Source organism: Euphorbia lathyris, chromosome 1 (assembly GCF_963576675.1).
Source record: "Euphorbia lathyris chromosome 1, ddEupLath1.1, whole genome shotgun sequence".
Taxonomy (NCBI): Eukaryota; Viridiplantae; Streptophyta; class Magnoliopsida; order Malpighiales; family Euphorbiaceae; genus Euphorbia; species Euphorbia lathyris.
Genome location: NC_088910.1, coordinates 14,729,245 through 14,801,333, shown reverse-complemented (window position 1 = coordinate 14,801,333; position 72,089 = coordinate 14,729,245). Strand labels below are relative to the sequence as shown.

The 72,089-nt window shown below is 37.0% G+C and overlaps 1 protein-coding gene and 1 non-coding gene across 2 annotated transcripts; one reads left to right on the top strand and one right to left on the bottom strand.

Moving 5' to 3' along the window:
- The first annotated feature begins 30,235 nt into the window (after window positions 1-30,235).
- LOC136216175 (small nucleolar RNA R71) lies at window positions 30,236-30,342 on the top strand. Its single transcript, XR_010683165.1, has one exon. It is a non-coding gene; the product is annotated as a small nucleolar RNA R71 (small nucleolar RNA).
- Window positions 30,343-47,314: 16,972 nt separating this feature from the next.
- Window positions 47,315-69,111, bottom strand: LOC136217736 (uncharacterized). The gene is made up of 3 exons (XM_066004417.1): window positions 68,910-69,111; window positions 68,706-68,822; window positions 47,315-49,382 (listed from the first exon to the last, which is right to left on the bottom strand). The coding sequence occupies exon 3, from the start codon at window positions 49,375-49,377 to the stop codon at window positions 48,175-48,177; it is 1,203 nt and encodes a 400-aa protein (XP_065860489.1). The 5' UTR covers window positions 49,378-49,382; window positions 68,706-68,822; window positions 68,910-69,111; the 3' UTR covers window positions 47,315-48,174.
- Window positions 69,112-72,089: the final 2,978 nt, after the last annotated feature.

Genomic DNA, 72,089 nt, shown 5'->3' with positions numbered 1-72,089 from the left:
CCAAAACCCCAACAAAGGCAAGGCCAAGATCACGGTTGACAATGAAGCCGACTCTGACATCGAATTCAGTGATGCTCTATAAGCTAAGTATAACCCACCTTTTGGACTTGTCGATGAGAGAGAGGGGCTGTTGTATCATTGGTTTTCTAGGCAAGAACTTGCCACTCTAATCATCGTTGACCAGAAATATCTAGCATCTATAGGTCTGGAAAAGGATTTCAATGAAATCCTAAAATTCCACGGTTGGCATAGATTGGCCACAAAAAGGACCCTAGTGTATTACAACTTCACTGTAGAATTTCTGACCACCTTGAAAAAGGAGTTGCCTATGGGGTGTGGTAAGCATTCTTTCAGACTGAACGGTGTACCCTATCGTCTCAGTGACACTACGTTAGCAGCCTTGATGGGAGTCTATAACCATCCAGAGGCAGTCTCGGGTTTTGAGGAACTCATGACAAAAGATAAAGCCTGGGAACAATTAACAGGCTTATGAGAATTTGACTCCCGCACTGCTAGCCCAATCCACCTCTTAGACCCAGTGTTAAACCTTGTGCACAAGTTTGTGGCTCACAACTTGTTAGGCAAAAATGAGAGCAATAAGATCTCAAAGATAGAATTGCTCATACTGTGGTGTGTGGCCAACCATAAACCCGTTAATAGTATCAAAGCCATCTTTGAAGGCTTTTCAAGCCAGACAAGTAAAAAATGCGGGTCCGTTGGCCTTGGACATTTGGTTACCAACTTCCTTGATAGCCAATTCAAAGATTTGGACATTCAGGAAGATGGTTTCCACCCCACCTTGCTTAACTCCACATTTCTGGGGAAATCTACTTTCCATTCAGTTTTGAACATGAACTCATCTAGAGGAGCAAGCTCAAGTGGGAGGGCAAGAAAACGGGCAAGAAACCCACCACGACAAAGAGAGGGAGAGCACGACGAACCTGAGGAAGAAGAAGCTGCAGCAGCAGATGACCAAGCGGAACACCAAGGGCCGGGGACGGAGGCCCAATTCCAAGCCATTAACACCATGATGGCAGAAATGAGAGACCTTAACCTTCGGACCTTCAATACTGTTCAACAAATGGACCAACGGTTCACTACCTTCGAAAAGAACATGGACCGGAGGCTCACGGGCCTTGAATATGTAGCGGCAGACTACTGTGAGTGCTACAACATGCCGTGGCCACCTCCCCCGACCAATCAGTAAGTTGTCTTCTCCACCCTAACCTTTTGCACTTGTACTTTATGGTTTGTGATGCAATGTTGGAACTTATTGCATATTTTTAGTGTGAGGAGGAGGGGTAGACAAACTTACAAAAATTGTATAAATTTTTTACATTTTTGTTGCGTCGTGTCTAGTTTAGTTTAGTGTTTTTCGGGTTTTATTTATGTTTTGCATGTTTAGGACCTAAAACCGTGAACCTCCTTCGAATCTAAACTTCGTTATTTGTCCTTGAGGGCTGAGAACCGAATCTAAGATTGCATGACAACTAGTTTAGGTGTAGGACACAATCCTTGTATCTGTAAAAGCATGAGCTAAAGTTTGCATTTAGACCCTACTTTTGAAGAAATGCTAAAATTATTACTTAGGTAGATAACTTAAGAATTGAAGGCATGTGATGTTAAACTTGAGTTTGGGGAGAACTAGTAAACACAAAATTGAAACCCAAAGAATTGTGAGTTGAATTTGAGCCTAAGAGCGAACATCAAAAAGCTCTTTTTCTTGACATTTTTGTGTGAATGCTTTGACTTGTGGAAAGATTACAGATTTTGCACCTAATACTGTGTTGAACCTACATGCAATGATTTGAGATGATAAACGATGAATCAGCCTCATTAGAATTAACCCTTTTCTTTACCTTATTTTCTCTTTTTCATCCACTCTAGGAAGCCCCTTTGAGCCTATATTTTTTGTAGTTTATAGATTTTTCTTTCGTTCTAACCCAAATTTTTGCAAACAATCACTTGGTTTGTTACTTAACCCTAAGTTTTTGCAAAGCTCACATCGAGCCTTTAACGTTTCTAGCGCTTTATCTTTGTTTATGGCATCATAGTAGCAAGCCAAAAGGCTAAGAAGTGAATGAGCATCACTATCCCAAAAAGAAAAAAAAAGAAAGAAAAAGAAAAAAAAGAAGAGAAAAACAGAAAAAGAAAAGAAATGAAAAGAGACGAACAAAGAGGGGAGAACTTCATTCCCCAGTTCTTAATATCAAAACGTCTCAGGAAAATGTCCTAAAAAGAGAATAATGAATGAATAAAAAGCTCAATCACTTCATATTTGCTAAAGCCATTTGAACTTTGTTTTTCTAGCGCTAGAACTATTAACCCTTGCTATACCTTTAACCCTCTAACCACATTACAACCCCAATTCGAGGCTGTTTTTTGATATAATCGGAGTCATATAGCATAGTAGAGGAACTCGGATGAACGTGCAAAATCAACGTAATCCTAAGCAAGAACATAAGCCGAGAGTAAACACTTTAGCCACCAAAATTGTGTGAAATGAGTGAACTACCTATGGTGAGGTGTTTTACTTAGCGATCCCCTCAAGCTCGTTTAATTGAACATGTGTCCTTTTTCTTAAAACATATGACCTATGATAATTGAAATGCAGCTTTTGGATATCATGTCTCTACTTTGTATTTCCGAATGCATGTGATTACAGATGCTCGAAATTGTGTCAAGCACCTAGTCAAACCGGGAGGTTTTCTAGCTTGCTTGTGATTGCGGGTTTAGTTTTTTAGTTTACTTGGGGACAAGTAAAGTTTTAAGTGCGAGGAGGTTTGATAGGGGTCAAAAACCCCTATCTTTGGGTACCGTTTTAGAACGGGTTTTAGCGTTATTTAGTTAATAAGCGAGCAATTCTCGCATTTAAATGCTTTTGTGTGAGTTAGTTAGAAATTGGAAACGTTTTATTTACTTTTCGTTGTTTAGGCTCGTTTTATGATCAATTTAGGCAAATACGGCCAAAATGGCATGCGTATTATAATTCCGTTATCTTTTGAAGCTAATTGATCCATCAAAAGTCGCACCGAATGAAGCGTTTGCTCAAAATAAGCGATTGGCGGGTCAATTTAGCCTTTGGACTAATGTTATCTAGAGTTTTTGTGCATGCGCATGGATAAGTTTGGGCAAAAAACACATTTTTGGCATTCGGCGACCACGCGGGGGCGTATCGGGCAAGACTGCTCGACGAACTGGCCTATTTTAGGCCAGCTCGCCGAGCAGGCCCTCAGGGGCCTACTCAGGCGAGCTGGCCTTCGTAGGCCTGCTCGGGCGAGCAGGGAGCCTGCTCACGACGAGCAGTGCCTGCTCGCCCTGCTCGGCGAGCAGACCTACGGGAATTGGTCAAAAAGACCAATTCCGCCCCCACGACTCCACGACCGGTCCCACGACTTCCTACCTGCATAAGGACACGAAATAGGTCAAGAAGAGGGCCCGAGCCGCGTCTATAAATAGGATTTTTCCAATGTAAATTAGATATCTTTTTATCTTTGTAATTTCCTTAGCTTCCATCTTGAGAAATCCTCTCCACCTCCTCCATATCCTTCAAACCTCCATTGAAGACACCTCCGAAGCTCCGTTCACCGAGGATTGCTCAAGCTCCATCCTTAAGTCCTAGGAAGATGCCTGCATTGGTAGACAGGTTCCCTGAAAGGGATTTTTCTTCTTTTATATTCTGTCTAGCCTCTGATACATGTTATGAATCCTAGGCTCATTGTAACTTCGTGACAATACTTTTCATCTTTGATATATATTATAGTTTTGTTTATTCAATCGTTTTATTGCTTTAATCTTTGTCTTACGCTTTGTCTGATTGGTTTAACTCATTCGATAATCCCAAAATTAAGTTGGCACATATTGCGAGCTGAATCTGACCTAGTCAGTGCCTATAGGATTGACGACCCTATAGAAGATTAAGCCCAAATTGCTGAGCCTTAGAGCTAGTTTCGGCCTCACAAGGGAATCACGAACTAGGGACTTTAGGAGGATAGGTCGGGTTAATCGCCTCGGACACAAGTGACTTAGATTAGGTTTTAAATTCGTTGGATAAACAACCTATTTTCATTATCATCGTATCCTTTCATGTTCCTTCGGGTAATTGCATTGGTAAAAGATCACTTAGGCGTAGTTTAACTTAATTAAGGGTAGAGTAACTTAATTAGGCATAGAATAACTTAGTTAGAATCAGATAATTTAGCTAGGAATAGTATAATTCAACCTAGGAGTAGATTAACTTAAGAAAAACAAACTCAAAACCCCCAAAGCCTAGATAACACCTGAAACCAAGTAGCTCGATACTTGCAGAAATAAATCCTGTGGACGATACCTGCACTTTTCCAGAATTTTATTACTTGATAACGACGGGGTACACTTATCCCTAAGATCGGCCTCATTCACGTGAGGCCGCATCAAGTTTTTGGCAGAGAAAAACAGAAAAAGAAAAGAAAAGAAAAGAGACGAACAAAGAGGGGAGAACTTCATTCCCCAGTTCTTAAAATCAAAACGTCTCAGGAAAATGTCCTAAAAAGAGAATAATGAATGAATAAAAAGCTCAGTCACTTCATATTTGCTAAAGCCATTTGAACTTTGTTTTTCTAGCGCTAGAACTATTAACCCTTGCTGTACCATTAACCCTTTAACCACGTTACAACCCCAATTCGAGTCTATTTTTTGATATCATCGGAGTCATATAGCATAGTTGAGGAACTCGGATGAACGTGCAAAATCAACGTAATCCTAAGCAAGAACATAAGCCGAGAGTAAACACTTTAGCCACCAAAATTGTGTGAAATGAGTGAACTACCTATGGTGAGGTGTTTTACTTAGCGATCCCCTCAAGCTCGTTTAATTGAACATGTGTCCTTTTTCTTAAAACATATGACCTATGATAATTGAAATGCGGCTTTTGGATATCGTGTCTCTACTTTGTATTTCTGAATGCATGTGATTACAGATGCTCGAAATTGTGTCAAGCACCTAGTCAAACCGGGAGGTTTTCTAGCTTCCTTGTGATGGCGGGTTTAGTTTTTTAGTTTACTTGGGGACAAGTAAAGTTTTAAGTGCGAGGAGGTTTGATAGGGGTCAAAAACCCCTATCTTTGGGTACGGTTTTAGGACGAATTTTAGCGTTATTTAGTTAATAAGCGAGCAATTCTCACATTTAAATGCTTTTGTGTGAGTTAGTTAGAAATTGGAAACGTTTTATTTCCTTTTCGTTGTTTAGCCTCTTTTTATGATCAATTTAGGCAAATACGGCCAAAATGGCATGCGTATTATAATTCCGTTATCTTTTGAAGCTAATTGATCCGTCAAAAGTCACACCGAATGAAGCGTTTGCTCAAAATAAGCGATTGGCGGGTCAATTTAGCCTTTGGACTAATGTTATCTGGAGTTTTTGTGCATGCGCAGGGATAAGTTTGGGCAAAAAACACATTTTTGGCATTCGGCGACCGCGCGGGTGCGTATCGGGCAAGACTGCTCGACGAACTGGCCTATTTTAGGCCAGCTCGCCGAGCAGGCTGTGCCTGCTCGCCGAGCAGCTCGCCCTGCTCAGCGAGCAGACCTGCGGGAATTGGTCAAAAAGACCAATTCCGCCCCAATGACTCCATGACCGGTCCCACGACTTCCTACCTGCATAAGGACACGAAATAGGTCAAGAAGAGGGCCCGAGCCGCGTCTAGAAATAGGATTTTTCCAATGTAAATTAGATATCTTTTTATCTTTGTAATTTCCTTAGCTTCCACCTTGAGAAATCCTCTCTACCTCCTCCATATCCTTCAAACCTCCATTGAAGACACCTCCGAAGCTCCGTTCATCGAGGATTGCTCAAGCTCCATCCTTAAGTCCTAGGAAGACGCCTGCAATGGTAGACAGGTTCCCTGAAAGGGATTTTTCTTCTTTTATATTCTGTCTAGCCTCTGATATATGTTATGAATCCTAGGCTCATTGTAACTTCGTGACAATACTTTTCATCTTTGATATATATTATAGTTTTGTTAATTCAATCGTTTTATTGCTTTAATCTTTGTCTTACGCTTTGTCTGATTGGTTTAACTCATTCGATAATCCCAAAATTAAGTTGGCACATATTGCGAGCTGAATCTGACCTAGTCAGTGCCTATAGAATTGACGACCCTATAGAAGATTAAGCCCAAATTGCTGAGCCTTAGAGCTAGTTTCGGCCTTACAAGGGAATCACGAACTAGGGACTTTAGGAGGATAGGTCGGGTTAATCGCCTCGGACACAAGTGACTTAGATTAGGTTTTAAATCCGTTGTCTAAACAACCTATTTTCATTATCATCGTATCCTTTCATGTTCCTTCGGGTAATTGCATTGGTAAAAGATCACTTAGGAGTAGTTTAACTTAATTAGGGGTAGAGTAACTTAATTAGGCGTAGAATAACTTAGTTAGAATCAGATAATTTAGATAGGAATAGTATAATTCAACCTAGGAGTAGATTAACTTAAGAAAAACAAACTCAAAACCCCCAAAGCCTAGATAACACCTGAAACCAAGTAGCTCGATACTTGCAGAAATAAATCCTGTGGACGATACCTGGACTTTTCCAGAATTTTATTACTTGATAATGACGGGGTACACTTATCCCTAAGATCAGCCTCATTCACGTGAGGCCGCATCAACGTGACATCTTACTTATATATTCTCACCCATCATCCACACTCTATACACCTACTAGGCGTTGCGCATCAAGTTTTTGGCGCCGTTGCCGGGGATTTATACTTTCTCGCAATATTAGACAAAAACGTTTTATTGTTAGTCTAAGCATTCTTTTTGTATAAATTGTTCATATATTGTTTATACACTAACAACATTATTTCTTGTTTATATTTTTCTTTATTTTCTTTTAATAGTTTATGCTCACCCGATCTCAGAGTATTACTCTCGTTCCTATTGATCTTGAAATTGAACGTACCCTTTGTAGGATTCGGAGAGAGAAGATGGCTAACGTCAACAATAAAGCCAACCCCACCAACCCACCAGTGAACAACGTCTGGAACGGAGGAGGCAACGATACACGGACAATGATGGAGATCCTAACTCCGCATAGACCACAAAATCGCAATGGAATCGTCGCCCCCACCATTCCGGCCAACACATATTAAATGAAGACTAGCATGATCCAATTGATCCAACAACTCGGTCAATTCGGAGGAAAACTTCATGAGAACCCTAACGAACACCTTGATAAATTTCTTATGTGTGCCGATACTTCTCGGCATATGGTGTCCCGGTTGAGGCCATACGTCTAAAACTTTTTCCTTTCTCTTTGACAGGCCAAGCATTGGAATGGTTGCACTCTTTGGAAGCCGGAACTATCACGTCATGGGATGAGCTCGAGAAAGAGTTCCTCTCCTATTATTTTCCACCTTCCAAAACGGTGAAGTTGCACAATGACATCACTTCCTTTCGGCAACTCGAGTACAAAGCCCTTCATGCGGCTTGGGCGAGGTTCCGAAAATTGCTTTGAAGTTGCCCGCACCACGACATCCCCAACCACGATCTTGTAAGTATTTTTTTTATCACGGACTAACGCCTAGTAATCGTGCTACTGTGGATTCCGCAGTAGGTGGGGACCTGTTTAGGAAATCGGCAAGCGAAGCATACGAGCTCATCAATGAGCTCGTAAGAAAAAGCGTTCAGTGGCAAGAAGATCGGTTTGCCGGACCTCCACGACATCAAGCGTTCACCATGGAGAAAGAGGCTCCAAAAAGTTCCATGGTTGAGATGAATAAGAAACTAGACGCTTTAATAGCACACTTGAGCCTCAACAAAGATGCATAGGTCCTGATGTGCAATCATTGTGGTGGAGATCATGACGGACATAATTGCCATGTCGGTAGCCCTTTTGCCGGTGACACCGAAAATGTAAGTTATGTGGGAGGTAACCAAAGGTACAACTCTAACTCAAACTCCTACCCTAACACACACCACCACAATAATAATGATAACGGGTGGAGACCTCGATACCAACATCCTAACGTATCGTAGGGCAATAATAATAATGTATTGAGGCCCCCACCCGATTTTCATCATGAATATAGGGAGCACGGGCTAGGGTAATCATAAAACACCTCTGGTGGTCGGAATGCCCAAACTTCCAACAATGTGCAAGACCAATCGGTAACTTCCTTGTTAAAGGACATTCTAACTCGTCTTGCCGATAATGAGGTGTTTTACAGGGATTTGAGTCACCAAGTGGCTCATCTAAATCGTCACCAACAGGAGAGGTAGCTAGGAACTCTCCCAACAAACACCAAACAAAACCCGCGGGCTAAGAATAGAGAATTCAAACAAGCAATAACCCTCTTTAACGGTAAAGGTTCGGATCCATCGGGTTCCAGTTTGGACATTCTGCAATAGTCACACCCACCGAGAAAGTCGAGCTACTCCGACTTTAAACGTAGCACCGGTTTGCATTTTCCAAACTCTTCTCTATATGTATCATATACGTTTTCAAGTTATTTTCAATTTCGTTCTTGCATGTTTTCATTTTCTTTCAATTTTTAACAATTTGAACCTATTCCTTTCTTTCGTGGTCGTTTCGTAAATTTTCATTAAAACCTCGAATCATAATTCACAAAAAAATTACAAAACCCACAAAAGGAAAAAATCAAATCCCTCTTTAATCCAAACGATCATGTGGGGCGCGTAATTAGTTAATTCCCGATTAAAGTTATTTCCAGGTAAGCTTAAGTCTAGATGGACTGGACCGTCCGTGGTTATTAAAAAATTTGATTACGGAGCTTTAGATTTAGAAAATTCAAAAGGCAATCGATGCAAAATTTATTACGAAGGCGCTCCAATTCAAGCGATTGAATTTGTGGACGAATTTTATAAAAATTAATTTATTTAGTTTTCATATTTTGAATTTTTCATTTTTCTTATCTTTTGTTCATAATTTTATTTTTATTTATTTTTTATTTTAATTAATTTATTTTTATTTTTATTTTTATATAATTTATTTTTATTGCTAGTTTTGTGTACAAATAAGTTTTGTAAAATAAAAAAATCAATTAAGTCATGTTTTGAAATTTATTTCAGAAAATTATTATGAGTTTATGAAAATTTCAGAAATCTCTGTAGAGATTCAGAAATCTCAATTGATTTGGGCAAAATTTTACATATTTTCCTATTCCTACTCTAAATCAATGCCTATTCTTCTACATATTTAAATACTTATCACTTACACCTATATACATCACCTATTCTTTCACCAATCAAACACTCTTTCCTCTTCCCAACACAAAGATCTCTCCTCTTCCCAATATATTTTTCCCTATTCATCATCTTTTTCCTTCCACAAACACATATCATCACTCAATCATTACAACTTTCTTTCATCTCTCTCAATTTCTTTCAAACCAATTTCAATCCAAAATCAAGCGAAATGCCTAGACAAAAAGAGAGCCGCTAAGAAAATTAAGGCAACCGAAGCAAATCGTCTATGTGTTCAATATGGGGCTACATTCGATATTGAGACGGAAGCGGAAGGGCGACGTTATCTACACTTTAACGGACAAAAAATAGAGTTTACCGATATGCAGTTCTTGCATTTTGATACGGTAAATGAACTCTCTTTCACTGAGCATATTAATGAATATTTAAGTGTTCTTGGTTGGACGAGATGTGCTAGTATGCGGTTACCGCATATTGAGTCCTATATTGTAGAATTTTTGTTCTCTCTACGTTATGATAAAAAGAAGGGTATTATTTCTTTCCGAAATAATGGAGCAAAGTTTGATGTTGATTATGAGACGATGGGGGAATGGTTTGGTTTTCCTACTAGGAATTTTTATCAAAAGCCAAAAACGTTTAGTACACACACTGTTTGGAATTCTTTGACAAATTTAGAGGTTTTCTATCCGAAAAACACTTCAAGCAAGTGGATTAGAGATAATTGTGTATTCTATTTTCACAAGTATTTATCTTTCTCATTGTTTGGTCGGGTAGAGAGTTCCAAGGTGCAAAGTCGTGATTTGTTCGTGCTTGACAGTATTTTTAAGAATTTTACCATTGATGGTATTGGCATGATTTTCCAGAATTTACACTGTGCCGCCGCTTCCCACAATAGGCAATGCCTATGGGTAATTTAATTACCATGATTGTTTTGGGTGCTCGGGGTGAATTAGCGGATTATCAAAACCTCCCTCATCATGTTGGATTGCCTCTTTTGGATATTGCGGCTCTTCAAAGAGCCAATTTAGTGCATAAACAAGGTCCCCATGTGTTTATATCATATGAAGAGCACATTAAGCGTCTCGTTGCTAGTGCGGGTGGCGGAGCTTCGAGTTCCCAAAGTTTAGGTACCGAAGAGGGTGAAGATGAAGATGAAGAGGGTGAGGAGGATGAGCATGTTGATGCCCAAGCACAAGAGCAAGCACATGAAGAAGAACCAAATGTTGAAGAACAAGTCGGATGGCAACGTGTTTTGTCACAAATGAACGAGCATAACCGTGAAATGAATTTGAGGTTAGATGACGTTGTTGCCAACAATGCCGAAATGAGTTCAAGAATCACCACGGTGGATGCCAATATAATACTTTGAGGTGTGAGCACAAATCAACTCGTCACCAGATGTTATCATTTTTCCGACGCCAAGGAGTCGTGGCTACACCATCACCACCGGGTTCACCTTCTCAAGAATAGGTTTTATCCTTTCTTTATTGAACTCATTTTCGTTATTGTTATGTTTTATTCGATTTGGTACAATATTTTCTAATTATGTTTGGTACAATTTCTATTTATTATGTTGAATGTTATGTTACAATTTTTTCGTTTCTAAATTCGTATGCTTAAATCCGTACTATTTTTTGTGTTTTTATCAATTTTTTCACCAATGAGGACATGGTCCAAATTAAGCGTGGGAAGAGATATTTCATATTCGTTTTTATTTTTAAGTACGAATGAATACAACGAATGAGGATGAATGCTATTTATTTAAGTATAAATGCATGTTGATAATAATAAGTAATATACACATTGCAACATTTGTTTTTATGCTAATGCAACATCTTTATGCAACATTTTTTCAAACCATTTCAAAAATGACATTTTTATATAAACATTATTTTTATAACTATATATTTTCATATGTTTAATATACTTAACTTATGATAATTTTTAGGTTATCATTATCATAAGAAATAATATTTCTATACGGGCAATATTTTTCAAATATTTTTACAAATCTCCGAAACGATTTTATAAAAAAAACGTCTCGAGTTAATGTATTTAAATAAAAATTTCTTTATTCTCAATCTCTATTTTATATCATGCAAATTCATGATAAAATAAATCTTATTTGCAATTTTCAATTAGGTTTATAGGCATTAAATTGAACTAACAATTTTTAGCTCAGTTTGATTTCGTCTTACATTAAAACAAATTGAAGTTTTTAAGGAAACTTTAGCCATAATACATGTTGAATTTTAAGTCAATATAGGATGAATGTGCTATTTTTCTTTCCCATTTTAAAAATTTACATTTTATAACTCGTGTTAATTAAATCAAGTAGTCGTATTCTTAACTTTTGGCCACGATTGAGACCAAACTTATCACAATCGAGGTATGAAAGGGAAGAAAAAGTAAATAAAACACTACTTTTGGCCACGATTGCGACCACCCTTATCACAATCGAGGTATGGAAGGAACGTTAAAATTAAAGCAAAAATTAAACGTGTTTAAAGTTTAAAGTAACGATTGCGTCCACTCATGGCATGGTCGGTACCTCTTACACGAACACAAAAGCAATTTAATTAATATTAAGCCACGGTTAAGACCACCCTTATCACGGGCGTGACTAAGAAAATAAATTAAACCTAAGTCCTTAATTAATTTCAATATTTCATACAATAGATTAGGTTTGGGAAAGGAAATTTTATGCTTTGAAATGCCTTGAGACGAAAGACTAAAAAACATGCATGCTTATATCGTCTCGAATAATTCAATATAAAAATTGAAATACAAGACGAGTGATATATCGCTTTTACATTAGCTAGTTTGATATTTTGCGTATAAATTTACCATGCAAAGTTAATCTTTCGGTTTAACTAATTTAAAGAGGAATACATGGATATATGTTTTATTTTCATAAAGAGATTAGTTAAAGAATAAATTCAGTGAAATTTTGCTCGGGACTAGCAAAAGCTTAAGTGTAGGAGATTTGATAAGCCCAAAATATAACTAAAAATATCATTAATAATTACGTCAGTTTTGTCGTGAAATCGTGCTAATTATATTCAATTAGAGTACTTTTATGTCTGTATATGTTTCTTTGATGCAAGGTACTTAATTATTTGGTTAAATCCAAATAGGAGCTAAAACGGACCAAAAACGAAAGAAAAATCAGAGTTACGAGCTAAAAGTATGAGTAATTCAGAAGACCGATACGAGGAGACGGGAATCGTCGAAGACGGGAATCAAAGCCGGTGTCGCAACCGAGATTCCCACATCTCGATCGCGACACGCTAAATTCTGGCACCAAATACAACATTTGGAGAAACTTTTTACTCCCCAGGTCGCGACTGAGATTCCAAAATCTCAGTACGACCAGCAGCCATTCTAGCAGTAATTTCACATGACAAAATTCCAAGAAACGTGTCTCTTCGATTCGATAGAAATGACTCTTCATAGCGGACAAGGCCCTTCAAACACAACCCTCCAGCATCTATAAATAAAGAGTTCATTTCAGAATTCAGAAGGTTGGTTGATATAGTTTTAGAGAGTAGATATTATGTTGAAATTCTGATTCAGAAGAGAACCAGATATTAGATTACATTTCTGTAAAAGCAAACTTGTTGTACACAAGTTGTTCTTAGATTAATTACAAAGACAGTAGCAATTAGTTTAGATTTAAGAATTGTTCAAAGACAAGTTCACATTCTAGCAGTGGATCCGACGATCTCTATTCTAAAGATTCAGCGAGAAGAACTAACGACTGAAGTGCCCCAGGGTTTGACAAACCTATGAAGTTTGAGGAAAGGATTGACAAGCCGGAATTCAAATTAGTTAAAATGCTATCCATGTTTATTCTTCTCTGTTAACTTGTGAAGATTCACAATTCTATAATAATACATTTATTTTATTCAATATATTCTTCTGTTGTTACTTTGATGTTATTTTCGAAGTAAGGTTCTGGTGTTTTCATTAAAACGTAGATATTTCATATAATTACAAGGAAACTTTGTTGAACACTTAAAAGAATTAGGATTTATGGATGATATGATCGTTGGGTCGGCTTATCGACATAAAACACCAATTTGATTAAGGTAGAAATCTGCTCCGATCCAGAGAGATTTCTGCGGTTCAAAGCTTGTTAATTGCATAAACTAATGAATTATTACATGTTTATAATCTTAGCAAAGTTATAGTTGCTTTCATTGCTTAATGCGAGTAAGTTTTGTACACTTTTTATTCTAAACACAAAAGTTTCTGTCTTGTAATCAAATCTTAAGACAGAATTGTATTCTAAGTTCAAGATATTATTTTCATATAATCCTGACCAATACAAACTAATTAAACGATTTTCTATAGTATAAACCTAAAGACGTGAATTGAACTGAATTAAAATAAGTTTTCGTAAAAAGCGTTCCCTATGGGTTTGATGTCTTTTATTACTACAAGCGTATACCGTGCACTTGCAGAAATCGCTCAACAGCTCTCTTTTGACGTGTCTCTTCTTATTGAGAACACTCTCCGGCAAATGAACTCTAAAAAGCGTGACTGGTTAGGTTTGGGGCACTTGCTCACTATCTATGCCTCTTCCGCTCTCGGTCAAGACGTCCTTGATCGCCTATCCCATTTTGACCCCCGACCACTTGATCGTAATGCTTTCAAATCCTTGCAACACCCTCCTTCCGGTCCAGGTGAGAGCTCGGGTTTCGACCAACAATAAGCGACGGGGGAATGGGATTCGAAATACGATTTTGATGATTTGGGGGATATCCCCGCCGGCCCATCTTTCTCCACCAACCCTGACTTCCAATTGATTCATGCTTGGTTGGACATTTTGGACGGAAACCAACGTCGAGACCGGGCTACCATGAATGCTCGGTTTGACACTCTTGAGGCCCACCGCCTCATGGATCAAGCCGCCCTCTGATAGGGACGTTTTGTCCCTTAAACCACCACCTTAATTACTCATTAAAACCCCATAAACATTAAAAACCATTAAAAACCCCAAAAACATTAAATACATCTCTAAAAACCGAAAAAAATGGTTCCACTTCCGTCTTCTACGCGGGGCGTACTCCCACGCACGCCCCGCGTAATCTCCTTAATTCGACCATTTTTTGGTCAGAGACCCAGGTACGCGTGGCGTACTCCCAGGCACACCTCGTGTACCTTGGTCTCATTCGACCAAAACTCGGTCCAGGGGGTGGGATACACGTGGCGTGGCCCCTTCACGCCCTGCGTACCCCTTTGGGAATCCGAAAATTCATTGGATTCCCAGCTCCCCCCTATTTAAACTCCCCTATTTCCTTCCCCCTTCTCCTTCACATTCACTCCATCTTCCTAACTCCCTACCATACTCACTCAATTCCCTCTCACTATGACCCGGAGCAAAAGAGCCGACGATATCCGCACTCCACGGTCCACTCGTGCCCGCTCTTCCCGTTTCAACCGAACACCATCACCACCACCACACGAAGAAGACGAAACACCACTACTCACCCTCCAATACTGAGCCCCCTTTCACATTCTCACCGAGGGTGAGGGGATAGCCTACCACAACGTCTCCTGCTCCAAAATCATGCCACTCCACTACATTACCCTCGACGCCCTCGACCACCACAATATTGGTTGTGCCTTCGAGGACCGTCTCCGTGCCCTCGGATGGAACGAATATTTCAGTGCACTCCACCACGTGTACCCTACCTTGGTGACCGAATTCTTCACCACTCTCGCGCCCACCGGTCTCCACGGTAGTTATGTCCTCGCCTTCCACCTCCAAAATCGGCCGTTCTCTATCACCACGGCATGGTCCACAACCACTTCACCAAGCAAGGTGAAGATACCGGCCTCACCCGATGGCCCCCCGAAGTTGCTCCCCGCGACTTTTGGAAGTCCATTACGGGGCGGGACGACTATCACGTCTCCAACCTTCATCCAGGTAGCATCCGCAACCCCATCCTTCAACTTCTCCACCGTTTCATCAACTACTACTTCTCGGGGAAAGCCGAGGCCAACAAGATTAACAAACTCGAGCTCCTCGCCCTCTACTATTGTGAGAATGGGCTCACTTTTGATCTCTCCCTCCTCGTGTAAACAATGCTTCAACAAATGAACACGAAGAGGCGTGCCGGGATCGGGTTAGGGCACTTGGTCACTATTCGTGCCTCCTCCGCCCTTGGCCAAGCGGCCCTTGAACTCCTACCCCACTATGACCCTCGTCCTTTGGATAAGAATGCATTCCGCACCCTCAACCACAACACCTCCGGTCCGGGTGAAAGTTCGGGGGCCGCTCCCCAATATGGGGGGGAGTGGGACTTGGATTTTGACCTCGATTTCAGCCCACCCACCGGTCCAACATACTTCGCCGACCCCGACTTCCAATCGGTTTATGCCCGGTTGGACATTTTAGAGGGGAATCAGTGGTAAGATCGGGCTCACTTCAACACCCAGTTTGACACCCTCGAAGCCACTATTGCCACCCGCTTCGACACCCTAGAGGGTCATCACCTCATGGACTAAGCCGCCCTTGCCACACACTTCGACACACTCGAGGCACAAAGGCAAGCGGACCGGGCTAGCTTCGAGGCCTTCACCAACACCTTCTTCACCCATTTTAACATACATGGGAACCCGCCCCTCCTCAACCATAGTTTTTATTTCTTATTGCTTTTCCCGTTTTTATGTTTCGTGTTTTCTTTTATCTTTCGTGTTTTTATTGTATTTTGTTTCCTTTCTATAATATATATATATATATATATATCTATTTCATTCTGGTTTCTAATTGTGTTTTGTTCGTTTATTTTCCGTTCTTCTGTTTTATTTTTAACTAACTCGTTATTTACGTTTATGATTGTCTTCGTCTCATTTTGCGAAACGTTTGTGTGCAGAAATCCAGTTCATGCGGAGCGCCCCTCTAGGCATGCCCCGCGTAACCAACCTTCTGCTTGGAAAATGGCTTGAAACTCGGATCACGCGGATTGTCCCTCTGGGTACGCCCCGCGTATCCGAGTCTCTGCCCAAAAATAACCCAAAATAAACTTCTTACGCGAAGCGTACCTCTGGGTAAGCCCCGCGTAAGAACAGACCTATAAGGTCCTCATTTCTTTTTAATTCACCCTTTATTTTTCGTTTTGTTTTTGTTTTCTTTTCTCTTCCGACGTCTTTAGGATTAACGTCATTTTAATCACGCGGAGGGCCGTGCAACCCCGCACTTACAGTTTGTCTTGCACTAACAAAAACAAAAACAAAAATAAATAAAAATAATTGAACTAATTTATTGGCTCATAAATTGCCCGACACACTACCTTCTTTGGAAAAAAAATTAAAAGTTCCGTTATTTGTCTTCAAAAGTAAATACGTCGAAACACAAAGGATCGGTTTAATTAAGAAATTTAAGTCTTGATTTCGAAGTTATGGAATTTATGCAAAGCCAAGATTCGTACTAAACAAAAGCATTAAGTCCTAACCCACAAGTTATCTCTATAATGAAATTTAAAAAGGCAATAAAGACGGGATTTTTGAAAATTTTTACGAGAACTTGAAAGTACACAATTTAACCCGAAATTCATGTGAGGTATTTTTGAGCCTAAAAGAGTTCGTACGAGAACTCTATTTCTTTCACAACATTTCGAGAGCTTTGACTTCACTCAACTCACAGAGTTTGCATCTAATACCAGGTTAAGTACACTTATTTTGGTAAGAAGGGCAATAGATGATAAAACGGACCCACTTAGGGTGACTCTTGCTTAAATTATTTTTCTCGTTTTCATAAACCTTTAGGAAACCCCCTCGAGCCTATTAACCGACTTCTTTGTTAACACCTTTTTAACATTTAACCCTTTTTCCTCTTGTTCAAATACCAATAGAATCAATCGCATCGGAATTACCCAAAACAAATCGGAGCCTTGGCAAGTAAGCACAATCAATCTTTGAAATCATTTTTGTGCCACTCTCAAATAAAAAGAGAAACAACAAAGCAAAAATGGAGAGCAAAAAGGCATTCTCAAGCTCCACCCGAGCAATTTCAAATTATATTTTACGAGCTTGCTAAAACCAAACAAATAAAAAAGTGATGCGATCATAAAAATGGTATTTGGACTCGAGTTTCTAAAAATTAACCACTTACCACTAAAAAGCCACCCACTTTACAACCCCCCTCCGGGTTCATTTTAATATTGCCTAAACCATGATATAGGTGGAAAACCCCGGATGAAAATGCAAACTCGAGGTGACTTTGAGTAAATACAAAGAAGAGCGTAAAAACACCAACCCACCAAAGTTTGAGCGTAAGAGTGAAACCCCTTGGTGAGGTGCAATCGGGTTCTCAAAAGATAATCAATCCCCGTTAATATTGCCTATTAAGTTTGATCATGAAGGTTTCGAATAAGTTTTGGTCACTCATTCGCTTGCGTAAGTACTTGTCAAAAACTTCTCGTAAAACCTTAGCTTTGAAATCACGCACTTGGTAAAACCAACCGGAGGTTTGTTTCTCAATTGTCTCAATCCCTTGTCTTTCGACTTTCTTTAGTTGAGGACAAGTAAAACTTTAAAGTCCGAGGAGGTTGATAGGGACGTTTTGTCCCTATCTTTTAGCGTGATTTACGGTATAATTTCAAGCTTAATAAACAAGTTTAATTACAAAAATAGTATGTTTTCAAATAAATTACAAAATAAAAATAAATTTTACGTTTTTTGTTAATTTCCTTAATTTTTGATTAATTCAGAAAAATAAACGTCAAGCTAACTCGGTTCTCGAAGATCGTATTTTTCAGGTACAAAAAAGAAAGCAATCAAGCACTAATTTACGGATATGCGGGGCGTAAAACATGACACGCGGGGCGTAGCCAGTTCCCCTCAAAACACGGCAGTCAAAATTGTGCATTCCCACTTGGTCAATACCTACCACGTGGGGCATAAACCATAGTACGCGGGGCGTCTCCAGTATGAATTGAAGACAAAAGTTCCAGGAACCCAACTACGCGGGGCGTAACCCAGACCACGCGGGGCGTCCAAGGCATATTTCACGCAAATAAGTTCTAGGAGCTCAACCACGCGGGGCGTACCCTAATCTACGCGGGGCGGGGTTGAGTCAACAAGTCTAAATCTGGTCCACACGGAAGAAATTATCAACAGAATGGGTTAATTTTGCAGATACGCGGAGCATACCACCTTCTACGCGGGGCGTACCTTGTGAAACCTGCAAAAATAATGTAAATTCTTATTTGTAACTTGTGTATTTATGAATTTACCCCCAAGCTTGATGTGTATAAATAAGAGTGATTAGCACTCATTTCCTCATTCAGATTTTGTATAACCAAACTCTACCCCCTTGAGAGTTTGTACATTCATACCGTCACTCCGTCAAAGTTACGTTCAATTCGTATCCACCTCCAAGTCCTACGAGACGGCTTTTGAGTCCGGTTAGCTAGTCCTAAGGGCCGATTCTTCTTCCCTTTTTACTTGTTAACTCGCTTGCACTCTTTCTAAGTACTAGGCTTGGTTGCATTTCACTTCTATACATTCCACATTTATAATATATGATTTACAATTTCATTTCCTCTATATGTGTTGATATTTATTGCTTGCTTTGATATTGATAATTGATTATTGTGTAGGTCGCTTACGAGCTTCGAAATCTATTAGGATTCACATAGGTGTTGCCTTACCGAAGTTGACAACCCGAAAACCGTAGGAATTGACAAGCCACATGTTGAGCGATTTCCGCAAGTGCACGGTATACGATTGTAGTAATAAAAGATGTCGATCCCACAGGGAACGTTTTTTAACAAAAACTTATTTTGAATTGGTTAAATATACTTTTAAGATTTATAATATGGAAAATCGTTAAATCGGATTTGGTTTTGAAATTGCTAGAATGAGAATTAGATTAGAGTATGAAGCTGTTAGAAAATACTTCTGATTAGGAGTGAATTTGCAAGACAGGAATGTTTAGTACTTTTTAGAAAAGTAAACAAATATATTCGTTTGCATTAAGCAAAGAAAACAACTTTAAACTTTGTATAAATTATAACGATGAAATAAATGACGGAACCTCTAATTTTTAGGCTTTGAACTGTAGTCAATCCTCCTACGGTCGGGTTAGATCGCTACCTTAACCAAATTAAAACTCTTTCGAGATAGAAATTTGTCTAAGTTGTTCAACAAAGTTTCCTTGTAAAGATTTTGAATTAAACTACGGTTTAATGAAAACACCAGCAATCCACTTCGGATCCTTTACCAAAGTGCTGCATAAAAATCTATCGAATAGAACGGACTTTATTAGATGAAATATAAATTAATACAAGTTTACAGAGAACAAGGAGCATGAAAACATTCTACGGCGTGCAAGTGAACGGGTTGTTAATCCTTTCCTTGGGTTTCGTTAGAGTTTGTCGGGCTCAGGGGAGGATTCTCTACTCAATCTTCTCGCTGAATCTTCGGAATAGAGACTGGTCTATCTACTACCAAAATGAAAACTAAACATGAACAATGTCTAAACGCTACTGTGTTTGTTATTATTGAATAAACAATGTGTGTACATCATATTGCTTTGAACAGAAATGAAATCTAAATTCTGAATCACTTGACTCGGAATTTCTGCATAAGTTCTATACTAATCTCTTTCTTCTATCTACATTTTCAACTCTCCATCAACTCTTTATTAAGAGTCGTGAATGAAGTGTCGTATCTGTTGTGAAGGATCGTATCCGTTGTGAAGGGACGTCTTTATCCACCCGAACGAACGCGTTTCTTGGAATTTAACATGTGTTCATTGTACTTGGCAGAATTTCTGCACTTACCGAGAATGGCAATTCTCGACCGAGAATGGGGGAGCATTTATTTGGTCTTTGGACGAAGGAAGGGAGATCTGGACGAACGCGTGTCGCGACCGAGAATTGTGGATTCTCGGTCGCGGCTTTCATTAAATTCTCTACCGAGAATTTGACATTTCTTCTGTTTCTGACCTCGTCTTTGTCCTCGTTTTGGTGTAATTTGATCTTCGTCGTTTTTAACTCCTTTTGTAAGGTTTTTATTCTGTTTTTGAGCTCTTTTCGTTCCTATTTGGATTTTACCAAATATTTATGTACCTTGTAAGAAAGAAACATATTCGAGAGTAAAAGCATTCTAAACAGATATAAATAGCATAAATTCGTAGCAATATTGATGTAATTATAGATGATATATTAGGTATATTTTGGGCTTAACAAATATCCACACTTAATCTTTTGCTAGTCCCGAGCAAAATTTCACTGAATCTCGTTTATGAAAATAAAACATATATCTCTATATTACCTTTTAAATTAGTTAAGCCGAAAAGACTTACTTCGCATGGCAAATTTATACGCAAAATATCAAACTAACTTAGTATAAATACGATATATCATTCGTCTTGTATTTTCAATTTTGAATTGAAGCATTCGGGACGATATAAGCACGCATGTTATTGAGTCTTTCGTCTCAAGGCATTTCAAAGCACAAAATTTTCTTTCCCAAACCTAAACTAATATATGAAATATATTAAATGAATAAGTACTTGGGTTAATCTTATTTGCTTAGTTATGCCCGAGATAAGGGTGGTCTTGATCGTAACTTTATACGTATTTTTATTGCTTTGTGTTCGCTTAAGAGGTATCGACCATGCCATGGGTGGACGCAATCGTTACTTTAAACTTAAACACGCTTATTATTATTATTATTATTATTTTATCGTTCCTTCCATACCTCGATTGTGATAAGGGTGGTCACAACCGTGGCCAAAAGTAAACGGTACTTAATTTTCTTCCCTTTCATACCTCGATTGTGATAAGGTTGGTCTCAATCGTGGCCAAAAGTAAAGAACTCAACTAATTGATTAATTAATATGAATTATAAAAATTGTAACTTGGGAATAAGAAAGATAGCACATTCATCTTATATTGACTTAAAATTCAACATGTATTATGGCTAAAGTTTCCTTAAAAACTTCAATTGCTGTTAATATAAGATGAAATCAAACCGAGCTAAAATTGTTAGTTCAATTTAATGCCTATAAACCTAATTGAAAATTTAAAATAAGATTTATTGAATCACGAATTTTATGATATAAAATAGAGATTGAAATAAAGAAGTTTTTACTTAAATACATTTACGCGAGACAATTTTATTAAAAATCGTGTCGAAGATTTGTGAAATTTTTTGAAAAACATTGCCCGTATAGAAATATTATTTCTAACGATAATGATAACCTAAAAATAATAATCATATTAACTTATGATTAATTTATAAACATATGAAAAATGTTAATTTTATGAAAAATAGTGTGAAAATAAAATGTGTTGCAATATATGTTGCATTTGCATAAAAACTATTCGTTGCATTTAGTATTTGTGCTAAAAATTGAAATGATATATGTATATCTCCTCCCACACTTAAATTGGACCATGTCCTCATTGGTGCAAAAATCGAGATATCATGAAAATAAGCACGAAATAAAGCATACGAAAGAAAGATAAAATATTAGCAAATAAAACATTCAACATAAAAGTAAAAATTGTACCAAACATAGTAAAAGAAATATTGTACCAAACTTTAACAAGATAAAAATAAAAATAAAGAAAACAACCTAAGCATGAGGCGGGGAATCCGGAGGTGTTGGTGAAGTCTCCACATTTCGGCGACGGAAAAAGGAAAGTAGCCGATACCGAGTAGACCTATGCTCGCGCCTCAAAGTATTGAGGTTGTCATTCATCACCATGTTGTTTTTCACCAAATCATCAATTCTTAAATTCATTTGACGATTATTGGAATTGATTTGGTTCAAAATCCTCCGCAAATCCACCGGATCATCCTCTTGAGGTGCTTGGGGTTGTGGTTGAGCTTGCGGTGCATCCTCCTCGCCTTCCGCCGCGCCTCCTTCTTCGGTACCTACATATTGAGAACTTGAAGCTCCTCCACCCATAGTGCCACGAAGATGGGCAATACGGGAAGCATATGAAATAAAGATGGGAGGAACCGAAGTTAACAATAAGTGAGCCCGTTCAAGTGCCGAGATGTCAAAAATTGGAATATACCCATGGTAGGTGGACATGTCATAATCGGCCAATTCACCCCGTGCTCCCAACACAATAGCCGTGATAAAATTACAAAGAGGGACTTGATTTGTGTGAGCCCTCGAAGCACGGAACAAATTATGAAACAAAATACCAATGCTATCAACCCTCAAACCTTTAAACAAACTATCCAAAACAAACAAATCTCGAACTTGAATCTTCGAACTCTCAACCCGACCAAACAAGGAAAAACTCAAATACTTATGAAAGAAGAACACACAATTGTCCTTAATCAACTTACTTGAAGTGTTTTTGGAGTTAAAACAATCTTGATCCGAAAGGGTTTGCCAAACAGAATCATTATCAAAATCTCTAGGCTTATCATAAAAATCAGTAGTAGGGAAACCAAACATGTTTCCCATAGCATCATAATCAATTGTGTAAGTCACACCATTGTTCCTAAAAAAAATTGATGTCTTCTTCTTGTTCATGGTCAAGGTGACGAAAAACTCCACCACGTATTCATAAATACGGGGAAAACGCATAGAAACGAACTCTTGCCAACCCAAAGCTTCAATAAAAGCATCAATTCTAGTGGAGAAGTTCAATGCTCTTACCGAATTGAAATCAAGGAAGTGCTTGTCCACAAATTCGCGTTTGGAATTGGAAAAGTGAAGAAATCGAGCGGCTTCCTCCTCCGTTTCGATATCGAAAAAGGCTCCGCAACGAATACGAAGGCGATTAGCTTCCGTAACCGGAGGTTTTTGACCCACACGCTTTTGTCTAGGCATGGTGATTGTGGCTAGGGTTTTGTAAAGAAGAAGAAGAAGTGAAAAAGAGGGAGAAAAGCAAAGGATGAAGATGAAGTGAAAGGTGTAAAATGAGGTAATGGATTGAGAAGAGAGAAGAGAGGGTAAAGAATAAATTGGGAAGAGTAAAAGTGACTTATGGGGAAGAGTTTAGAGTAGGGGATTGGGTAAAAAGTGAGGTGATGTGAGGTTTGTGTAAGGGGTAGGTTTATATAGGGTGAAATAGGTAGATGTAGAGGTAGAATAGGAATAGGAATAGGCTCGAAATAGGGCAAAAATTGGAATTAATATTGCCTACAGGTCGCGTGTCGCGACCGAGAATGCGGATCCGCGGTCGCGGCACGCGAATTTCAGAGAAAAATTTGCTCTGAATTCGGCCGTTTTTGCTGGACTTGGTTTGTGCAATTTTGTTGGTAATTTGTGTCCCGAACTTAATATAAACTATATCTGCACTAAAAAAACTAAACTAAATGGCATTAATTGCAAGGAAAACCAAAGATTTAACCTTATTAATTGGAATTAAAGGGTAACAAATGGTATATGAAGAATTAATGAAACTTTAATGCACATTAATGCATACAAGTTAAAAGAATCATATTAAGTGCATATTAAGTTCATGTTAATACATATTAAAGAAATTAATTTAATCAATTGAATAAATTGGGAAAACTTAATGTATTGAATCCAATGAATTAAGTTTGGAAAATTGGAATATGTGTTGAATAAGAAATCATATTAGATTAATCCAAACATTTAATTATCCTCATTTAACCAATATTTGCAACTATTAGAAAATAAATGAACTAAGATGAAAATAGAAAAGTTAATTTATTAATCAAACACATATGTACAAAAATAAAAATAAACAATTTAATTACAACCAAATAATAGAAATATATACAAAATAAAATTGAAAAACCTAAACTATTCTATATAATCATCCCTATCAAGCGGGATTTCTGTGGCCCTATAATGGTCAATTTTTAACTGCACGAAAGCTTGACGTTCCGGTGCAGAAAGAAAATGCGGGCCTGCACGAAAGACACGTTTTACGAGTCCTTCAAACTCTAAAAACTCATAGTCTATCGTCGGGAAGAATTCATCATCACTCCAAGGAACATCAATGGTACCCTTGGTACCGAGAATTATTCCACAGATTATATTGCCGAACCCAATCTTTTTATCCTTGGATCGAGAAGCGGCGACAAGACCCTCCATCAGAATTTTTGAAGAATCCACTGTATTGCCCTGGAAAATATCTCCAAGAACATATAAATCGGTGTCACGGACCACACTACTAAATGTGCGACCGAACAAACTGTGACACAAGAATTTGTGTAAATACAGCATGGAGTTGGAGTGAAAGGAATGATTGTAGGCGAGTCGAGGATTGAAACGCCAAAAACCAGTAAGCATTCTCTAAATATCCGTGGATGTCATGTCTTTGCCAGGATGACGTTTGATTGTATCCCTCGGGGGAAAACCAAACCAGGCCTGCAACTCTGGATAGCCAAAAGTGAAGATTTTGCCATCTCGGCGAAAACTAAGACGAACCCGTCGTTTGTTAATGAAACGAACGGTACAGAAAAATTCCAGAATCCAATCGCCAATGATTGGAAATCGCATTTTGGCGAATTTTGTCCACCCTAAGCGTTCCAAATAGCGACTCATGTCATCGCTTATTCCAAGTTGATCATTCAAGAAGTCATCCATATATAACATTCCAACAAAGAATGTATAACGGAGCCTCCAGTAGCGTCTTCCTTCATCGTGATTGAAGATAGGAAATGGCGCACCATATCGTTTGGACAAGTCTGGACGTTTGTTGCGTGAAGCAGCATTTTTCTTTGAGGTTTTGTGTTTAGTAGGCATGGTAAAGATCTTTAAATAAGCAAGGTTTCTGTAACTTAGGAAAAAAAAATGGTGTTTGAAGAAAATCAGAAAATTGATTTGACAAAGATGAAAAGAATGTAACAGAACCATGATCTTCAAGGACTTATTTATAAGATTTTAGGATGAAATGAGGTGTTGTTTTGATGCGAAAAGGCATAAAATTATACCTTTCTGAATTGAAGAAACTTAATTTTTTGTTTATGAAAAGGTTTGTCTACAGGTTGAAGATGATTCAGGTCTGATGTTGCAGAAATAACGCGTGTCGCGACCGAGAATGCCAAATTCTCGGTCGCGACACGCTGATTTCCTTGTGGAAATCAGGCGTCGAAACCCATTTTCCGATTCTCGGCCGAGAATAAAATATTCTCGGTAAGTTCAGAAAAAACCTAACCTATTTGGACAATTTTGAAAAGGAGAATTCTCGACCGAGAATTCCAAATTCTCGACAGAGAATCGCCTGAAACTTCAATTTTGAACTAATTGCCTAAAATCAAATCTAAAATCATGAAATAAACATATTTTATGCATCTAAATCATAACATAAAGTCATCTAATCATAAAAAATGGCATGTGTAAAAATAAAATAAAAATAAAATAAATAAAAATGAACAAAAATCTAAAAGAAATAAAACGAAATAAACTGTATTAGAAAAGCTAAACGAATTATACGTCAGATAATCTTATTACGAACTTAATTCCTATTTTTGAAATATTTTCGTAATAAATTTTGCATCGGTTACCATTAACTTTGAAACGAGCTCCGTTAGGTCCTTCAAGTTCTAAAGAACCATAATCGAATGTTTTGACGACTAAATACGGTCCTATCCATCTGGACTTAAGTTTTCCTGGAAATAAACGAAGTCGTGAATTAAATAACAGCACCTTATCCCCAACATTAAAGTGTTTGACTTTAATCTTGGCATTGTGCCATTTTTTCACTTTTTCTTTATAAATCTTCGCATTTTCATAAGATAGATGACGTAACTCATCTAACTCATTTAAGTCGAGCAAACGTTTCTTACCTGCTTGTCGTAAATCAAAGTTAAGTTCCCTAATAGCCCAATAGGCTTTGTGTTCTAATTCGATTGGAAAATGACATGCCTTCCCATATACTAAGCGGTATGGAGTCATTCCTATTGGAGTTTTAAATGCAGTACGGTATGCCCATAACGCATTATTTAGTTTAGAAGACCAATCTTTTCTTGAAGATGAAACTGTTTTCTCTAGAATCCATTTGAGTTCTCTATTTGATATCTCCGCCTGACCATTTGACTGAGGATGGTAAGGCGTTGACACGCGGTGGCGTACCCCATATTTTTTCATAAGCGTATCAAAACTTCGATTTATAAAATGGGTACCTCCATCACTAACGATGACTCTAGGACAACCAAATCTACAAAATATATCGTCAAGAAAACTAACAACTACTTTAGAATCATTTGTCGGGGTTGCAATTGCTTCAACCCACTTTGAGACATAATCTAAGGCGACTAATATGTAAGCTTTACCATTAGAAGGAGGAAAAGGTCCCATGAAATCTATTCCCCACATGTCGAAGACTTCAACTTCTAACATGGTTGTGAGGGGCATCTCATCTTTCCTTCCTAAATTTCCTGTTCTTTGGCACTTATCACAACGAGTAATAAATGAACGGACGTCTTTAAACATCGTAGGCCAAAAGAAACCACATTCAAATATTCTTGCTACTGTCTTACTAACTCCATTATGTCCTCCATAAGAGCTAGAATGGCATTCCGACATTATGGATTCATAGTCATTTTCACCAACGCATCTCCTAATTATCCCGTCACCACAAGTCTTGAACAAAAAAGGATCTTCCCAAAAATACTGTTTAATGTCAAAGAAAAATTTCTTTCTTTGTTGGAAAGTTAATCCTTCCGGAGCAATGTTGGCTGCAAGATAATTTGCAATATCCGCATACCAAGGTGACATGACACTTTTTATTTGATAGAGATGTTCATCAGGGAAATCATCTCGTATACCGTTAGTTTCACCTATAGGACCGTTTTCATCTTCGAGCCTTGATAGATGATCGGCGACAAGGTTTTCTACTCCCTTTTTGTCTCTGATTTCTATATCAAATTCTTGTAACAATAAAACCCATCTAATTAGACATGGTTTTGGATCTTTTTTAGCAAATAAATATCTTAAAGCTGCATGATCAATATAGATAATAACTTTCGAACCTAACAAGTATGACCTAAACTTATCGCATGCAAAGACTACAGCTAACATTTCTTTCTCTGTTGTGGTGTAGTTTAATTGTGCACCGGACAGTGTGTGACTTGCATAATAAATGACATGAAGTTTCTTATCCTTCCTTTGCCCTAAAACACATCCAACAGCTAAATCACTTGCATCACACATAATTTCAAAGGGTAAATCCCAATCAGGTTTAGCAATAATAGGTGCACTGACTAAAGCTGTTTTCAATGTTTCGAAAGCTTTAACGCAATCTTCATTAAAATCAAAGGTTGAATCTTTCATTAGTAAATTAGTAAGTGGTTTGGAAATTACAGAGAAATTCTTAATAAATCTTCTGTAAAAACCGGCATGTCCTAAAAATGACCTTACTCCTTTAACAGTAGTTGGAGGGGGTAATTTTTCTATTACTGAAGTTTTTGCTCTATCCACTTCTAATCCTTTTTCAGATATTTTGTGACCTAATAACACTTCCCTCGTCAACCATGAAATGACATTTTTCCCAGTTTAATACCAAATTTGTTTCTTCACACCTAGACAAAACTTTATCCAAGTTTTTTAGGCACAAATCAAAAGAATCTCCATAAACTGAAAAATCGTCCATAAAACTTCCATGATATCTTCAATGAAATCATTAAAAATTGCAGTCATACAACGTTGAAATGTTGCAGGTGCGTTACATAGACCAAAGGGCATTCTCCTATATGCAAATGTTCCGTAAGGACACATGAAGGTTGTTTTATCTTGGTCATCCGGGTAAATATATATTTGAAAAAATCCGGAGTAACCGTCTAGAAAACAGTAGAAAGCATGACCAGCTATCCTTTCGATCATTTGATCAATGAAAGGTAGAGGAAAATGATCTTTCCTAGTTGCTTTATTAAGGTTCCTATAGTCTATACAAACCCTCCATCCAGTGGTGGTTCGTGTAGGTATTAATTCACCTTCGTCATTCCTTACAACTGTTATGCCTCCCTTTTTAGGTACACAATGGATTGGACTAACCCATTCACTATCTGAAATAGGATAAATGAGTCCATTGTCTAGAAGTTTAGTAATCTCATTTTTTACTACTTCTTTCATATTCGGATTTAGGCGTCTTTGCCTATCCGCTTTAGGTGGCTTATCTTCTTCTAAGTGAATTATGTGCATTACGATGCTCGGATTAATACCTTTTAGGTCTGAAATTTGCCAACCCATACTTCCTATCCTATTTCTAACAACTTCTTTCAATTTCACTTCTTGATCTTGTGTTAATTTGTTAGAGATAATTATAGGTAGAGAATCGCCTTCGCCTAAGAAAGCGTACCTCAAATGACTTGGTAATTCTTTAAGTTCTAATTTAGGTGGAACTATAATTGAAGGCGGAACTGGTCCATCTTCACGAATCAAAGGCTCTGGGTCCTTATCTTCTAGTTCCTCACTCATTATAGGTTCTATTATTTCTTCTTTTTGAACAATGTCATTTACACATTCTCCAATTAAATCAAGTTTCATACAAGCAAAATCCTCCATAGGATATTTCATTGCTTGGTTCATATCAAACTCAATCTTATCGTCTCCTATTCTTAAAACTACTTTCCCTTCCGACACGTCAACTAGAGCACGTCCCGTGTTCATGAACGGTCTACCAAAGATTAGCGGACAATTAACGTCATATGCAAAATCTAATATAACGAAATCGGTAGGAAAAATAAATTTGTCAACTTTAACTAAAACATCCTCAATTATATCATATGGTCTTTTAGTGGTTTGATCCGCTAATTGCAAAACCATATTGGTACGTTTGATATCTTCTTCTAAGCCTAACTTATTAAAAATAGATAAAGGCATCAAGTTTATGCTTGCTCCTAAATCACAAAGACAACTTGGGAATTCAATATCTCCCAATTTACACGGAATGGTAAAACATCCGGGATCTTTGAGTTTGGTGGGCAAATTACTTGACACAATTGAACTGCAATCTTCAGTTAGTGAAATGGATGAAATTCCTTCCCAACTGGTTTTCTTTGAAATTAAATCTTTGAGGAATTTACCATAATTGGGAATTTGCGTAATTGCATCCATAAACGTCAAATTAATATGCAAATTTTTAAGTTTGTCTAAAAATGTTAAAAATTGTTTGTCATAGTCCTTATTGCGGACTTTGTGTGGAAAAGGTGGTTTGGGTACAAAAGTTTTTGTACTAGAGTCAATTGCTGCATCTTTTTGGTTTAATGTATCTTCTTTGGACTTTGGTAAATCAGTTCCTGGTAAAGTTGAATTTCCGGGCATTTCCGGACCTAAGTAATTCTTCCCTGAACAAAGAGTGATAGCCTTAGCATGCTCTTTCGGGTTTTCTTCCGTATGGCTGGGAAGACTTCCCTCTTTGCGGGATGGAATTGATTTAGCGAGTTGTCCAATTTGAACCTCCAAATTATGGATGCTAGATGATTGGTTTTTAATAAGCTGATCGAATTTATTCTCGATCCGTTTAAAACCATCGTCGTGATTACTTATTTTTCCGCTCATAGCATCAATAAATTTGTCGATTTTAGAAGATAAAGTGCTAATCGTATCTCTTGATTGATTTTGATAATTAGTTGTACGATTTTGATTAGCATTAGCATTATTATTGTTATCTCTCCAGTTAAAGTTAGGATGATTTCTCCATCCAGGATTATATGTATTGGAGTAAGGGTTATTAGTTTGGTTTTGCCCCTGGACAAAATTTACCTGTTCAATTTCACTCATACCTTCATAATCCACATCCGTTTGGATTGGCTTACCATTAGGATCACACGGTGCCATAAACCTATCAATTTTGTGAGATAAGGCAGAAAATTGGGCTTGCAACATCGCAACTGGATCAAGATTCACTATACCTTTAACTGATGACGTAGTTGAGGATGATGGTTTCGCTATTGGTACGTGTCCACGTTCCGTGGGCCACATACTACTGTTGATTGCCATTTCCTCCAGAAGTTCTCTTGCTTGGGCAGATGTTTTCTTCATGAATAACCCTCCAGACATAGCGTCCAATGAACCTCTAGTTGTAGGATTTAGTCCATTATAAAATATTTGCATTAAAAGTTCAGCGGGCAATTGGTGGTGTGGGCATAAACGTTGAAGTTCTTTAAAACGTTCCCAAGCCTCATAAAGAGTTTGATTATCATTTTGAGAAAAAGATGTTAATTCTTTAATGACTCTTGCGGTTTTTGCTAAAGGAAAAAATTTTGATAAAAATGCTTGGGCTAATTGATCCCAAGTCTCAAATGTTGCGACTGGCATAGAATTTAACCACTCTTTGGCTCGATCCTTCAAAGTAAAAGGAAAAAGGCGAAGATTGATTGCCTCTACAGCCACATTTGGTATTTTAAAAGTGTCACAAATTTCTAAGAAATTTGTCAAATGGGTGTTAGGATTTTCGTTAGGTAACCCGTAAAATGTTACGTTATTTTGTAACATATTAAGCAATGCTGGCTTAATCTCAAATTGATTTGCATTTATTTGGGGTCTAACTATACTATTTGTTACACCGGCCACTCCTGGCCTAGCGTAATCCATAAGCGTAGCCATAACTTCTGGCTCAGTAATTCTAGTTTTTAATGGAGTTTTGTTTTTGTTTTTCTTTTCTTTCTTGTTCTTTTTAAGAGTTCTTTCAATTTTTGGGTCAATAGGATCTGGTGACGTGCCTGAACTTCGAGAACTGCGCATGAACCTGAAATTTCGCACGAACCGAAACTACCTTCGAAACAGAATTTGAAAAATAAATATGTTAGTAATTTGAAATAAATAAAATATAAAAGTTTGAATAAGTATAAATAAACCTAGATTCGAAATAAAATACGAAAAATCTAAATTTTTGTCAAAAAATTTGGCGTTCCCCGGCAACGGCGCCAAAAACTTGTTGAGCGATTTCCGCAAGTGCACGGTATACGCTTGTAGTAATAAAAGATATCGATCCCACAGGGAACGTTTTTTAACAAAAACTTATTTTGAATTGGTTAAATATACTTTTAAGATTTATAATATGGAAAATCGTTAAATCGGATTTGGTTTTGAAATTGCTAGAATGAGAATTAGATTAGAGTATGAAGATGTTAGAAAATACTTCTGATTATGAGTGAATTTGCAAGACAGGAACGTTTAGTACTTTTTAGAAAAGTAAACAAATATATTCGTTTGCATTAAGCAAAGAAAACAACTTTAAACTTTGTATAAATTATAACGATGAAATAAATGACGGAACCTCTAATTTTTAGGCTTTGAACTATAGTCAATCCTCCTACGGTCGGGTTAGATCGCTACCTTAACCAAATTAAAACTCTTTCGAGATAGAAATTTTTCTAAGTTGTTTAACAAAGTTTCCTTATAAAGATTTTGAATTAAACTACGTTTTAATGAAAACACCAGCAATCCACTTCGGATCCTTTACCAAAGTGCTGCATAAAAATCTATCGAATAGAACGGACTTTATTAGATGAAATATAAATTGATATAAGTTTACAAAGAACAAGGAGCATGAAAACATTCTACGGCATGCAAGTGAACGGGTTGTCAATCCTTTCCTTGGGTTTCGTTAGAGTTTGTCAGGCTCAGGGCGGATTCTCTACTCAATCTTCTCGCTGAATCTTCGGAATAGAGACTGGTCTATCTACTACCAAAATGAAAACTAAACATGAACAATGTCTAAACGCTACTGTGTTTGTTATTATTGAATAAACAATGTGTGTACATCATATTGCTTTGTCCTCGTTTTGGTGTAATTTGATCTTCGTCGTTTTTAACTCCTTTTGTAAGGTTTTTATTCTATTTTTTGAGCTCTTTTCGTTCCTATTTGGATTTTACCAAATATTTATGTACCTTGTAAGAAAGAAACATATTCGAGAGTAAAAGCATTCTAAATAGGTATAAATAGCATAAATTCGTAGCAATATTGATGTAATTATAGATGATATATTAGGTATATTTTGGGCTTAACACCACGTGTTGGTCCTGTGCAACATGACAAGATTAGTTCTAAGGGGGGGATAGGAACTATTCTAAATTTTTGTCCGTTAAGGCTGACTTCTTTTCGTTAAGAGAAGATTTAGACAGCGGTGCTGAGTAGTTTAAGACACAAGCTTAGTCAACTAGTGACTAAGTCTGTTTCTTTTCTTAAGTCAGGAGATAGCACTTGAGTCTATTCCAAAACTCAGCTTCTCAGTGCACTATACTCAGCGTGAGTCCGTTACTTAGTCAGTTTTATAGCAAGCAATTTATATAAAGGAGTTAAGGGTTAGAAATATGTTACTCAGCAGACGTATCCTGGTTCGGCCTCTCCGCCTACGTCCAGTCCCTGGAATTCCTTCCGAGCTTTTTGAATCCTCTACTGAGCTCTTTAAAGGTAGAGCACGAAACCTTTTACAACAGAAGCTGAGTATAAAAGAGTACCTTCCTCTATTCCTCTACTCACTCCTATCTCTACTACTGAGTACTATACCGAGTACTCAGCTTCTCCTTTCTATACTTCTAGAAATGATAAGTGTTTGTCCTAAACAACAATTGCTAAGACACTTTAGATGAATAAGATCACTCTAGACTTTTACACAAGATTGGAATAGGTGTAAGATTTGCTTTGCTTTTCTCATAGAACTTCGAATATCAATTTGGTCAGCGTTTCGACTTGATTGAAGATCTGCATCGAATGAATGAAATAAATGACGGAACCTCTAATTAATTGGCTTTGAACGCGACAAAACCCTTTCGGGATAGTTGCCCTTAATCAAATTAAAACTCTTTCGAGATGATAATCTGCCTAAGTGTTCAACAAAGTTTCCTTGTAAAGATTTGAATTAAATACGTTTTAATGAAAACACCAGCAGTCACTTTAGTGGATTGGTTACCATAAGTGCTGCATAACGATCTATCGAATAGAACAGACTTTATTAGATGAAATATAAATTGATACAAGTTTACAGAGAACATGGAGCATTGAATTCTTCGACGGCGTGCAAGTGAACGGGTTGATCAATCCTTTCCTTGGGTTTCGTTAGAGTTTGTCAGGCTCAGGGGCGAATCCTCTACTCAATCTTCTCGCTGTAACTTCGTAATAGGGATACGGTCGGCCTCTACCAAAATGAAAACTAAACTGGAAAAATGTCTAAACGTTACTGAATTTTGTTATTAATTTGTAAACAATGTGTGTACATCATATTGTTTTGAACAGAAATGAAATCTAATCTCTGACTCATTTCTGAGTCAGAGTTTTTGCATAAATTCTATACTAATCTCTTTCTTCTACATATATTCAACTCTCCATCAACTCTTTATTTATAGATGTTGAAGAGTCTTGATTGAAGGATCGTGTCCGTTGCAAAAGGACGTCTTTATCCACCCGAACGAACTCGTTTCTTGGATTTAAACATGTGTTCATTGTACTTGGCAGAATTTCTGCTCTTACCGAGAATGGAAATTCTCTGCCGAGAATGAGGAAGTGATTTTTCAGCCTTCGGACGAAAGGGGGAAGGTGACTGGCGACGCGTGTCGCGACCGAGAATTTTGAGATTCTCGGTCGCGGCCCCCAAATTCTCTACCGAGAATTTTGAGATTCCCTGCCGAGAATGTGCATTTTTCTCTGTTTCTGACTTCGTTTTTGTCCTCGTTTTGGTGTAATTGATCTTTGTTGTTTTTGACTCCTTTTGTAAGGTTTTTCTTCTGTTTTTGAGCTCTTTTCGTTCCTATTTGGATTTTACCAAATATTTATGTACCTTACAAGAAAGAAACATATTCGAGAGTAAAAGTATTCTAAACAGGTATGAATAACATAAATTCGTAGCAATATTGATGTAATTATTGATAATATTTTAGGTCTATTTTGGGCTTAACAAATCTCCACACTTAATCTTTTGCTAGTCCCGAGCAAAATTTCACTGAATTTATTCTCGAACTAATCTCTTTATAAAAATAAAACATATATCTTGGTATTACTTTTTGAATTAGTTAAGCCGAAAAGACTAACTTCGCATGACAAATTTATACGCAAAATATCAAACTAACTTAGTATAAATACGATATATCATTCGTCTTGTATTTCTAATTTTGAATTGAAGCATTCGGGACGATGTATAAGCACGCATGTTATTGAGTCTTTCATCTCAAGGCATTTCAAAGCACAAAATTTCTTTCCCAAACCTAAACTAATATATAAGATATATTAAAATGAATAAGTACTTGATTATAATTTATTTGCTTGGTTACGCCCGAAATAAGGGTGGTTTCAACCGTAACCTTCTACGTATATATTTTTTTAGTGTTCGCTTAAGAGGTACCGACCATGCCATGGGTGGACGCAATCGTTACTTTAAACTTAAACACGCTTATTATTATTATTTTTTTAACGTTCCTTCCATACCTCGATTGTGATAAGGGTGGTCGCAACCGTGGCCAAAAGTAAACGGTACTTAATTTTCTTCCCTTTCATACATCGATTGTGATAAGGGTGGTCTCAATCGTGGCCAAAAGTTAAGAATTCAACTAATTAACATGAATTATAAAATTGTAACTTGGGAAAAAGAAAAATAGCACATTCATCCTATATTGATTTGAAAATTCAACATGTATTATGGCTAAAGTTTCCTTAAAAACTCCAATTGGTGTTAATGTAAGACGAAATCAAACCGAGCTAAAAATTTGTTAGTTCAATTTAATGCCTATAAACCTAATTGAAAATTTAAAATAAGATTTATTGTATCATGAATTGCATGATATAAAATAGAGATTGAAAATAAAGAATTTATTAACTAAATACATTCACTCGAGACAATTTTTATACTTAAAATCGTATCGGAGATTTGTGGAAAAAATCGTATCGGAGATTTGTGAAAAATTTTGAAAAATATTACCCGTATAGAAATATCATTTCTAACGATAATGATAACCTAAAAATAATCATAAGTTAAAATATATTAAACATATAAAAATGTTATTGAAAATGTGTTGCAAAATATGTTGCACTTGCACAAAAACAAGTGTTGCGTTTATAAATTTTGGTTTAAAAATTATTCGTTGCATTTATTCGTACTAAAAATAAAATGATATATGCAATATCTCCTCCCACACTTAAATTGGACCATGTCCTCATTGGTGCAAAAATTGATAAAACACGAAAAATGTGTACGAAATAAATCATAAAAATAGATAAATATGAAATGGAGTTTATCCAATCAGAAATAGAAATAGAAATTGGACCAAACTTATTAAAAAAAATAACAGAAGAGAATAAAGGAGTGGAGAAAAGATAAGATAAAACCTATTCTTGTGAAGGGAACCCGGTGGAGATGGTGTGGTCACGACGTTGTGACGACGGAAAAATGATAATAACCGGCGTCATGGTGACGTGTGTTAGCTTCTCAAAGTATGGATATTGGCATCCACCGCGGAAATTCTGGAACTCATTTCTTGATTGTTTTCAACAATATCATCTAACCGCAAATTCATTTGATTGTTTGGTTCATTCATATGGTTCCAAATATGTTGCAAATTATCTTGAGCAATACGGTGCTCATTACGAACATGCCCTGGTGCTTGTACTGAGGCATCAACATGCTCTGCGTACTTACCTTCTTCTTACATATCGGCAGCCCTACCAAAATTCGCTTGCTCATTACCATCCTCTGTAATACCATTATAATGTGAATTTGGAATACCAACATCGAACTTGCAAAACTAGCCAATAGTGGCTAACCATTAAAGGAATGTGTAAAATTGTGGCATAAGCCAATATTGGAAAAGACTTAGGATGATGTATGTGAAAACTACTCCATAATACTCGTAGCATTCAAAACAATACTCGTAATCAAAGGACGCATATGAACGTGCTTATTGGTGGAAATGGAAACATGGACTCAATTGTCAAAAGGTAATCCAATTTAATCCACCACAAAATCCTTGAAGATGTAATCCAAAACAAATAAATAAATCCGGACTTCTAATCCTTTACCTTTTTAACATACCCAAAAAGAAAATGGGATAAAAATGTATTGAAATGGAAAGTACTATTATCCCTAACGAGTTTGCTAGAAGTGTACTTGAGATTAATTTCATCCAAACTAGGCAAATTATGTCCAACCCGGATTGGTTTGAAAATTGATGGCTTAACAATAAAGTGTTTTGTAGGATATCCAAACCAAATACTCATCTTGTCATCCCCAACTTCATAAAATTAACCTAAATCCTAAATATAATCCGCTCATTCGTTTTAGAGTAGGAAAGAGTAACCAATACAATAAGGTTGTTTCACTATGCCTATGTCCATAAAAATGCTTGTACCGCTGCCCGTCCTAATCTGAAATAATGTTGAATGGATCCATATTCAACATGCAAACAATTATTAGAGGTAGAGGAAACCTTATGAGTAACCTTCTTATGTTTAGGCATGGTGTGGAAAAAGGGTTAGGTTATGGATGTGGTGTTTGGGAAAGATGTATTTTGGGTAGGTAAAAATTTGGTAAAAGTAAAGGTGATATGGTGTGGAATTAATTGTACTGGGAAGAGTTAGGATTGTGTAATTGGGAAAAATAGGAGGTGATGTAAGGTTTGTGTAAGGGATAGGTATATATAGGTATGAATATAGGTGTTAGGAATTAGTGTAGGAATAGGAAAAGGTTGCAAAATTGGATAAATTTGTGCCTATACCCGTCCTACAGGTCGCGTGTCGCGACCGAGAATCGCAAAGCCGTGGCCGCGGCACGCGACTTTCAAGCAATTTTCTGTCCTGAAAATGGCTGTTCTTGCTGCTCATACCGAGAATTATTAATTCTCGGTAGAGAATTGGTCAATTGTGGCTATTTTGGTGCCATTGGACTTGGTTTGTGCAATTTTGTTGATGGATTGGTTCCTGAACTTAATATAAAATGTCCCTGTACTTAAAAACTAAAATAAACGACATTAATCGCAAGGAAAACCAAAGGTTTATCCTTATTAAAGTTTGAGTAAAGAAACATTAAATGCTGAATTAGAGTTAATGTAGAATCAATGCTCATTAATTCACATAAGTTGAATGAACAAGCATTTGAATGGAAATTAATCTTTTATAAGGTAAATAAATAAATAACGAATGTATATCAACTCTTAAATACGAGTAATAATTTAATCATAGTAAAGTTTAGGTATTGGCAATGTATGTGAAATAATCAAATTAACACAGAAGTAGTTAAACATTATAAACAGATTCATTGAAAAGATATACTGTTTCATTTTGATAAGTACATACGGATATATGTTAAATAATTATCATGATTAACATAAATGAATCAACAAATAAAAAGTAAACTTGATGATTTAATTAAAAAATGAAAATTCACTATTATGTTCAATAGTTAATAATGATTATAACTTATTAGCATTGAAGATATATAAGAACAGATTCATTTGCTAATAGTTTATAAATTTTAACAGACATAACCCAGAACATTAAGATTAAAGTATGAAAATGAAACAAAGTTTTTATGGCATAACACATATCTGCATAAATGAATAGTAACATATGTACAAGAAAGATTAAAAATAAACCTAAATACAAAAGCAAACAAATGAAAATTAAACAAATCAAATTATTAATCACTTATTCATAAATGAACAAGAACATAAATGAACAAGGAATGTTTAGGCAAATCTGAATGCTTCAGATTAATGAAATAATAAACAGGTTCATTTTAACATCATATACACATTCATGTTGAAGGCTATACTGTTTCATTTTACAGATTCATTCTAATAACTTGCACAGAAAACATTTACTAATCAAAAATAAATAAAGAATCAAACTTGATATGCTATCAAAATTTAAAAACATATGTACAGAACAAAACTTATAAAATTAATGTTCATGAACTTGTTCAATAGTTATGAATGATGATACCGTATCAGTATGTAATCTATATGAAAAGTCAGATGTGTGGAAACATTTTTGAAATTGAATACAGATGCATGAAAAATAATTACAGATTCATGTTAAAACTTAGATTCAGATGTATTCATATAACATGTATGGTTAACGTATTTTTAAGCAAAAAGAATCAAAGAATCAAACCTGATAGTCTATTAAAATTAGAAGAACACATATACATAAGAACACAAAGAACATACATTTATAAAAATAAGAACAAACCTATGTAAAATCAAACAGAACAAAAACAAATTAAACTAAATTCTCATCCTGCTGAATTGGGATTCACTTAGCCCGATAACGAGCAATCGTCGCTTGCACGAAGATCTGTCTTTCTTCCGCAGAAAGAACTCGTGGGCCAACCCATATGGCAAGCAGCAGCATTCTTCTTGGAAGATTCATGCTTGGTAGTCATGTTTATGTTTAAAGGAAAAAGTCTCTGTAACTTTTTGAAAAGTTTGAATAATTGGAGAAGAATATCAGATTTTGTCTGAAAGAGATGAAAAGAATGGAAATCTGATCTTCTCTAATTATTTATAATGATGATAGGAAGAATTAATGTGTCTGTTTGTGGTTTTGAAAAGAAGAAAAAGTTTCTGTAACTTTGTTTTTAAATGTGTGATAACTGAGAAGAAATCAGATTTTGTCTGATAGAGATGAATAGAAAATGGAAGTAACAAAAATATGATCTTTTCCAATTACTTATAATCAATCCAGGACAAATCAAGGTGTCTATTGGGATTAAAAAGGTGTAAATTCACACCATTTGAATATGAAGAAACTTAATTTTTCAAAACTTTCAGCAATGGTGCATGAACCGAAGAAGGAAGAAGAGATACAGGTCCGATATACACCCGTGTCGCGACCGTGAATGGCAATCCGCGGTCGCGAAATTGTTTTTTTTTTTCACTGAAGTTACCGAGAATTTTTAAATTCTCGGCAGAGAATTTCAATTCTCGGTAAGTTCAGAAGTTTTTTACTTGTTGAGCGATTTCCGCAAGTGCACGGTATACGCTTATAGTAATAAAAGATATCGATCCCACAGGGAACGTTTTTTTAACAACACTTATTTATAATCGGTTGAATTTTACTTTTAAAGGTTTATAATATGGAAATCGTTGAATTGGATTTTGGTTATGAAATTGCTAGAATGAGAATTAGATTAGAATATGAAAATGTTAGAAAAAATATTCTGATTTAAGAATGAATTTGCAAAACAGGAACGTTCAGTACTTTTTAGAAAAGTAAACTAATGTATTCGTTTGCATTAAGCAAAGAAACAACTTTAAACTTTGTATGAATTATAAAGATGAAATAAATGACGAAACCTCTAATTAATTGGCTTTGAACGCGACAAAACCCTTTCGGGATAGTTGCCCTTAATCAAATTAAAACTCTTTCGAGATGATAATCTGCCTAAGTGTTCAACAAAGTTTCCTTGTAAAGATTTGAATTAAATAAGTTTTAATGAAAACACCAGCAGTCACTTTAGTGGATTGGTTACCATAAGTGCTGCATAACGATCTATCGAATAGAACAGACTTTATTAGATGAAATATAAATTGATACAAGTTTACAGAGAACATGGAGCATTGAATTCTTCGACGGCGTGCAAGTGAACGGGTTGATCAATCCTTTCCTTGGGTTTCGTTAGAGTTTGTCAGGCTCAGGGGCGAATCCTCTACTCAATCTTCTCGCTGTAACTTCGTAATAGGGATACGGTCGGCCTCTACCAAAATGAAAACTAAACTGGAACAATGTCTAAACGTTACTGAATTTTGTTATTAATTTGTAAACAATGTGTGTACATCAGATTGTTTTGAACAGAAATGAAATCTAATCTCTGACTCATTTCTGAGTCAGAGTTTTTGCATAAATTCTATACTAATCTCTTTCTTCTACATATATTCAACTCTCCATCAACTCTTTATTTATAGATGTTGAAGAGTCTTGATTGAAGTGTCGTGTCCGTTGTGAAGAGACGTATCCGTTGCGAAGGATCGTGTCCGTTGCAAAAGGACGTCTTTATCCACCCGAACGAACGCGTTTCTTGGATTTAAACATGTGTTCATTGTACTTGGCAGAATTTCTGCTCTTATCGAGAATGGAAATTCTCTACCGAGAATGAGGAAGTGATTTTTCAGCCTTCGGACGAAAGGGGGAAGGTGACTGGCGACGCGTGTCGCGACCGAGAATTTTGAGATTCTCGGTCGCGGCCCCCAAATTCTCTACCGAGAATTTTGAGATTCCCTGCCGAGAATGTGCATTTTTCTCTGTTTCTGACTTCGTTTTTGTCCTCGTTTTGGTGTAATTGATCTTTGTTGTTTTTGACTCCTTTTGTAAGGTTTTTCTTCTGTTTTTGAGCTCTTTTCGTTCCTATTTGGATTTTACCAAATATTTATGTACCTTACAAGAAAGAAACATATTCGAGAGTAAAAGTATTCTAAACAGGTATGAATAACATAAATTCGTAGCAATATTGATGTAATTATTGATAATATTTTAGGTCTATTTTGGGCTTAACAAATCTCCACACTTAATCTTTTGCTAGTCCCGAGCAAAATTTCACTGAATTTATTCTCGAACTAATCTCTTTATAAAAATAAAACATATATCTTGGTATTACTTTTTGAATTAGTTAAGCCGAAAAGACTAACTTCGCATGGCAAATTTATACGCAAAATATCAAACTAACTTAGTATAAATACGATATATCATTCGTCTTGTATTTCTAATTTTGAATTGAAGCATTCGGGACGATGTATAAGCACGCATGTTATTGAGTCTTTCATCTCAAGGCATTTCAAAGCACAAAATTTCTTTCCCAAACCTAAACTAATATATAAGATATATTAAAATGAATAAGTACTTGATTGTAATTTATTTGCTTGGTTACGCCCGAAATAAGGGTGGTTTCAACCGTAACCTTCTACGTATATATTTTTTTAGTGTTCGCTTAAGAGGTACCGACCATGCCATGGGTGGACGCAATCGTTACTTTAAACTTAAACACGCTTATTATTATTATTTTTTTAACGTTCCTTCCATACCTCGATTGTGATAAGGGTGGTCGCAACCGTGGCTAAAAGTAAACGGTACTTAATTTTCTTCCCTTTCATACCTCGATTGTGATAAGGGTGGTCTCAATCGTGGCCAAAAGTTAAGAATTCAACTAATTAACATGAATTATAAAATTGTAACTTGGGAAAAAGAAAAATAGCACATTCATCCTATATTGATTTGAAAATTCAACATGTATTATGGCTAAAGTTTCCTTAAAAACTCCAATTGGTGTTAATGTAAGACGAAATCAAACCGAGCTAAAAATTTGTTAGTTCAATTTAATGCCTATAAACCTAATTGAAAATTTAAAATAAGATTTATTGTATCATGAATTGCATGATATAAAATAGAGATTGAAAATAAAGAATTTATTAACTAAATACATTCACTCGAGACAATTTTTATACTTAAAATCGTATCGGAGATTTGTGAAAAAAATCGTATCGGAGATTTGTGAAAAATTTTGAAAAATATTACCCGTATAGAAATATCATTTCCAACGATAATGATAACCTAAAAATAATCATAAGTTAAAATATATTAAACATATAAAAATGTTATTGAAAATGTGTTGCAAAATATGTTGCAAAATATGTTGCACTGCACAAAAACAAGTGTTGCGTTTATAAATTTTGGTTTAAAAATTATTCGTTGCATTTATTCGTACTAAAAATAAAATGATATATGCAATATCTCCTCCCACACTTAAATTGGACCATGTCCTCATTGGTGCAAAAATTGATAAAACACGAAAAATGTGTACGAAATAAATCATAAAAATAGATAAATATGAAATGGAGTTTATCCAATCAGAAATAGAAATTGAAATTGGACCAAACTTAATAAAAAAAATAACAGAAGAGAATAAAGGAGTGGAGAAAAGATAAGATAAAACCTATTCTTGTGAAGGGAACCCGGTGGAGATGGTGTGGTCACGACGTTGTGACGACGGAAAAATGATAATAACCGGCGTCATGGTGACGTGTGTTCGCTTCTCAAAGTATGGATATTGGCATCCACCGCGGAAATTCTGGAACTCATTTCTTGATTGTTTTCAACAATATCATCTAACCGCAAATTCATTTGATTGTTTGGTTCATTCATATGGTTCCAAATATGTTGCAAATTATCTTGAGCAATACGGTGCTCATTACGAACATGCCCTGGTGCTTGTACTGAGGCATCAACATGCTCCGCGTACTTACCTTCTTCTTACATATCGGCAGCCCTACCAAAATTCGCTTGCTCATTACCATCCTCTGTAATACCATTATAATGTGAATTTGGAATACCAACATCGAACTTGCAAAACTAGCCAATAGTGGCTAACCATTAAAGGAATGTGTAAAATTGTGGCATAAGCCAATATTGGAAAATACTTAGGATGATGTATGTGAAAACTACTCCATAATACTCGTAGCATTCAAAACAATACTCGTAATCAAAGGACACATAGGAACGTGCTTATTGGTGGAAATGGAAACATGGACTCAATTGTCAAAAGGTAATCCAATTTAATCCACCACAAAATCCTTGAAGATGTAATCCAAAACAAATAAATAAATCCGGACTTCTAATCCTTTACCTTTTTAACATACCCAAAAAGAAAATGGGATAAAAATGTATTGAAATGGAAAGTACTATTAGGATATCCAAACCAAATACTCATATTGTCATCCCCAACTTCATAAAATTAACCTAAATCCTAAATATAATCTGCTCATTCGTTTTAGAGTAGGAAAGAGTAACCAATACAATAAGGCTGTTTCACTATGCCTATGTCCATAAAAGTGCTTGTACCGCTGCCCGTCCTAATCTGAAATAATGTTGAATGGATCCATATTCAACATGCAAACAATTATTAGAGGTAGAGGAAACCTTATGAGTAACCTTCTTATGTTTAGGCATGGTGTGGAAAAAGGGTTAGGTTATGGATGTGGTGTTTGGGAAAGATGTATTTTGGGTAGGTAAAAATTTGGTAAAAGTAAAGGTGATATGGTGTGGAATTAATTGTACTGGGAAGAGTTAGGATTGTGTAATTGGGAAAAATAGGAGGTGATGTAAGGTTTGTGTAAGGGATAGGTATATATAGGTATGAATATAGGTGTTAGGAATTAGTGTAGGAATAGGAAAAGGTTGCAAAATTGGATAAATTTGTGCCTATACCCGTCCTACAGGTCGCGTGTCGCGACCGAGAATCGCAAAGCCGTGGCCGCGGCACGCGACTTTCAAGCAATTTTCTGTCCTGAAAATGGCCGTTCTTGCTGCTCATACCGAGAATTATTAATTCTCGGTAGAGAATTGGTCAATTGTGGCTATTTTGGTGCCATTGGACTTGGTTTGTGCAATTTCGTTGATGGATTGGTTCCTGAACTTAATATAAAATGTCCATGTACTTAAAAACTAAAATAAACGACATTAATCGCAAGGAAAACCAAAGGTTTATCCTTATTAAAGTTTGAGTAAAGAAACATTAAATGCTGAATTAGAGTTAATGTAGAATCAATGCTCATTAATTCACATCAGTTGAATGAACAAGCATTTGAATGGAAATTAATCTTTTATAAGGTAAATAAATAAATAACGAATGTATATCAACTCTTAAATACGAGTAATCATTTAATCATAGTAAAGTTTAGGTATTGGCAATGTATGTGAAATAATCAAATTAACACAGAAGTAGTTAAACATTATAAACAGATTCATTGAAAAGATATACTGTTTCATTTTGATAAGTGCATACGGATATATGTTAAATAATTATCATGATTAACATAAATGAATCAACAAATAAAAAGTAAACTTGATGATTTAATTAAAAAATGAAAATTCACTATTATGTTCAATAGTTAATAATGATTATAACTTATTAGCATTGAAGATATATATGAACAGATTCATTTGCTGATAATTTATAAATTTTAACAGACATAACCCAGAACATTAAGATTAAAGTATGAAAATGAAACAAAGTTTTTATGGCATAACACATATCTGCATAAATGAATAGTAACATATGTACAAGAAAGATTAAAAATAAACCTAAATACAAAAGCAAACAAATGAAAATTAAACAAATCAAATTATTAATCACTTATTCATAAATGAACAAGAACATAAATGAACAAGGAATGTTTAGGCAAATCTGAATACTTCAGATTAATGAAATAATAAACAGATTCATTTTAACATCATATACACATTCATGTTGAAGGCTATACTGTTTCATTTTACAGATTCATTCTAATAACTTGCACAGAAAACATTTACTAATCAAAAATAAATAAAGAATCAAACTTGATATGCTATCAAAATTTAAAAACATATGTACAGAACAAAACTTATAAAATTAATGTTCATGAACTTGTTCAATAGTTATGAATGATGATACCGTATCAGTATGTAATCTATATGAAAAGTCAGATGTGTGGAAACATTTATGAAATTGAATACAGATGCATGAAAAATAATTACAGATTCATGTTAAAACTTAGATTCAGATGTATTCATATAACTTGTATGGTTAACGTATTTTTAAGCAAAAAGAATCAAAGAATCAAACCTGATAGTCTATTAAAATTAGAAGAACACATATACATAAGAACACAAAGAACATACATTTATAAAAATAAGAACAAACCTATGTAAAATCAAACAGAACAAAAACAAATTAAACTAAATTCTCATCCTGCTGAATTGGGATTCACTTAGCCCGATAACGAGCAATCGTCGCTTGCACGAAGATCTGTCTTTCTTCCGCAGAAAGAACTCGTGGGCCAACCCATATGGCGAGCAGCAACATTCTTCTTGAAAGATTCATGCTTGGTAGTCATGTTTATGTTTAAAGGAAAAAGTCTCTGTAACTTTTTGAAAAGTTTGAATAATTGGAGAAGAATATCAGATTTTGTCTGAAAGAGATGAAAAGAATGGAAATCTGATCTTCTCTAATTATTTATAATGATGATAGGAAGAATTAATGTGTCTGTTTGTGGTTTTGAAAAGAAGAAAAAGTTTCTGTAACTTTGTTTTTAAATGTGTGATAACTGAGAAGAAATCAGATTTTGTCTGATAGAGATGAATAGAAAATGGAAGTAACAAAAATCTGATCTTTTCCAATTACTTATAATCAATCCAGGACAAATCAAGGTGTCTATTGGGATTAAAAAGGTGTAAATTCACACCATTTGAATATGAAGAAACTTAATTTTTCAAAACTTTCAGCAATGGTGCATGAACCGAAGAAGGAAGAAGAGATACAGGTCCGATATACACCCGTGTCGCGACCGTGAATGGCAATCCGCGGTCGCGAAATTGTTTTTTTTTTCGCTGAAGTTACAGAGAATTTCAATTCTCGGTAAGTTCAGAAGTTTTTTACTTGTTGAGCGATTTCCGCAAGTGCACGGTATACGCTTATAGTAATAAAAGATATCGATCCCACAGGGAACGTTTTTTTAACAAAACTTATTTATAATCGGTTGAATTTTACTTTTAAAGGTTTATAATATGGAAATCGTTGAATTGGATTTTGGTTATGAAATTGCTAGAATGAGAATTAGATTAGAATATGAAAATGTTAGAAAATATTCTGATTTAAGAATGAATTTGCAAAACAGGAACGTTCAGTACTTTTTAGAAAAGTAAACTAATGTATTCGTTTGCATTAAGCAAAGAAACAACTTTAAACTTTGTATGAATTATAAAGATGAAATAAATGACGGAACCTCTAATTAATTGGCTTTGAACGCGACAAAACCCTTTCGGGATAGTTGCCCTTAATCAAATTAAAACTCTTTCGAGATGATAATCTGCCTAAGTGTTCAACAAAGTTTCCTTGTAAAGATTTGAATTAAATACGTTTTAATGAAAACACCAGCAGTCACTTTAGTGGATTGGTTACCATAAGTGCTGCATAACGATCTATCGAATAGAACAGACTTTATTAGATGAAATATAAATTGATACAAGTTTACAGAGAACATGGAGCATTGAATTCTTCGACGGCGTGCAAGTGAACGGGTTGATCAATCCTTTCCTTGGGTTTCGTTAAAGTTTGTCAGGCTCAGGGGCGAATCCTCTACTCAATCTTCTCGCTGTAACTTCGTAATAGGGATACGGTCGGCCTCTACCAAAATGAAAACTAAACTGGAACAATGTCTAAACGTTACTGAATTTTGTTATTAATTTGTAAACAATGTGTGTACATCATATTGTTTTGAACAGAAATGAAATCTAATCTTTGACTCATTTCTGAGTCAGAGTTTTTGCATAAATTCTATACTAATCTCTTTCTTCTACATATATTCAACTCTCCATCAACTCTTTATTTATAGATGTTGAAGAGTCTTGATTGAAGTGTCGTGTCCGTTGTGAAGAGACGTATCCGTTGCGAAGGATCGTGTCCGTTGCGAAAGGACGTCTTTATCCACCCGAACGAACGCGTTTCTTGGATTTAAACATGTGTTCATTGTACTTGGCAGAATTTCTTCTCTTACCGAGAATGGAAATTCTCTGCCGAGAATGAGGAAGTGATTTTTTAGCCTTCGGACGAAAGGGGGAAGGTGACTGGCGACGCGTGTCGCGACCGAGAATTTTGAGATTCTCGGTCGCGGCCCCCAAATTCTCTACCGAGAATTTTGAGATTCCCTGCCGAGAATGTGCATTTTTCTCTGTTTCTGACTTCGTCTTTGTCCTCGTTTTGGTGTAATTGATCTTTGTTGTTTTTGACTCCTTTTGTAAGGTTTTTCTTCTGTTTTTGAGCTCTTTTCGTTCCTATTTGGATTTTACCAAATATTTATGTACCTTACAAGAAAGAAACATATTCGAGAGTAAAAGTATTCTAAACAGGTATGAATAACATAAATTCGTAGCAATATTGATGTAATTATTGATAATATTTTAGGTATATTTTGGGCTTAACAGAGGGTTAAAGGTACAACAAGGGTTAATAGTTCTAGAGCTAGAAAAACAAAGTTCAAATGGCTTTAGCAAACATGAAATGACTGAGCTTTTTATTCATTCATTATTCTCTTTTTAGGACGTTTTCTTGAGACGTTTTGATTTTAAGAACTGGGGAATGAAGTTCTCCCCTTTTTGTTCGTCTCTTTTCTTTTTTTTCTGTTTTTCTGTTTTTCTTTTTTTTCCTTTTTCCCTTTTTTTTTCTTTTTGGGATAGTGATGCTCATTCACTTTTTAGCCTTTTGGCTTGCTACTATGATGCCATAAACAAAGATAAAGCGCTAGAACGACAAAGGCTCGATGTGAGCTTTGCAAAAACTTAGGGTTAAGTAGCAAACCAAATGATGGTTTGCAAAAATTGGGTTAGAACGAAAGAAAAATCTATAAACTACAAAAATATAGGCTCAAAGGGGCTTCCTAGAGTGGATGAAAAAGAGAAAATAAGGTAAAGAAAAGGGTTAATTCTAATGAGGTTGATTCATCGTTTATCATCTCAAATCATTGCATGTAGGTTCAACACAGTATTAGGTGCAAAAATCTGTAATCTTTCCACAAGTCAAAGCATTCACACAAAAATGTCAAGAAAAAGAGCTTTTTGATGTTCGCTCTTGGGCTCAAATTCAACTCACAATTCTTTGGGTTTCAATTTTGTGTTTACTAGTTTTCCCCAAACTCAAGTTTAACATCACATGCCTTCAATTCTTAAGTTATCTACCTAAGTAATGGTTTTAGCATTTCTTCAAAAGTAGGGTCTAAATGCAAACTTTAGCTCATGCTTTTATAGATACAAGGATTGTGTCCTGCACCTAAACTAGTTGTCATGCAATCTTAGATTCGGTTCTCAGCCCTCAAGGACAAATAACGAAGTTTAGATTCGAAGGAGGATCACGGTTTTAGGTCCTAAACATGCAAAACATAAATAAAACCCGAAAAACGCAAAACTAAACTAGACACGACGCAACAAAAATTTAAAAATTATACAATTTTTGTAAGTTTGTCTACCCCTCCTCCTCACACTAAAAATATGCAATAAGTTCCACATTGCATCACAAACCATAAAGAACAAGTGTAAAAAGTTAGGGTGGAGAAGACAACTTACTGATCAGCCAGGGGAGGTGGCCACTGCATGTTGTAGCGCTCACAGTAGTCTGCCGCTACATATTCAAGGCCCGTGAGCCTTCGGTCCATGTTCTGTTCGAAGGTAGTGAACCGTTGGTCCATTTGTTGAACAGTATTGAAGGTCCGAAGGTTAAGGTCTCTCATTTCTGCCATCATGGTGTTAATGTCGTGGAATTGGGCCTCCGTCCCCGGCCTTTGGTGTTCCGTTTGGTCATCTGCTATTGCAGCTTCTTCTTCCTCAGGTTCGTCGTGCTCTCCCTCTCTTAGTTGTGGTAGGTTTCTTACCCGTTTTCTTGCTCTCCCACTTGAGCTTGCCTCTCCAGATGAGTTCCTGTTCAAAACTGAATGGAAAGTAGATTTTCCCAAAAATGCGGAGTTAAGCAAGGTGGGGTGGAAACCATCTTCCTGAATGTCCAAATCTTTGAATTGGTTATCAAGGAAGTTGGTAACCAAATGTCCAAGGCCAATGGACCCGCGTTTTCTACTTGTTTGGCTTGAAAAGCCTTCAAAGATGGCTTTGATACTATCAACGGGTTTATGGTTGGCAACACACCACAGTATGAGTAATTCTGTCTTTGAGATCTTATTGCTCTCAGTTTTGCCTAACAAGTTGTGAGCCACAAACTTGTGCACAAGGTTTAGCACTGGGTCTAAGAGGTGGATTGGGCTAGCAGTGCGGGAGTCAAATTCTGATAAGCCTGTTAATTGTTCCCAAGCTTTATCTTTTGTCATGGGTTCCTCAAAACCCGAGACTGCCTCTGGATGGTTATAGACTCCCATCAAGGCTGCTAACGTAGTGTCACTGAGACGATAGGGTACACCATTCAGTCTGAAAGAATGCTTACCACACCCCACAGGCAACTCCTTTTTCAAGGTGGTCAGAAATTCTACAGTGAAATTGTAATACACTTGGGTCCTTTTTGTGGCTAGTCTATGCCAACCGTGGAATTTTAGGATTTCATTGAAATCCTTTTCCAGACCTATAGATGCTAGATATTTCTGGTCAACAATGATTAGAGTGGCAAGTTCTTGCCTAGAAAACCAACAATACAATAGCCCCTCTCTCTCATCGACTAGCCCAAAAGGTTGGTTATACTTAGCTTGCAGAGCGTCGCTGAATTCGATGTCAGAGTCGGCTTCATTGTCAACTGTGATCTTGGCCTTGCCTTTCCTTCCCATAGTGCCTGAGAGATAGACCAAACGGACTAGTTAGAATCTCTTCACAAACATAAACATAAACCTCCAAATAACCAATAAATAGGTAAAAACCATAGTTTAGAAACTTAGGGACCAAAACCATAAGCTTTCAGTCCCTAAGTAATTTACCCGTAATTCTTAAATTCGTGCAAGATTAGAGATGCCCAGTGACTAAAATATGTTAAGAATGTGATCTAGAATTCTATTAGCAAGTTATCAACTATAAACTGAATAGTTGAACTTTGAGCTAAAATGGAGATTTTACCCAAATTGAGCAATTTCTCCAAATATTCACAAATTAAGAACAAAAATCATACCCAAATCACATATTGATCATAATGTAACTATATATTGCAAGAATATCAAGAATTAAAAGCAAGTAAAAGGTTATTTGAGAAAAAGATGAAAAACCCAAAACTTAGGTTTTGTCCCAAATCTCAAAAATTAACACCCTAAACTAAAATCTAAACCTAGAAACATGTTAGAAATAAAAAATAGGTAAGAATACATACCTTAGTTGTTGAATTCGGGTTAGTATGGAGGATTTGGGGTTTAGGTTTTGTGAAAAGGAAAAAGAGAAGAAAAGAAAGAAAGAAGAAGTGAATAAAAAAGAAAGAAAGAAAGAAAGAAGAAGATAAGGAAGGGGATGATGAGTCATCCCCTATCCTTATCTTTTTATTTTTTTATTTATGTTTTTTTTTTAAATTTAGAGAGAGTATGGGGTGCAAAGCTTGACAATATATATATAAAAGATATGAATCAAAAACTAACAATCAAACTTAATCAAAACAAAAAGAATGGAAAAAATGCAGAAACAATTGTTCAAGCTTGAAATTAAACCGAGGAGAACTCGATTTCTCCCCCTTACTCAATCCTTTCTCAGGATCTTTGGATTCTTCTCCGTTGTGCTTGGGAGAGAACCCTGTGGCCTTTCCTGCCTGTCCCTATTGATCTGGGCTACCTGATTGCTCAGATCCTTGCAGAAAGCTTCATTGTTGGCAAGCCTAGCCGAGATCTCCTTTAAAAGAGTAACCACCTCGTCAGATTCCTTAGGAGGTTGCATTGGCCCTTGGTTCTGCTGTTGATATGGGGGCATGCCAAGCCCCTGCTCTCTATGTTCCTGAAAAAAACCCGCTGGGAGGTTGATGCGCCTTACGGCAGTCGCACCGCGAGACTCACTAAGGGATAAGTGTACCCCGTCGTTATCAAGTAATAAAATTCTGGAAAGTCCAGGTATCGTCCACAGGATTTATTTCTGCAAGTATCGAGTTACTTGGTTTCAGGTGTTATCTAGGCTTAGGGGGTTTTGAGTAGGTTTTTCTTAAGTTAATCTACTCCTAGGTTGAATTATACTACTCCTAGCTAAGTTATCTGATTCTAACTAAGTTATTCTATGCCTAATTAAGTTACTCTACGCCTAGTTAAGTTAAACTACTCCTAAGTGATCTTTTACCAATGCAATGATCCGAAGGAACATGAAGGGATACGATGATAATGAAAATAGATTGTTTAAGCAATTGAATTAAAACCTAAGTCACTTGTGTCTGAGGCGATTAACCCGACCTATCCTCCGAAAGTCCCTAGTTCGTGATTCCCTTGTAAGGCCGAAACTAGCTCTAAGGCTCAGCAATTTGGGCTTAATCTTCTATAGGGTCGTCAATCCTATAGGCACTGACTAGGTTAGATTCAGCTCGCAATAGGTGCCAACATGATTTTGGGATTATCGAATGAGTTAAACCAATCAGATAAAGCGTAAGACAAAGGTTAAAGCATTAAAACAATTGAATGAATAAAAACCATAATATATATCAAAGATGAAAGTATTGTCACGAAGTTACAATGAGCCTAGGATTCATAACATGTATCAGAGGCTAGACAGAATGTAAAAGAAGAAAAATCCCTTTCAGGGAACCTGTCTACCAATGCAGGCGTCTTCCTAGGACTTAAGGATGAAGCTTGAGCAATCCTCGGTGAACGGAGCTTCGGAGGTGTCTTCAATGGAGGGTTGAAGGATATGGAGGAGGTGGAGAGGATTTCTCAAGATGAAAAACTAAGAAAATTACAAAAGATAAAAGATATCTAATTACATTGGAAAAATCCTATTTATAGGCGTGGCTCGGGCCCTTTTCTTGACCTATTTTCGTGTCCTTATGCAGGTAGGAAGTCATGGGGTCCATCATGGCGTCGTGGAGGCGGAATTGGTCTTTTTGACCAATTCCCGTAGGTCTGCTCGCCGAGCAGGGTGAGCTGCTCGGTGAGCAGGCACTGCTCGTCGCGAGCAGGCACTGCCTGCTCGGCGAGCATGCCACCAGAGGGCCTGCTCGGCGAGCAGGCCCCTGAGGGCCTGTTCGGTGAGCTGGCCTAAAATAGGCCAGTTCGTCGAGCAGTTTAGCCCGATGCGCCCCCGCACGGTCACCGAAATGCCAATAATGTGTCTTTTCGCCCGAACTTATCCCTGCGCATGCATAAAAACTCCATACAACATTAGTCCAAAGGCTAAATTGACCCGCCAATCGCTTATTTTGAGCAAACGCTTCGTTTGGTGCGACTTTTGACGGATCAATTAGCTTCAAAAGATAACGGAATTATAATATGCATGCCATTTTGGCCGTATTTGCCTAAATCGATCATAAAACGAGCCTAAACAACGAAAAGTAAATAAAACATTTCCAATTTCTGACTAACTCACACAAAAGCATTTAAATGCGAGAATTGCTCGCTTATTAACTAAATAACGCTAAAACCCGTCCTAAAACCGTACCCAAAGATAGGGGTTTTTTACCCCTATCAAACCTCCTCGCACTTAAAACTTTACTTGTCCCCAAGTAAACCAAAAAAACTAAACCCGCAAACACAAGCAAGCTAGAAAACCTCCCGGTTTGACTAGGTGCTTGACACAATTTCGAGCATCTGTAATTACATGCATTCGGAAATACAAAGTAGAGACACGATATCCAAAAGCCGCATTTCAATTATCATAGGTCATATGTGTTGGTCCCTGGTAATTAGTTCCAAGGGGGGGTTAGGAACTAATATAACTTTTTCTCGTTTTAATTAAGCTGACTGGAAGTTATTTTGAGAGTTTATTAACTTAGCCTTGGGTCAGCTTGGTGAGATATATCTCAGGACAGCTTTAGTCAGATGTTGACCAAAGTTGTTTTCTTGAGAGTTAGGAATTGACACTCTTGGAGGTCAGCTTCTAACTCAGCACCACTTACTTACTCAAGATCAGCTTAGGCAATTTATATGCTGAGTAAGTAAAGCAAACAACACATGCAATTATAAGAGAGAGTTTAGAGATTACTCAGTATCACTTATCCTGGTTCGGCCTCTCTGCCTACGTCCAGTCCCCAGAGTCCTCCGGGCTTTTTGAATCCAATACTGAGCTCTTTAAAGGTAGAGCACAAACCAATTATAAGGCAGTTGAATATGCAAGAGTACCTTCCTCTATTCATCTACTCAACTCCTACTAAGTGCTACAACCCAGCACCTAGATTTCTCTACCACTGAAATGCTTACAACCAAGCACTCAGCTTTACACTCTCAATATTCCTATTGATCACAGACTTGTTCTTTTTGAACGAAAGAACACTTTAGATGATTACAAATCAATCTAGCATTTACACATAGAATAGAAAAGTTGGTGTAAGATCTTTTTTGTATTTGAGTGCTTTTGAAACTTTCTCTCTTGTATTTTTCTTTCGATGCTTCTGTGTTTTATCCAAGTTTTTAGATTGTCCTTTTATAGACGGAAATCTGTAGATTTGATCGTTTTGAAATGTCTTAACCGTTAACATCAAAACGGCTCTTTTGGGGAACAATTTCTGGACAGCTTCAGACTGCACTGCCATTCCCTTTCTCTGTTTTCTTCAGGCGTCAGGTTTGTCTTCTAGCGTCTGGTTTGTCTGTTTGTGTCAGTTGTCTTTTTTAATAATCCAACGTCTCATGACTCTTGGAATTAGTCTTTTAGTTGTCTTCGAGGTTCCAATTATTGGTGCAGAAGATTGGCAGACTTTGTCTTTTAGTGAACGGATCCTTCATGCTGTCCTGACTGTTACTCAGCTTCGTTTGTTCTTTTCGAATGTTCAACGTTCATGCTGAGTTCCTTCTAGGTCAGCTCCGTTCAGTTTAATCGCTTCTGAAGAAATCTTCAACTTTTAGTCAGCTTCGTTTTGCTTCTGATTTTTACTCCACTCAGCTTCCATTCTGTCATGCTGAGTTCCGTTCTACTCAGCTTCGCTTGTGCTGACTTTTGTCCTGTCTTTACTTTATATATTTTTGCACTCAATATTTAACAAACATATTAGTACAATTAAATCAAAGCATCTAAATTTAATTACCTCTTAATCATGGATGATTTTGTCAAAACAAAATCTTGTGGAAAGGTGTTTCAACAAACTCCCCCATTTTGATGTTGGCAAAATACATAATTACGGAACTCAGTTATAAGTTGCCCCATGATTGATATTTTTGATATGACTCCCCCGTAAGGGTTGCATACATTTTGTCTTAACTTTATTCTAAACCTTCCAAGATCTAATTTAATTAGACTTAAGACATTTGTGTGTACTGACTCAGTTTTGGAAGGATGTTGTCTCGCAGTTTATTTTTAGTGTTAATGTGTTTAACCTTTTTGATTCGTTTGTTCAAACTTGATTAGTCAGATCAGGAAGAAAACTAATACTTGTTATATTGATTTAAGCAATGAAACAAAAAAAAACATATTAACTTAAACAACAAACAACCAAGGATGTAAAGACAGGATATAAAGCTAAGTCTTAAGCTAGAAGCTAAGTCTTAAGCTGGTTTTACTTCTTCTTTCTCTGAGCTGAGAGATCAGCTTGAGCAATGCCTTTTCCTTTGCTTCCAGACGCATTACCTGCAGGCTGAGGCTGAGTTCCTCCTTGACTTGTCTCCCCCGTTTTGCCATCATCGGGTTTGTAGAGGAAAGTTTCATTCCGTGCTGCGGAGGAGAGATACTGAGAGTAGCACTAGAGCCTTTTGGTGCTTTCACCCAAGCCATCAATGACTGGGACACTATCGTCCTAGATATGCCTAGGAACCCGAAGAGAGCTGCTGATCATGCTGAGGAGGCATTCATGAGATTTTCTCAGGCAGGTGAGTGAGCTTGTGATCTGACCAAAAGCTTGATGGAACAGTTTTAGCAGAGCAGAATCATAAAACATGCGCTGGCCATTGTTGATGCGCATTGCCTTCATGATAGCTTGTGAAAAGCTCATGAGTTCAGTGTTGGAGATGGGATCAACATCCATCTGGGCTCTATCGATGTTGAGTAGTCTGACTGCTTCACTTAATTGGTCAATAGTACACTAAGAAGAGGAGGATACTAAATCACGTGTACTGGTCAGCTCAGTATGAAGCTGGGTGAAACATTTTTGAAGTTCGGCAGAGGTGGAAAACTCAGCATTGCCGGGTGAACTTAATTTGGTCAGCTCAGCATTCAATTTGGTAAAACAGTCTTGCAATTCAGCAGACGTAACAGACTCAGGATTGGCAGTTGCGCTAGAGGTGGTCAGTTCCGCTGTTAGCTTAACAAAATAGTTTTGAAGCTCAGTGGAAGTGACATACCCTGGATTGACTTCTGATAGTTGGTGAATTTTGCCTTCAAGCGAATTCATATGGGTGGCCATTGTAAGCACTAGCTCAGTCAGTTTTGCTATTTGCTCTTGATTCGGTTGCTGAGTTTGAACCGCAGTGATAATGCTAACCAGATCTTTTAGTCCTCGAAGTTCATTCAGAAGCTGAGTAATACCTGACAGGTGGGAGGACTCAGCTTGAGTAGATTGGTGACCATCAGCTTGAGTAGTATGGAAATCTTGAAGCAAGGACTGAGCAGAAGCAATGACACATCAGCCAGACTCAGTAGCATTCAAGTATGCAAACTTAGCAGTATTGGACTCAGAGGCTGGTACAGAATTTGATGGTGGTGGAGGAGTTGGTTCTCTACCAGATTGAGTACCTTGATTGGTACCTGGACCTTGATGGGTGTCTGGATGAGCTGAGTTATCAACAGGTTGTGTTGGAGGTGGAGTTGAGGCATGAGTTGGCTCAACTGGAGTAGCTTGAATTGGATCTGCAGGGTTTTTGGCTTGTTCCTCATTCTGAGTAACAGAGGCTTGCTTTTCCACTGGATTTTCTGGTGGTGTCTCAGTTTCATTGGAGAAGTACTGGAACTGGATTGTAGAGAGGTCAGTTTCAGGCTCATCAATGGGAAATTCATCCATGAGATCAATTTGCTTTTGCGCTTTCTTTTTGAGTCTTCGCCGTGTTTCAGCACTTGGCGGTGAATGGTCAGTTCGAATACCTTCACTGGACTCAGTAGCAACTGTCTCCTCTTCTACAAGTTGCTCAATATGACCCTCAACAACATTACTTTCTTTCTTTCTGTGCTCAGCATCATCCTGAGATTCTTCAACATTGGGATATTCTTCCTGCTCAGTATTAACTTCTTGGTGCTCAACATGTTGCTCAGTTTCTTCCACAGCTTCCTTTTCTTGGTCAGTTCCATGACCTTCAGGTTGACTAGAGGCTAGTGGGACAGCTTCCACTATCTTTAAGGAGTTACCCTTTTTCCTTTTCTTTAAAGGGGATTCTGAAGTTTCTTCGTCCTCATCCTCAGGCTCTTCTCGCCTCTTTCTTTTCTCAGCTAACTCAGCTTGCTCTTTAGCCTTATCAGCTTTAGCTTTTTCTTTTGATGAAAGCCTTATTTTCTTTAGGACAGCATGGATGTCTTTGGAGCAGGTTTCTACAGCCTTTCTCTTCTTCCTCCTCTCAGGCTGAGCTGTCTCAGGTGACTCAGCATGAGCCTCAACATCTTTTGCAGGCTCAGCTTCAGGCTCAATTTCTTGTTGCTCAGCTTCTTCATTTTCCTCAGCATCTCCAGCTCCTTCATATCCCTTCAAGGGTTGATTATACAATAGTCCATCCAGTAGGACTGCAGTGATTTCACTTCCCAATGTGCTTGTTTCATTCACCGTCTCTATTTGCTTGTCCTGTATAATTTTTGTAATGAGTGAGCCCAAGCGGAGTTTCTTACCACTTCGTTGAAACGCTCCAACTAGAAAGACGGGAAGATTAAACAGAGTGCAGGTCAACATGTGCCAGATGAAGCACTGTTCGAAGTTTGATGCAGATGAAGCTGAGATGAGTTTGGGGAAGATAAAGTTGGTCAGCATGAAGTGGACCATCTTTTGTTCTTTACCCATACAGGTGCTGGGTATTTCACCCTTATGATCTTTGGGTTTACAGAACCCCTTGAGCTTCTCAGTTGTGGCTTTTGGTATTTTCTCCTTTGTCGTTCTAAATTGAATTCCTTCGTCTGGTAAATCTAGCAATGTGGCTAGATAGGCAGGGGTTACGATGATTTTCTGACCTTTAACAGTGGTCTCCAAATAGTCAGAGTCATCTGCATCAACACGTAGATTCGAGTAGAATTCCCGTACTAACCTGGGATAGGTTGTTCCTGAAAGAGAGAAGAGACCTTTCCACTTGTTCTTCTCGATCGATTCACAGAATGGTTTCTCAGACGAGACAAAACTTGGAGAAAACCATCGGCTTTTTAAAACCTCCAGATTGTTGACCTTTGAGTGTACCTTGATCATCTTCCTTTCTATTTCCGTCGAAGGACCCGCGTGGTCAGTGGGTTTGTCTGTGATTTGAGTTTTAGGGGTTTTGTTTTTGCCGGAAGCCATTTTTGAAGGTTTTGAAGTTCTTGGAGAGAAAGAAGTTTGATTTCAGGAGATTACAGGCGTAAGAAATGAAGAGTGGGGATTCTTCCACTTTTTATATAAATTTACGACGTCCCTTAATCATTAACTAGCCGTTTTTACCTAGGGACGTTCAACCGACAAAAATTCTGTCAATTATGACATCTTCGGCGCATGGGATTTGCCATTAATGTGCGTCTTCCCAAGGTGCCAGAGGTTACACGTGTAGGTTCACTTTACGCGAGTGGGTTTTTACTAGGTTTTGCTAGAATTCGAAGCATCCACGATATTGAGTGCCTAACTTTTGTGAAGATAATTTCTCTATCTCAACATACATTACTCACTCAGCATGTGCATTTACTCAGCATAGAGTGATTACTCAATATGTTTATCTACTCAGCATAGGATGTTTACTTCAGGTTTTATGCCTACTTAGTATCATTACTCAATATATATGTCAATTCAGCATAGGGTGGCTTTTTCATTTTCAAGCTTAGTAAGGAGTAGATATTTTACTCAACATGGCATTTGCACAATTATTCAAAGTTCCACTCATATGACACTTATTCAATACAGATTTAGTTAGAGTGGATTTGACATACCAATTGCTTCCCTTAGTGTGTAGAATTGTTCTCGTGCCAAGGGCTTTGTGAAGATATCTGCAAGCTGATCATTTGTTGGCACATAGGTCAGCTTGATCTCATCTTTTAGTACATGGTCTCTGATGAAGTGATGCCTTATGCTAACATGCTTCATCCTGCTGTGTTGGACTGGATTTTTAGATAGATCAATGGCACTTTTGTTGTCGCATTTGATCTCTATTGTCTTTGTTTTGACTCTGTAATCCTCAAGCTGTTGTTTTATCCATAGGACTTGTGCAACACAGCTTCCAGCAGCCACGTACTCAGCTTCAGTTATAGACAGAGCTACGGATGATTGCTTCTTGCTGAACCAAGATACTAGACAGCTTCCAAGGAAATGACATCCTCCTGAAGTACTCTTCTGTTCTAGCTTATCTCATCCATAGTCAGCATCAGTATATCCAATGAGTGTGAAGTCATTTGAGGTTGGATACCATAGACCTGCATCAACTGAGCTTTGCAAGTATCTAAAAATTCTTTTTACAGCAGTTAGATGAGATTCCCTGGTGTCAGCTTGATATCTAGCACAATAGCATACTGAGTATTGAATGTCTGGTCTACTGACAGTGAGATAGAGTAAGGAACCTATCATACCTCGATAGAGTTTACTATCAACTGACTTACTCTTCTCATCCTTGCATAGGACAGTATCAGTACCCATGGGGGATGATATTGGTTTGCAATCTACCATGCTGAATTTCTTTAACATTTCCTTGGTGTACTTAGACTGACTTATAAAGATGCCATTCTTTCCTTGCTTGATTTGAAGTCCAAGGAAGAAGTTGAGTTCACCCATCATGGACATTTCGAACTCAGTTTGCATCTGTTGTCTAAATTCTTTGCACAAGGATTCGTCAGTAGCACCAAAAATGATATCATCAACATATATCTGTGCAAGTAGGGTATGTTTACCCTTTTTCTTAATAAACAAGGTTGTGTCAGCTTTTCCCCTGACATAGTTCCTGGTCAGCAGGAAGTTGGTCAACCTTTCATACCATGCTCTTGGAGCTTGCTTTAGGCCATACAGGGCCTTTTTGAGTTTATAAACGTGGTTTGGAAATTTTGGATCTTCAAACCCAGGAGGTTGATTAACATATACCTCTTCGTTTATAAAGCCATTAAGAAATGCACTTTTCACATCCATTTGATATAGTTTAAAATTCATGTAACTGACATAGGCACACAGTATACGTATAGCTTCTAATCTAGCAACAGGAGCAAATGTTTCTCCATAGTCTATACCCTCTTGCTGACTATAGCCTTGGGCTACAAGTCGAGCTTTGTTTCTAATCACATTTCCATGCTCATCTAGCTTATTTCTAAAGACCCACTTGGTTCCTATGGGCTTTTGATTCCTAGGTTTAGGTACTAAATCCCATACCTCATTTCTGGTAAATTGGTCAAGCTCTTCTTGCATAGCATTGATCCAATATTCATCTTGCTCAGCATCAGCAAAGTTCTTTGGCTCATGTATTGAGACGAATGCAACATTGCTGAGGTATTTTCTAAGCTGATCTCTGGTCATTAATTTGTTGTTGGCGGCATCAAGAATGGCTTGTTCTGTATGTCCTCTTAGGATCTTTATTTCCTTGGGCAATGTTGAGTTGTTTGGAAGAGGTGTTTCTACAATCTCTACAGGAATAGATTGGTTAGCAAATGATATTTCTATTTCTTGCTTACCTTGGGTCAGCTCCTGTATAGTTGACACAGAGGCTTCTGGTTGATCAGCAGAAGCTGAGCCTGGTTTATCTTCTTCAGGCTGAGCTGACTTACCTGTAGGGTCAGTTTCATCAAACTCAACATGTACAGACTCTTCTACAACCTGAGTTCTTTTGTTAAATACTCTATATGCTTTACTGTTTGTTGAGTACCCTAAAAAGATCGCCTCGTCAGCTTTAGTATCAAATTTAGCAAGGTTGTCTTTTGTATTGAGTATAAAGCATTTACACCCAAAGGCACGAAAGTATCCAATGTTGGGCTTTCGACCTTTCCAAAGTTCATATGGGGTTTTCTTAAGTATAGGTCTAACTAGAGCCCTATTCAGTATGTAACATGCTGTGTGAACAGCTTCACCCCAGAAGTACTTTGGAAGCCTATTTTCACTCAGCATCGTCCTAGCTATTTCGACAATGGTTCTATTTTTCCTTTCAACGACCCCATTTTGTTGAGGTGTTCTAGGAGCAGAGAAGTTGTGGTCAATACCACTGGTTTCACAGAATTCATCAAACTGTTGGTTTTTGAATTCTCCACCATTGTCGCTTCTAATGTGAGCTACTCTTAGGTCTTTGTCATTTTCAAGCTTTTTGATCAATGTGGTAAACATCTCAAAGGTTTCATCCTTGCTACTCAGCAAGATGATCCAAGTGTACCGAGAGAAATCATCTACAATAACCAAGGAAAATTTCTTACCTCCCAAGCTGAGTGGCTGGATAGGTCCGAAAAGATCCAAGTGTAGTAATTCCAATGGTCTTTTGGTTGAGACAATATTTTTGCTATAAAATGACTTTTTAGTTTGTTTGCCTTGCTGACAAGCTTTACACAGTTGATCTTTTTCAAACTTTAATTTGGGTAATCCCTCGACTAATTTCTTTCTAGCTAATTTGGCAAGAAGATCCATGCTGACATGCCCAAGTCTTCTATGCCATAGCCAGGAATTGTCCTCTTTAGACACTAAGCATATGTTTTTAGAAGATTGTTTTTCTAAGTTTAACATATATACATTTTCTACACGAGGGGCAGTTAAAATTAACTCATTTGTATTTTCCTCGAGTATTTGACACTTAGTATCATCAAATACAACCCTTCTGCCGCTCTTGCAAAGCTGGGCTACACTCAGCAGATTGTATTTGAGACCTTTAACTAAGGAGACAGACTCAATAGTTGGGTTACCTCCGATAGTACCTGAGCCGACTATCTTACCCTTCTTGTTTCTCCAAAGCGTACACTTCCACCTCGTTTAAGCTCTAGTGTGATGAACTGAGTTTCATCACCTGTCATATGCCTTGAGCATGCGCTGTCTATATACCATAGTTTTGACTTCTCCACGCATGTCAAGCTGACCTGCAGTTTAAACTATTCATTTTTAGGTACCCAATTTCTTTTGGGTCCTTTCTTGTTAGTATAAGCAGGTGCAAAATCATATTTTAACTTGTGACGGCATACTTTTATGGTGTGGCCTGGCTTACCACAGAAATCACAAAAAGGTACCCTTTGTGGGTTGAACTGAGTATAGTCAGCATTATTGTGTTGGGCATGCCAACATACTTTTGTGGTATGCCCTTTTCTTCCGCAGAAGTCACATTAGACAGTCCGCTTGTTATGCCAACACACATCCTTTGTGTGTCCCCTTTTTCCACAACACTCACATTGAGTAACTTGCTTATGCTGACTAGTATTTGCGTACTCAGCATGGGCTTTATTTCTTTTTGAGCCCTTCTCTTGACTCTGTAATGTTGTGATATCCTTTCTAAGTTTCTTTGACTCAGATTGAACCTCCGTAACAAACTTATGTAAGATTTGCATGTTGGTATGCAAGTTAGAGTTGTCCTGGAGAAGATATCAGAGGTCACTCAGCTTGACCTCTTCAATCTCATCACAGCGCCTGCTGAGTGCCTTAATCTTTTTGTTACACTTCTTAGTTAGTGTATATAAGTCACTCAGGGCATTTACCATTTCGTTTCTAAGCAAAAGTAAGGATGTTACCTCATTGTTGTGATTCTCCTGGTCAGTTTCATCAGAGAGGTCAGCATGCTCGGATTGGGATTGGTCAGCTCCATCATCTGCCATAAAACATATGTTGGCCGTTTCATTTTGCTCAGCTTCAGATGATGTTGACTCATCACTGTCACTCCATGTGGCTACCATAGCCTTTTTGCTTCCCTTCTTCTCTTTCTTGAGGTTGGGACAGCTTGACTTGATGTGCCCAGTTTGATGACACTCAAAACATGTGACAGACTTCGAGCTGTCCTTCTTGTACTTGTCACTTGACTCAGCTTTATACTTATCATTTCTTCTAAATGACCTTTTGCTGTTTCTATCATTTCTCCTGAACAACTTTTTCATCTTTCTGGTGAACATGGCCAATTCCTCATCATCAGTTGACTCCGCTTCAGTTGAGTCAGCTTTCATGAAAAATGACTTTTGTTTCTTGTCTTCTGATTTTTCTTTCTCTTTGGCTTCAAAGTTTTTCATAGAGATTTCATGGGTCAGCAGGGATCCGATCAACTCATCATATTTGTAGGTAGTCAAGTCTTGGGCTTCTTCTACAGCTGTTTTCTTTGCTTGCCAGCTCTTGGGCAGACTTCTCAGAATTTTCTTCACCTGTTCTTCTTCAGTGAAGTTCTTTCCAAGCCTTTTTAGCTCATTTATAATGTTTGTGAACCTTGCGTTCATTTCTGAGATGTCTTCATTCTCCTTCATTTCAAACAGCTCGTAGAGTCTCATATGTTGATTGACTTTAGACTCCTTAACTTTGCTTGTGCCTTCATAGGTTACTTCAAGCTTCTTCCAAATCTCCTGTGCTGACTCGCAACCTGAGATCTTATTGTATTCTGCAGCATCTAACGCACAGTGAAGCATGTTTATAGCCGAAACATTATTTTCTAATTTTCTGAGGTCATCCTCTGTCCACTCAGCCTCACTTTTAACAATATTCTCATCGTTAACAGTTTTGTATGGCACATGTGGACCTTGAACAATTGCAAGCCATGCACTCATGTTTGTGGCTTGAATAAAGTTTTTCATCCTATTCTTCCAAAATGTATAATTAGATCCAAAGAATAGGGGAGGTCTAGTGATTGATAGTCCCTCAGGGAGTATCTGTGTTATTTGGTTTCCTGGAAGAAACCGAGTGCTATTCTCACCCATTTTTAGGGATCAGCTCAAGATTGTTAAATCTTTGAGTAGTGAGCTTAGGCTCTGATACCACTTGTTGGTCCCTGGTAATTAGTTCCAAGGGGGGGGGGGGTTAGGAACTAATATAACTTTTTCTCGTTTTAATTAAGCTGACTGGAAGTTATTTTGAGAGTTTATTAACTTAGCCGTGGGTCAGCTTGGTGAGATATATCTCAGGACAGCTTTAGTCAGATGTTGACCAAAGTTACAAAAACAATTAAACTAAGTAATTAGTTCAACAAATCTATCGATACGTCACCCCCTTGGAAATCCAAAAGTTCCGTTGTTTGTCCTTAAAATAAAAAACGTTCAAATACAAAGGATCGATCTAATTAAGAAGTTTAGGTCTTGTTTCCGAAACTAGGGAGTTTATTCATAGTCAAGGTTTGCACTTAACAAAAGCAACGAGTCCAAACCCACGAGTTATCTCCATAGTGAAATTTAAAAAGGCAATAAAAACGGGATTTTTTGAAAATTTTATGAGAACTTGAAAGTACACAATTAAAACCGAAATCAATGTGAGGTACTTTGAGCCTAAAAGAGTTCGCATGAGAACTTTATTTTTCTTCACAGCATTTTGAGGGATTTTGCTTCACTCAGTTCATAGAATTTGCATTAAATACCGAGTTAAGTACATTTGTTTTGGTAAAGAGGGCAATAGATGATAAAACGGACCCACTTAGGCTAATTCTTTCTTAATTATTTTCTTCGTTTTTCATATACCTTTAGGAAGCCCCATCGAGCCTATTAACCAACTTCTTTGTTAACACCCATTTAACATTTAACCCTTTTTCCTCTTGTCCGAATATCAAATAAAATCAAATGCATCGAAAAACCCAAAATAAGCAAAGCTTCTAGCAAAGAAAATACGAGTAATCTTTGAAATCGTTTTTGTGCCACTCTCGGATAAAAAGAAAGGAAAAATAAAAATCAAGTAAAAATAGGCATTCTCAAGTTCCACTCGAGCAATTTCAAAACCCATCTTTCGTACTTGCAAGAACAAATCAATAAAAAGATGCAGTCACCAAAGTCGGTATTCGGACTCGAGTTCCTAAAAATTAACCCCTCACCACTAAACAAGCCCACCTACATTACAAACCCCCTCCGGGTTCATTTTTAATATTGTCCAACCATAATATAGATGGAAAAACTCGGATGAACATGCAAACTCGGGATGACTTTGAGTAAGTACAAAGAGGAGCGTATAAACACCACCCTACCAAAACATTGAGTGATAAGAGTGAAATACCTTGGTCAAATACAATTAAGTTCTCAAAGAATGATCAATCCCCGTTAATATTGCCTATTAAGTTTGATCATGGAGGTTTCAAATAAGTTATGGTCACTCGTCCGTTTACGTAAGTGCTCATTGAAAACTTTTCATAAACCTTGGTTTTGAAATCACGCACTTGGTTAAACCAACCGGAGGTTTGCTTCTTAATTGTCTCAATCCCTTGTCTTTCGACTTTCTTTACTTGAGGACAAGTAAAACTTTAAAGTCCAAGGAGGTTGATAGGGACATTTTGTCCCTATCTTTTAGCGTGATTTACGGTTTATTTTTGAGCTAATAATTAAGTTTAATTACAAAAATAATAAAATAAAAATAAAACTTGTACTTTTGATAATTTTTCCTACTTTTTTATTAATTTCAGAAAAATAAAACGTCACGTAACTTCGGTGTTCGTAGTCGTATTTTGCAGGTACGAGATTATCTCACAAATAAAGGAAGAATTCGAATTTCAAGCCACACGGGGTGTAGAACACACCACGCCACGCGTGACACGTCATCACTGTACAATTCCTAGTGATCCACGGCAGTCAACCTGTGCATTCCCATAAGTCAACAGAAACCACGTGGAGCGTACCCCGTAGCACGCCACGCGTGCAAAGTGTGAAATAATGAACAAAATCTCAGAGACTCAACCACACAGGGCGTCCCCAAATTTGGGCGGAGCGTGAAGGAGCAAAGGTGAAATCTTGAGATCCAGAGACTCAACCACGCGGGGCGTACCCTGGTCTACATGGGGCGTGGTTGAGTCAACTCTTCTACATCCAGTCCACGCGTAAGAGAAATCTTCAACGGAATGGGCAATTGTCAGACACGCGGGGCGTGCCATGTGAAAACTGCAACAACAATGTGAAATCATCCAAGTAACTTGTGTATTATGATTTTACCCCCGAACTTGATGTGTATAAATAAGAGTGATTAGCACTCATTTCATTCATTCAGAATTTATGTAATAAAACTCTACCACCTTAAGAGCTTGTACGTTTATTCCGTCACTCTGTCGAAGTTCCGTTCCATGCTCTTCCACCAAGCTCGAGAGTTCCACCTCTAAGTCATACGAGACGGCCTTGAGTCTGGTTAGCTAGTTTCCAAGGGCAGATTCCTCTTTCCTTCTTACTTGCTAATTAGCTTGCACTCTTCCTATGTACTAGGCTTAGTTGTATTCTGCATTTACACGTTCCATATTTATAATATATGATTTTCAATTTCTGTTTCTCTATACATATTGATACTTATTACTTGTTTTGATATTCGTAATTGATTATTGTGTAGGGGGTGCGATTCCCGATACCTTTTGGGAGCCATATAGGAGTTGCCTTACCGGAATTGACAACTCCAAAACCGTAGGAATTGACAAGCCACGGAACTTACGGGCCTTAATTTCTGATCCCTCACATTAGACATGTCTTTAGGAGGAACCACGTAGTCTAAGTACTTCACGGGTCGGTCAGTCTACACATAATCATCTTTGCAAGAGTAAATTATCATTCGTATATGTTCAAAATTATTGTTTATTATATTTTATAACTTATCGTCACTTGTATCACTTCTTTAGAGTTTGAATTATATAAATCTGTTTCACTATAGTTTAGGAGTAGTTTGTAGTTGTCACCCAAACCAAACTAAAGTATTCACCGCTTAGATAACGAATAGAACCGAGTAGTTTAATACTTGTAGATATAAATCACGCGGATTCGCTACCCGGTCTTAACCAGATTATTACTTGATATGATGGGGTACACTTGCCCCTACGTAGCGTCTAGTAGAATAAAAGCACGTAGAAAGATCATAATAGTAACACATATAATAACTTATTCACCGCTCTACCTCACGCTTCCCATCAGGATCCTCAGCTTACTTCCTCACGAAGGAAATCACCAACAACCCTGACAATCCGTAGATGTACCTTTGTACTAATTGTCTGGGAATTTTACCTATCTTACCCTTTTATTTTGTGCCTTGGTGTAACCCTAAGAGGGGTATTTCTTGTCATTTCGGGTGTTATTTAAACCCCCATTTTGTAAGGATGAGGTAACTTTTAATCAATCAACAAACTTTCTCTTTGAGAATTCAAGGTTTATACCTTAATCTTGGGATTCACTCTTTCTAGTTTAGCTAGAGAAGAACTTCTTTGTGGGTTTACGATTAAAACCTTCACTTATCACTTTCAATCTGTATCAGTTGGTATCAGAGCCAATCGTTTCCTGACTCGAAACTTCTTTTGGCAATGGTTCAACCTCGACAACCGCCAGATTCCATGGACGCTGGTGACTAGAGATATGAAGAGCTGAGGGAGCACCTTGCAGAGCAGATCCAAGACAGCATTGAGGGGCAGAGGCAAACTAATCAACGGTTCCATGAGTTATCCACTTCCCTGGAGAACTTCAAACTAGAGGTTCTAGCCTTGATTAGACCAGCCACCAGAGAGTCAAACCAGAGGATGGAAGGATTCCCTGAACAACAGCCCCAAAGGCAGCCCACACCACCACAGTCACCCCCACTCATACTCCCCTTGGAAAATGTGCCGCCTCCATAGATGGATCCTAGGGGTCCTAAGCTAAGAAGACCCAACTATGTCCTTATACATAATGCAGATAGTGGTAGTGATGATTTTGAGGGTATTAGGGATGATGACACCTTTAGAAATATAAGGGATGTTGGCCCCATGGGCAACCGACATGTGGGTGTTGCTAGGGCAAACCCATGCCTAGGGAACTTTGATAGAGACGATGCTTTTAAGCTAAAAATAGACTTACCATCCTTCGGAGGTGAGTTAGATATAGAAGGGTTCCTAGATTGGTTATCTGAAGTTGAGCGTTTCTTTGAGTATGCTGCGATTGCTGATGAAAGGAAAGTGAGGCTGGTTTTATTTCACTTTCGCCAATTATTTTGTTTTCACTTTTGTTTTAGCACTTTAATTACTTTTTATGTCTTTTTAGTCATTTTTAGTTAAATAATGCCAACTTAACATGTACCTAAGCTTTCACTTAATATTTTTGGCTAAATTGATTCACCAAATGTCACTATGAAATAGTCTGACACTTAAATTTAAAGTTTGGTGAATCAATTCAGCCCTCCGACTAATGTTTGTTGGAGTTTAGTGCGTTTTTGCAGGTCAAATGCGGAAAAGACAACGTCGTCGGACGTTGAAGTAGTGTTTCGAAGCCCCCTGTGGCTAGCTCGGTGAGCTAGACCCGAGAATCAGTCTCACTCCGGATTTTGAGTGTAACATTAACTTATATCTGGGAAGCCTACTTTTAGCATATATATATATATATATATATATATATATAATATATATATATATATATATATATATAGTCTTCCCTTTCAATTGTATTTGATATCTTTTGCCTATGTAATTTAGTCTTCCCCTACCTTGAGAATCCATATGAAATTCATCCATCTGCCATTAAAGCTTCAAGCTCCATCTCCAGCTTTCAAGGATTCCCAAGGTTGCATCCTCCAATCTCAGAAAAACGGTTGCTTAGTCGACAGGTTCCTAAAAAGGGATTTCTACTCTCTTTAGTTATCTGTTTGCTTTAGATCCTTCCTATGTATTATGCGTTGGTTGTATTCATCTGTGCCAATCATTCTTCATCTTTAAATAAGTTTTCAATATTTTGATTTCTCAATTGATTTATCTATCTGTTTGTTTATGCTTTGCTTAATTGGGTTATATCATTAAAAAGTCTAAATATTAGCTAGGTTCATATTGCGAGTCAAATTTGATTCTCTATAATCAAAGAACCTATGAAATTGACGACTTCATAGTTGGTAAGATCCAAATTCGTGAACCTTAGAGCTACTTCGACCTGTAACAAAAGAATTACGGACTAGGGACCCTAGCAGCATAAGTAGGTTTAATCAGCTTAGGCTAAACCAACTCATATTAGGTTATTGATTAATTGTTAAATTAGGTTGAAATTTATATTATCGTATCATTCCATTCCCTGCTTAATTAAATTTCCTGGCTTAAGATCACTTTAGGAGTAGATTAACTTAATTACAACTATCAATCTATCTTTCCACTGCCTAGATAACATTAGAAGCCTAGTAGTTTGGTACTTGCGTTATAAATCATGTGGATTCGATACCTGGACTTGTCCAGATTATTACTTGATAACGACAGGGTACAATTATCCCTTAGTGAGCCCTTGAGCGTCAGCTCGGGGCGCATCAGTGTACAACGTTTATCCCATTTCACACTTTGGTGTACAACCTTCATTTTGTCTCACTAATATGTATGACCTTATAGGTGACCTCACACTATGGTATACAACAGGTAAAAATGATCGGTCAATACGAAGTTAGCACGCCACTTCAACAGTTTGACCGGTTTAAAAGTAAACAATTGACCCACCTAATATGAAATAACTTTTATGCCCTTCTTCCTCCTTTCCCACTATCCTCATTTCCAACTCTACCTTTCCCTCTCTAAAACTAGCCTCACTCCTCTCACTATCTTTCCCTTTGTCTCTCTAACTCCTCCCTATCTACCTTAGTTATGTGTCGAATAACAAACACCTAAAGCAATTTCCATAACCTCAGATCGATGTAGAGAGAGATTCACAGTTTCAATTGATTTTAGAGAAAAGGGAGAGCCTCCTTAGACAGTACAAATAGACCAAGAACCCTCATTGTCCTCTTGACAGCCAAGAGATTTAAAACTGACGATATAAGGTTTGTTAAACAAAAACTACCCAAACAAAAGACAAATTGAACCATACAAAACCAAACAGCATAAAAAGAAGACCAAACCTGATGAAAATACTTTATAATGAAGCCACTGTTGTTGATATTCCCATCTACATCACTTGATACTCATTTCACTACTTGATTTTCCACCTATTGTACTCTCGACACCTCCATCTCCTCCTGATAATCCCATCACTCTAATTACGATTTCCACTTTTATCTTCACAATTGAAAAATCTTTTTCGGATATTTAAAATCGTTAGTTACCTTGTTTTTCTCTTAATTTTACTGCCACAGTGACCGCTACAAAAACTTGAGGGCTATTTTTAAATAATTTTTTCTTGATAGTGTGTCAGTGTTTCTCTCACTAGAGGACAACATAGAGCATTCATTAATGAAACTGTTAGCTTAGAAGGAAGATAAGAGTCATGTATATTGTTATGGGTTAAATTTTAAAATTGGATTTAGCTCAAGTGAGAGATGTTGGAGAATGTGTGTCCTAAACAATCTGTTTTAGGATATGTCATTTAATAAATATTGTTTGATTTAACATAATTATGAATTACTATTACAAGGCTAGAGTGGTTTATCATACCATTCGGAATTCAAGTCCTATTTATAGAGTCGACCAACTCTATTTGTATGTATGTATCTGAGTATGATTTAAACCGTTTTTCTGATTTTTATGACGCAACCTTATTTTTTTGGGCCATGTGTCTATACGACAAATTTTTTGGTCACTCAACTCGATTTTTTAAATAAAGCCGACTCGGCTCTATTTTGATTGAAAATGGAGGCGATAAATAGGAAATAGAGCTACGAAAGCCGAAAAAATCAGAAATAAATTGTAAATGCATTTTCATTATGAATTAAAGGGGGTCGTAACTTGGTTTTTTGAAAAATGAATCAAAAAAAATTCGAGCTCTCTCCTATTCCGGTCTATGAAGGAAAACACAGTGTTTCAAGACCTTTTAAAAAATCAAGAAAATTTTGAGAAAATCAATAAAAATATTCTGTTGAGATATGAAGTGATATCTTCTTAAAATAAAATTGCTGAAATATTGAAATTACGTTTGTGATGGTTTATGAGGATGAAACTTCGTCAGGAATTTGGATCTTGGCTCCTTCGATCAAATCAATCGCTAAGGTGTAATTGAATTCATCACAGAAACCGGACGAAAATCCATGCTCATAAGCACTAAGGCAAGATTGTTTACTCTATTTAAGGTATATTTCAGACATGCATGTTGTGTCTTCTAATGTTTATAAGAACAGGAACGAGACGACTAACACTTTAACAAAGTTTATATTTTGACTGAAGGTTTTAACTGGTGAAACGCAACTTGTGATTTTTATAATTCTTTTATTAGTGATAATTAGGGATGGCAACGGGTACTCTACCCGCGGGTATCCGGCACTACCCGACCCTAATGGGACTACCCGTACCCTGTATAAAAGGGTATGGGATCAAAATCATTACCCGTTAGGGTAATGGGACGGGTATGGGAAGACCCCCTAGGGTACCCGATACCCGTTACCCGTCATAAATTTTTTATATATTAAAAAATATTATTGTGTTTTAGATGTAAGATGCGAGATTTGAATACTAAACTTTTGTTCTTTAACCATTAAGTGATACCACTAAACTATTTTATTTTTATTGATTAAGGTTCAATTTGTTCAATTTTTAAATCGATGATTTATTAAATTTATACTTTGTTAAATTTGTAATATTTTTTATTTTATTTATTGATTCTTAACGGGTAAGGGTACCCGCGGGTACCCGTGAATTAAATGAGAAGAGTATGGGATGCAAAACATATACCCGTTAGGGTAATGGGAAGGGTACGGGTAATTAAAAAATAAAAGGGTAAGGGTTTGGGATTGGCACTACCCGCGGGTACCCTACCCGTTGCCATCCCTAGTGATAATTTCAAGCATGTAGAGCAATTGAATTCATCTAGAACTTTTAGGGGTGCCAATATAGTTAGAATGTCCATTCTAACTAAGCCTCTAACTAACTTTCCACTTTTATTTCAAAAAATATAAATAATACATAATAATTATATAAATCATTAATACATTATTATTATTACACATTATCTTCTTCTTCATTATTATAATTATTATTACACATTATCTTCATTATTATTATTATTATTATTTCTATTATTAAAATGCATAGAATAATGTGGAAATTACAAAGAAAATCATGTTTGAATTTTTTTATAATTAAGTAGAAGGAAAATTATAAAATTGGGTCAAATGGGAGGCCTATTTATATATTTAGACCAATTACCCAACCCACTATATATCTAGACTATATTTGGGCAACTTTTCCAAAATACCCTTCATATATATAACACTTAGAAATTTCTTTGCATACTTCGCAAATTGCGAAATATGCGAAGTGACTTCGCATATTTCGCAATTTGCGAAGTATGCGAATATAATATTGCTTAAGAACATGAAATTTAATTCACATATTTTGCAATATGGAAAGCCTGCGGAGGCAATACTAATTCACAAAATGACTTTTCCTTCATAGATTTCGCAAGCAATATGTGAAGTAAAAGTCGTGTTCTTAAATAGTATTATCTTCGCAGGCTTCACAAATTACAAAATATACGAAGTGGTATATAACAAATAAGCATAACAACAAGAGTGTAACAATAATTCTAACATTAAAATCATGTTACCATACTAAGTTATTTGGGTTGACCTCAAGGAAGCCCAATATAACTTAAAGTGTTCAAATGGGCCCTTGTTTATATAGAGAAAGAAGGGATGACGACATCGGCCGAAGTAATGACCTTCGGTCATCTTCATATTGCCGAGGGCAATCTAGAGGGTACATTTGTGAAGGACACGTGGACCAATCAGAACACTAGATTCCAAATGTACACTCCTCATTCTCATAATCATGTTGGCACGCAGAGATAGGGTTCATTGACCTATTGTAAGTTGCCACGTGTCTAAAGGTACAATTATGATCATCTATAAATAGTGGAGAACTTACCAGAATTCAGGTATCTAATTCTTAATCACTTGAATATATTTCATTTTATTCTTTGATATTCCCTCGAATTATCAATTGACTTTAGTATCGGAGAGGGTTCACCATCTTCGGCCCCTTTTCTGACCGTTGTTGTCTTTTTAGGTGATCGAACTCTGATCGGAGGTCAAGCGCATAAAAGTACGATAACAAATCATAACATTATCAAAATTTACAATAAGATTGCAACGATAATTCTAACATTAAAATAATAACATTATCAAAATTTACAACAAGATTGCAATAATAATTCAAACCCTAAACCCCAGGCTTTACGGCATCAATGACCTTTTGGGATGATAATGGTGATTTTTCTTTTCTTCCCTTGCATCCCAAAATAGTGAAGGAAAATAGACAAGCCTAGGCGCATCGGAATTATAAAATTTTATCTA

Bases quoted from the DNA above. Each gene is read 5' to 3' on its own strand.
- LOC136217736 (XM_066004417.1), bottom strand. From the start codon at position 49,377: ATGGGAAGGAAAGGCAAGGCCAAGATCACAGTTGACAATGAAGCCGAC.